General features: G+C 44.8%; 1 protein-coding gene across 4 annotated transcripts; it reads right to left on the bottom strand.

Annotated features, from left to right (window-relative positions):
• Positions 1-34,525: 34,525 nt before the first annotated feature.
• Positions 34,526-71,324, bottom strand: cdc42 (cell division cycle 42). 4 transcript variants are annotated; one of them, XM_085966879.1, is made up of 6 exons: positions 71,220-71,323; positions 49,587-49,747; positions 45,962-46,034; positions 44,100-44,209; positions 42,644-42,841; positions 34,526-37,069 (listed from the first exon to the last, which is right to left on the bottom strand). In XM_085966879.1, exons 2-6 carry the CDS (start codon positions 49,689-49,691, stop codon positions 36,977-36,979), a joined length of 579 nt encoding a protein of 192 aa, XP_085823005.1. In that variant the 5' UTR covers positions 49,692-49,747; positions 71,220-71,323; the 3' UTR covers positions 34,526-36,976. The 4 variants fall into 4 exon arrangements, with proteins under 4 accessions (XP_085823005.1, XP_085823008.1, XP_085823007.1 ...); XM_085966882.1 differs by lacking the exon at positions 71,220-71,323 and adding an exon at positions 66,939-66,963; XM_085966881.1 differs by lacking the exon at positions 71,220-71,323 and adding an exon at positions 64,798-64,932.
• Between the last annotated feature and the right edge of the window lie 765 nt (positions 71,325-72,089).

Below are 72,089 nucleotides of genomic sequence, written 5' to 3'. Positions count from 1 at the left end.
AAGGAATGATTTGTGCACGCAAACTAATCAAAAAGCTTCTACTACCCTGCAGATTTACAGTAGAAATCACAGTGAGAAGAGCAGGTTAACTGGAGAACAGGTCAGGCAGCACTGAGTACCTCAGTCCTTTGTTGACCTGTTGACAGTTGGCAGCTAGTTAAGGATCCTGCAGGATTTGCCTGCTTCTACTGAGACTGGAAACAGAGATGCCTGGAAAATAATGGAGGATTGCCCAACAAGGATAAGTCATTTTTGTCTGTAATTTTTCACGCACAGCATGCAGTCAGACACTCATACACTGCTCTCATAGAATACAGTATGCATGAAGCAGTTTTAAAAATTTGTTTATGGGATCAGGGCGTCGCTGGCAAGGCCAGCATTTATTGCCCATCCCTAATTGCCCTTGAGAAGGTGGTGGTGAGCCGCCTTCTTGAACCGCTGCAGTCCGTGTGATGAAGGTACTCCCACAGTGTTGTTAGGGAGGGAGTTCCAAGATTTTGACCCAGCGACAATGAAGGATCGACGATATACTTCTAAGTCAGGATGGTGTGTGACTTGGAGGGGAACTTGGAGGTGCTGGTGTTCCCATGCGTCTGCTGCCCTGGTCCTTCTAGGTGGAAGAGGTCACGGGTTTGGGAGGTGCTGCCAAAGAAGCCTTGGCGAGTTGCTGCTGTGCATCTTGTAGATGGTACACACTGCAGCCACGGTACGCCGGTGGTGGAGGGAGTGAATGTTCAAGGTGGTGGATGGGGTGCCAATCAAGCGGGCTGCTTTGTCCTGGATGGTGTCAAGATTCTTGAGTGTTGTTGGAGCTGCACTCATCCAGGCAAGTTGAGAGTATTCCATCACACTCCTGACTTGTGCCTTGTAGATGGTGGAAAGGCTTTGGGGAGTCAGGAGGTGAGACACTCGCCGCAGAATACCCAGCCTCTGACCTGCTCTTTTTGCCACAGTATTTATGTGGCTGGTCCAGTTAAGTTTCTGGTCAATGGTGACCCCCAGGATGTTGATGCACTTAACACGGAGTGATGGGGAGCGAACTTCATATCAACAACAACCTGTGTTTGTATAGTTCTTATGGCATAAAAGGAAAAGGCTTCGGGTGTTTAACAAGGTGGTAAGAGGTGGATACCAAGCAGGAGAGGAGAAAATTTGATGGGTGGGGGAGATCAAAGGAATGGTCAAAGAAAGAGAGACAGCTATTTATAGAGCAGCGTTCACATCTCTCAGTAACGCAGCACTTCGCTTACAATGTATTACTGCACTTTGAATCACAGTCAAAGTTGTCATGTGGGCAAATGCGGCTGCCATTTTACGCACAACACAATTCCATGAACAGCGATGAGAAGTCCTCTGAGGAGAATTTTGAGGGGCAGGAAGGAGGTACTGAAGCAAAGTGAATTTGGTAAAAAAAAAATTCCTATGGGTGGGACAGCAGTGACTGAAAGAATGGCGGGGAGGGAGTGGGGGGTGGGGGGTGGTGGGGAACCAGCAGTAATCTGGAGTCAGAGGAGCAGAGGGCGTGGGCAGAGGCAAGAGGGCTGAAGATTCATTAGGTAGGACAAAGTGATGCCAAGGAGGGATTTGAAGATGAGGACGGGATTTCAAAGTTGATTCACTGGGCTGTAGTGGTCTGTGGCTGGCCCTGATGCCCCATGCTGGTAGCATTAGTATCTTGGTGCCTGTTGGTTTGGTTTGGTTTGGTTTGGTTTGGTTTGGTGTCCCCTGGATGTCTTCCCACAACTTAGTGAGCTTAACCATCATGGTGTGTTTGCTCATGGTACCTGGCGAGTGTTACCGGTATGGAATGCAGTCCGCCGCAGGCCATAGGAACAGGAGTAGGCCATTCAGCTCCTCGAGCCTGTTCTGTAATTCAATTAGATCATGGCAGACCAAGTACAGAGTCTAGATTTCAGAGATTTTCCTCTGGCACAGCCTCGGGGGAAATATGATCATCTTTTGGCACCAGGTATTTTTTCTTAGTACAGGTACCGCTTTCTATTTCTGTCTTGCAAACCATAAAAAAGGATTATATCCTAATGCATGTCCTTATTGCCTCGATCCCTCCAATGCTCTCCTTGATGGTGTCTCCGCTTCCATCATCTCTTCTTCTTCTTAGGCAGTCCCTTGGAACCGAGGATGACTTGCTTCCACATTAAAAATGAGTTCTCAGGTGACTGATGAGTCCAATGCGGGACCTACAGTCTCTGTCACTGGTGGGGCAGACGGTGGTTGAAGGGGCGGGTGGGTGGGGTGCTTGGGTTGACGTGCGCTCCTTGCGCTGTTTGCGCTTGGCTTCCGCTTGCTCCCGGCGAAGAGACTCGAGGTGTTCGGCGCCTTCCCGGATGCTTCTCATCCACTTTGTGCAGTCTTGGGCCAGGGATTCCCAGGTGTCGGTGGGGATGTTACACTTTTTCCAAGGAGGCTTTGCGGGTGCCCTTGAAGCGTTTCCTCTGCCCACCTGGGGCTCTCTTGCCGTGTCGGTGCTCCGAGTAGAGCGCTTGTTTTGGGAGTCTCGTATCAGGCATGCGGACGATGTAACCCATCCATCGGAGCTGATTGAGCGTGGTCAAAGCTTCGATGCTGGGGATGTTGGCCTGAGCAAGAACACTGACGTTGCTGCGCCGATCCTGCCAATGGATTTGCAGGATCTTGCGGAGGCAGCGTTGGTGGTACCTCTCCAGTGCTTTGAGGTTCCTGCTGTACATGGTCCATGTCTCTGAGGAATACAGCAGGGCGGGTATCTCTGCTGTTCTGTGGTGGGTTTGAGGTCCTGGTCTTCAAACACTCTCTTCCTCAGGCGATCGAAGGCTGCACTGGCACACCTCTCATCCAGAATGTCGCAGCCTACGTCCTCATCCACAGAAAAGCCACACCCCGATCCTCGTCAATCTCCCCACGATCCACCCGTGCTTCATCAAAACGGTTTTAACATCCTCATCCATTCTTTCAATCACATCCATGGCCTCGCCCCAGCCTACAAAACAACAACTTGCATTTATATAGCTCCTTTAGCGTAGTAAAATGAGCCAAGGCGCTTCACAAAATTTGACACCGAGCCACATAAGGAGATATTAGGACAGGTGATCAAAAGCTTGGTCATGGTGGTTGGTTTAAGGAGCATCTTAAAGGAAGAGAGAGAGGTAGAAAGGCGGAGAGGTTTAGGGAGGGAATTCCAGAGCTTAGGGCCTAGGCAGATAAAGGCACGGCCGCCAATGGTGGAGCGAAAGAAATCAGGTATGCACAAGAGGCCAGAATTGGAGGAGAGCAAAGATCTCGGAGTGTTCATAGAATCCTAGAACGGTTACAGCACAGAAGAAGGCCATTCGGCCCGTCGAGCCTGTGCCGGCTCTCTGCCAGAGCACTTCAGCAAGTCCCACTCCCCCGCCCTTTCCCCGTAGCCTTGCAAATTTCTTTCCTTCAGATACTTATCCAACTCCTTTTTGAAAGCCATGATTGAATCTGCCTCCACCACCCTTTCAGGAAGTGCATTCCAGATCCTAACCACTCACTAAAAAAGTTTTTTCTTATGTCGCCTTTGGTTCTTTTGCCAATCACCTTAAATCTGTGTCCTCTGGTTCTTGACCCTTCTGCCAATGGGAATAGTTTCCCTGTATCTAATCTGTCCAGACCCCTCATGATTTTGAACACCTCTATCAAATCTCCTCTCAATCTTCTCTGCTCCAAGGAGAACAACCCAGCTTCTCCAGTCTATCAATGTAACTGAAGACCCTCGTTCCTGGAATCATTCTCGTAAATCTTTTCTGCAGCCTCTCTAAGGCCTTCACATCCTTCCTAAAGTACAGTGCCCAGAATTGGACACAATACTCCAGTTGAGGCCGAACCAATGTTTTATAAAGGTTCATCATAATTTCCACACTTTTGCACTCTATACCTCTATTTATGAAACCCAGGATTCCATTAGCATTTTTAACTGCTTTCTCAACCTGCCCTGCCACCTTCAACCATTTGTGAACATATACCCCAGGTCTCTCTGTTCGTGCACCCCCTTTAGGATTGTACCCTTTTGTTTATATTGCCTCTCCTCATTCTTTCTACCAAAATGTATCACTTCACACTTTACTGCGTTAAATTTCATCTGCCATGTATCTGCCCATTTCACCAGCCTGTCTTTGTCTTCCTGAAGTCTATCACTCTCCTCCTCACTGTTCACTATACTTCCAAGTTCTGTGTCATCTGCAAATTTTGAAATTGTGCCCTGTACACCCACGTCCAAGTCATTAATATATATATCAAGAAAAGCAGTGGTCCTAGAACCAATCCTGGGGAACACCACTGTATACCTTCCTCCAGTCTGAAAAACAACCATTCACCACTACTCTCTGTTTCCCATCGCTTAGCCAATTCCGTATCCATGCTGCCACTGTCCCTTTTATTCCATGGGCTTCAACTTTGCTGGCAAGCCTATTGTGTGGCACTTTGACGAACGTCTTTTGGAAGTCCATGTCCACCACGTCAACTGCATTGCCCTCATCAACCCTCTCTGTTACCTCATCAAAGAATGCAATCAAGTTAGTTAAACACGATTTGCCTTTAACAAATCCGTGCTGGCTTTCCTTAATTAATCCACACTTGTCCAAGTGACTGTTAATTTTGTCCCTGATTACTGTTTCTAAAAGCTTCCCCACTACCGAGGTTAAACTGACTGGCCTATAGTTGCTGGGTTTATCTTTACACTCTTTTTTGAACAATGGTTTAACATTTGCAATTCTCCAGTCCTCTGGCACTGTTGTGTATGTAATATGTGTGCTACTTTGAACCTATGGACAGGACTGCACTACTTGTAGGGCGTAGTGATACGCAGTACCACTCCTGGCCATAGGGGTATAAATAGTACTGTGGGTACTGATCTCCCCTCAGTTCCCGCCTGTGGGCATGAAGTAAAGACCTACGTGCAGTCCCTACCTCCAACCAGTAAAGACCTGTTTGAGTTATACGTTTAAGTCTTTGTGTTAATTGTTCAATACAATACACATACTTAACATTGGCGACGAGTCGGTTCGAACCCTGCGGCAGTTATTCCACGGCGGCTTCGTCCAAAGACAGGACGTTGAAGAGAGGTTTCAATCCTCAACACCCCACTGAAAACTGAAGGGCAGCAGAAATCCTGACAGCTTCCAGCGACTGGAAGCGACAGGCATTAGGACCCTGAAGCCTCCATAACCTCGTGGGTAAGCCGAGCAGAGTTGGCTGCAAAGACAGGGCCACCGATCGGGAGATAAGGGCGATCGCAATCCCTGATAAGAGCCGCGGTGAAACGCGCGAGCGGGTAAGCCAGAGCCCGGGAGGGAGCGAGCAAGAGCCGCGCGAGCGGGTGAGCCAGAGGCCGGGAGCCGCTTCAAGCGGGAGGCGCTTAGCGGGCCAGCGATCGCACCGGTGATAAGGGCTGAGAACCGCTTCGGGCGGGCGGCGCACCAGCGATCGCACAGGAGATAAGGGCCGCAGTTGGGCTGAAAGTCAGCGACGAGAAGCGCGGGAAAACCGCCATTGAAGTGGGCGGGGAGAGCGAGAAGCGCGGGAAAGCCGCCATTTTTCGCGGGAAAACCACTGGGGAAGAAGGCAGAAGCGGGAAACCGCCATCTTAGAAAATTAATAAGAATTTTCAGAAACAAGAAATAAGTGAAGCAATACTTGTGTTGTTCTCGAGAAGAGAAGAAGATGCCTAAACACGGGAATATTAGCACCTTTGATAGTGACCTCGAAGATTGGGCCATATATGTTGAAAGAGTAAAAAATTATTGTAAGGCCAATAAAATTCGTGACCAAGATAAAGCTCTAACATTATTAAATTTAATGGGTGCGAAGACATACGGGCAATTGAAACACCTGTTATCACCAGATGAACCGGCGGATAAGACGTTCGATGAGATTGTTACTGTCCTGAAAGATCATCTAAACCCCACGCCGCTGATGCTAGCGGAACGATTTAAATTTTACGACAGAAGGCAGCTACAGCATGAAAGCAATGCTGAATATTTGCTGGAATTGCGTAAATTAGCGAAATATTGCCAGTTTGGAACAGGACTGACAGATGCACTACGAGACAAATTTGTGTGTGGTTTATTTAAACAGGATACACAAAAGCGACTGCTCGAGGAGAATGAGCTGATGCTTGAGAAGGCGGTCACTATGGCAGCAGCACACGAAGCCGCAGCGAGAGGCATGGCAGTAATGCAGCTACGGTCACCGGAGCTCAGTGCAAACAAATTGGAGTGGAGTTCTGTCAAATGTTATCGTTGTGGAAAGACAACGCATGATCAGAACCAGTGTTGGTTTAAAAACCAAGAATGTAGAACTTGTGGTAGGCTTGGACATATAGCTAGAGTATGCAGGTCAGGGAAGAAGACCAGCAACAAGAAGTCACCGCAAGGAAAATACGCAAAGGTACACAAGGTGACCGAACAGGAGTCCGATTCAGACGCTAGCAGTAATGAACTGGCTAGCTTAAGCTGTAATGAACTGGCTAGCTTAAGAGTACTCAACGCTGGTAAGGGTGCAGACCTCCAGACAATTTGGGTCACTCTTCAGATAGAAGGAGTCCAAGTAAAACTGGAATTGGACACTGGATCGGCATTGACGGTCATAAATAAGAAAGATTACGGACAGTTATTCCAACATATTCCCCTACAGGATACGGGGATTATATTGAAAACATACACGGGGCAAAGAGTGTACCCCATCGGGAAAATAGAGGTTGCAGTGGTCCACAAGGGCGAAGACAGTCAAATAATGGACTTATATGTGATATCTGAAGGAGGTCCTCCACTACTAGGACGGGAGTGGATTAGGAAAATGAATATGGACTGGCATTTCCTACAAACAATAACGAGTGAGAACTCGGTGAACATAATCAACCCAGACTCTGGAACTGATGATGGTAAGACCAACCCGTGTGCAAAAGACAAAGTTTCAGCACAGAATTCCACTGAGATAGAGAATTCTGAGTCTGTCCAGTCTACTGACATGCACATTTCTGAGGGACACCGGGCTCGAACTCAACTCCATTTCAAACTGCAACAGCAATTAGAACAAATGATTCGCCGTTTTGAGCAAGAGATGAATGCGACGAAAGAGTTCTTTGATATAGAGTGGGAACATCTGGAAAGACAACAGAAGCAGCTGCTGGAGCAAATGGAGCAGGAGCACACAAAACATCTGATGTCAGAGGAGTTAACGGTCAGCCAACTCCTGCATATGCGGAAGGACAGGACTCTGAAATGGGAAAAACTTGAACACGAACTTCAATATTCAAACGAAAGGGGTTCGGAGCTCTCAAAGGTTATTGGAAGAGCTGAGGTGGCAACACAGACTGAGATGACTGCAACAGAGCAGCCCTTGGATGCCAAAAGTACGCTGACTCACGTCAACGTAGAACAACAGACCGCTGAAACAGCTGCTCCGGTAGAGGGATTGAATAGTCCGATCAATCAATCTCCAAAAGAAGTTGAAGTAGTAAAATCTCAAATGAGGTCATTAGTAAACGACTTGCTGAAAGCCCAGAAAAAGCTGGATGAAGAGGTACGCATGAAGAAGTCTCTTCAGGAAAGATGTCTGGACTTGGAACAAAAGCTGGCTAACGCCCAGCTGGGTATGGAGGAAATAGAAGACCCTCTCGCTGGCCTAGATCAGGACGACACCGAATATTACTATGTCCTGTCCTGCCCAACTTGTAACTTCGACTCCCACCATACAGAAATCATGGAGGAGCACCGAAAGTCTACGGAACATCGGGAGAAGGTGGCTCTACTACGGAAAAAGGAGGAAGAGAAGGAGGAACTGCGCATACAGCTGGCAGCTGACAGTGGAGCCCAGAGAGTCTCCAAGAAGCAGAAAAGGAAAAGTCGAAACAGAAGATGACCCATCTGAACCATTATTACCTCTACCAGATCACACACGTGGTCCCTCCGAACGGAGCCAATTCAGTTCGGAAGTTCAAACTGTTAAATCCATGGAAGGACTATTGAATGAGTCACTCCAGCAACGTGAACCGACTACACCACAGAGATTGAATCTGTGAACTGTTTTCCGCAGAGACTGAATCTGTGATCTGTTTTGACATGAAGTTATCTATGTATCTATGTTATTCTGTTATGTAAACCTGAAGTTATATATGTATATATGTTATTACGTTATGTTAAATGGGGAGATGACTGTAAAGCTAAGAAGGGAGGAATGTTGTGTATGTAATATGTGTGCTACTTTGAACCTATGGACAGGACTGCACTACTTGTAGGGGGTAGTGATACGCAGTACCACTCCTGGCCATAGGGGTATAAATAGTACTGTGGGTACTGATCTCCCCTCAGTTCCCGCCTGTGGGCATGAAGTAAAGACTTACGTGCAGTCCCTACCTCCAACCAGTAAAGACCTGTTTGAGTTATACATTTAAGTCTTTGTGTTAATTGTTCAATACAATACACATACTTAACAGGCACTACCCCTGTATCTAAGGAGGATTGGAATATTATGGCCAGTACCTCCGCGATTTCCTCCCTCAGTTCCCTCAGCATCCTAGGATGCATCCCATCCGCTCCTGGTGATTTTCTACATTAAGTGCAGCCAGCCGTTCTAATACCTCCTCTTTATCAATTTTTATCCTATCAAGTATCTCCACCTTTACTATATCTATGGTAGCATCCTCTTCCTTGGTGAAGACAGATGCAAAATACTCGTTTAGTCCCTCAGCCATACCCTCTGCCTCCATGCAGAGGTCTCCTTTTTGGTCCCTAATCGGCCCCACCCCTCCTCTTACTACCCTTTTACTATTTATATGCCTGTAGAAGACTTTTGGATTACCCTTTATATTGGCTGCCATTTTAGTCACATACCCTCTCTTTGACCCTCTTATTTTTTTTTTCACTTCTCCTCTGACCTTTCTATATATAGCCTGATTCTCAGATGTATTTGCAACCTGACATCTGTCATCCGCACTCTTTTTCTGCTTCATCATATTCTCTATCTCTTTTGTCATCCAGGGAGCCCTGACTTTAGTTGTCCTGCCTTTCCCCCTAGTGGAAATGTACCTCAACTGTACCTGAACTATTTTCTCTTTAAAGGCAGCCCATTGTTCCATTACAGTTTTGCCTGCCAATCTTTGATTCCAGTTTACCCAGGCCAGATCCGTTCTCATCCCACTGAAATTGGCCTTCCCCAGTTAAACATTTTTACTCTAGATTACTCCCTGTCCTTTTCCATAGCTAGTCTAAACCTTCTGATGCTATGATCACTGTTCCCTAAATGTTCACCTACTGGCACTTGCTCCACTTGACCTACCTCATTCCCCAGAACCAGATCCAGCAATGCCTCCTTCCTCGTCGGGCCAGAAACATACTGATCCAGAAAGTTCCCCTGAACACACTTCAGAAATGTTTCCCCTTCTCTACCCTTAACACTATTATGATCTGGCTCTATATTAGGTTAGTTGAAGTCCCCCATTATTATTACTCTATAGTTCCTGCATCTCTCTGTAATTTCTCTGCAAATGTGCTCCTCCATCTTTCCCACTATTTGGTGGTCTATAGAATACACCTAGTAGTGTAATGGCACCTCTATTGTTTCTTAGCTCTAGCCATATAGATTCTGTCCTTGAGCCCTCCAGGACATCCTCTCCCTCTAGCATTGTAACATTCTCCTTGACCAATACTGCCACACCACCTCCTATCTTTCCTTCCCTATCTTTCCTGAACACTTTATAACCAGGAATATTAAATACACAATCCTGCCCTTTTTTGAGCCAGGTCTCCGTTATTTCCACAACATCATATTCAAATGTGGCTATTTGTGCCTGCAGCTCACTTACCTTGTTTACTACGCTTTGTGCGTTCACATACATACACTGTAAACCCATCTTAGATCTGTGGTAAACCACTGTTTGTATTCCACTGTGTACATGCCTGGACATGCCTCGGCTGACTCCTCCCACAAGTCCTAGTATAAAGGTGACTGCTCCCCAGCCCTTTGTATTTCTGGACCGGTCAACCACTCGAGGCAGACCTTCATTCTTTTGTTAATAAAAGCCTTTAGTTACTCTCTTAACTCTCAGTCTTTTATGAGTAATTGATAGCGCATCAATTTTATTAACAAAATTTTTATAATGGAGAAGATCCTCACACCAGCATGCCTGGACTTAGATCATCGGGAGGCGGACTCATCCACCAAGTTTACTCACTGGCTTAAGTGTTTCAAAAAATTCCTGACCGCCTCCGCAGCAATCAAATCGGACGAGGACAAACTGGATGTCCTGACCTCCAAAGTGAACCACCGAGTGTACTCGGTCATCCAAGACGTGACCTCGTACGCAGACGCTATCAAGCTCCTCAAGGACCAGTACACGCGCCCAGTGAACGAAGTGTACGCCAGGCACCTTCTGGGGAGTCATAAACAACAACCTGGGGAATCGACCGTGGAATACCTTCAGGCACTGTCTGTGCTTGGCCGGGCCTGTGGTTGTAAGGATGTAAAGGCCGCCGTGTACACAGAGGAACTTATCCGGGACGCTTTTGTAGCGGGCCACAGATCCAATTACACCCGACAGCGACTGTTGGAGCAGAATGACCTCGACCTCAACAAGGCCTCTGAACTCGCACTATCATTGGATGCAGCCTACCGGGGCATGGATGCCTACTCCTCTGCACCATGGACGCCGCGGGGAATGACAGCCTGGGACACGGTAGGACTGCCTCATAGCGCCGTGCCACCCCAGCCACACCCCAGCAATGGCCCAACTACCGCAGCAGTGTCCCAAGGCCAGACAGCAGTGCCCCAAGGCCAGAAATGCTACTTCTGTGGCCAGGCAAAACACCCCAGAGCGCGCTGCCCGGCGAAAAACGCGATCTGCTCGGGCTGCGGGAAGAAGGGACACTACGCTAACGTCTGCAGGGCCAAAGCCACCCCGAACCCCAGCAGCGCCGCGTGTGGGCCATGCGGGCCGCCATCTTGGGCCTCCCCGGCCATGTGCGAACCACCGGTACAGCAGCCATTTTGGACGCCTCCAGCCACATGGGGATCATGGACGCCGCCATCTTGGACGACAGCCGGAACGCAGCAGGCCCCCAACACCGCCCCATCTGATACCCGCAGCGACACACCGACCCCTACGCTGGCATCAAGATCATCCTGCATTCTCTCTTAGTTTGACCCCACCTAATACCTTACTATATCTTACTTTAGTGCTCTCTGCCTCTCCCAATCCTTTGAGCACTTTATTTCCCCCTTCTAATGTTACATCCTGGTGCCCATCCCCCTGCCAAATTAGTTTCAACCCTCCCCAACAGCACTAGCAAACCTCCCTGCGAGGATATTAGTTCCGGCCTTGTTGAGGTGCAACCCCTCCAGCCTGTACAGTTCCACCTCCCCCAGAACCGGTCCCAATGTCCCAGGAATCTAAAGCCCTCCCTCCTGCACCATTTCTCCAGCCACGCAATCAACTGCTCTATCCTCCTATTTCTATACTCACTAGCTCATGGCACTGGGAGTAATCCAGAGATTACTACCTTTGAGGTCCTGCTTTTTAATCTCTTTCCTAGCTCCCTGAAATCTGCCTGCAGGACCTCATCCCTCTTGCTACCTATGTCGTTGGTATTGATGTGGGCAATGACCTCTGGCTGCTCACCCTCCCCCCTCAGAATGTTTTGCAGCCGCTCAGTGACATCCTTGACCCTAGAACCAGGGAGGCAACATAACATCCTGGAGTCACATCTGTGGCCACAGAAACGCCTGTCTGCTCCCCTAACTATCGAATCCCCTACCACTATTACTTTCCCACTCTTCTTCCTCCCCCCCCCCCCCGTACAGCTGAGTCACCCATGGTACCGCAGACTTGGCTCTGGCTTTACTCCCCAGAGCAACCAAATCCCTCACCAGTACTCAGTACCGAATACTGGTTGGAGAGTGAGATGCACTCAGGGGACTCTTGCACTACCTGCCTGGTCCTCCTCTTCTGTCTGGTGGTCACCTATTCCCTTTCTGCCTGCACACTCTTTTTCTGCGGGGTGACCACCTCCTAAAATGTGCTATCCTCAAAGCTCTCAGCCTCACGGATGCACTGCAGTGATGCCAGCTGCTGTTCAAGCTCCAAAACCCGGAGCTCGAGCTCCTCCAGCTGAGAGACCCTTCCTGCACATCTGGTTGTCCAGGACACGGGAAGCATCCTGGAGTCCCCACATGGCACAGGAGGTACAAGTATGTAAAAAGAAAAAAGTTAGTGAAGACAAATGTCGGTTCCTTACAGTCAGAAACGGGAGAATTTTTAATGGGGAACAAGGAAATGGCTGAGGAATTAAACAAATACTTTGGCTCTGTCTTCACAGAAGAGGACACAAATAACTTCCCAGAAATACTAGGGAACCAAGGGTCTGGTGAAAAGGAGGAACTAAAGGAAATTTGTATTAGTAAAAAAATAGTGCTGGAGAAATTAATGGGACTGAAAGTCAATAAATCCCCTGGGCCTGATAATCTGCATTACAGAGTACTAAAAGAGGTAGCCATGGAAATAGTGGATGCATTGGTTGTCATCTTCCAAAATTCTATAGATTATGGAACAGTTCCTGCAGATTGGAGGGTGGTAAATGTAACCCCACTATTTAAAAAAGGATGAAGAGAGAAAACAGGGAACTACAGGCTGGCTAGCCTAACATCAGTAGTAGGGAAAATGCTAGAGTTTATTATAAAGGATGTGATAACAGGACACTTAGAAAATATCAATGGGATTAGACAAAATCAACATGGAGTTATGAAAGGGAAATCGTGTTTGACAAACCTACTGGAGTTTTTTGAGGATGTAACTGATAGAATAGATAAGGGAGAACCAGTGGATGTGGTATATTTGGATTTTCAGAAGGCCTTTGATAAAGTCCCACATAAGAGGTTAGTGTGCAAAATTAAAGCACATGGGATTGGGGGTAATATACTGGCATGGATTGAAAATTGGTTAACAGACAGGAAACAGAGAGTAGGAATAAATGGGTCTTTTTCGGGGTGGTAGGCGGAGACTAGTGGGGTGCCGCAGGGATCAGTGCTTGGGCCCCAGCTATTCACAATATATATCAATGATTTGGATGAGGGAACCAAATGTAATGGCCCAGAACTTGGTGTCGGGGGCTTGCCGCACGTGCAAGCCCCCAATGTGCACTTACCCGGCGCGCCGACATCTGAAACCTGGCCCGCAGTGGATTTCCTGTCAGTGGCCCGGTTCTGATGTCGGCGCGCTGTGCTAACCTGACCCAGCAGCGTAGTTAGTGCGATGTGCCGGCTGGGATCAGGTGAGCACTGTTCAGCCAATCAGGGGAGGGGAAACTTCATTCATAAGTTTGAGAGTAAGAACTGTCAAACTCATGAGAAGTACTGCACCCCAAAACACTACTTAAACTTTAAATAAAAAATTTTAAAACATCCCAATCATTAAATTAAGTATAAATAAGTTTTTAAAAATAATTTAAACAATAATTTATTTTTTTTTGAAAAAAATAAATTTTTAATAAAAAGGGTCTAAAACTAAACTTACCTTATTGTAGATTCTTTAAAATAATAAACCTGTGGGAAAAAAAATTCTAAATTGCACTAAAACACCACTTACCTGTAAAAATAAATACTTACGTGTGCTTTTTACAAGCGTAAAGACCGGAGGCCTTTACACATGCGCAAATCCCCCAAAACAGAGGAAATCCAAGACGCACGCGCTGCCCCCTACAGCGCACGCGTTAGCCTCTTCAACTCTTGGGTTAGAAGAGAGGAAATGCCGGTTTTCAGCGCATGCGTTGTGCATGCTGAAAACCGGCATTTCCTCCGGCCAGACGCGTGAGTACCCCTTCCGTACTCATGTGTTTGGGGAGGAATTACTGCCCCAATATTTCCAAGTTTTCTGACGACACAAAACTAGGTGGGATTGAGAGTTGTGAGGAGGACGCAAAGAGGCTTCAAGGCGATTTAGACAAGTTGAGTGAGTGGGCAAATACATGGCAGATGCAGTATAACGTGGATAAATGTGAAGTTATCCACTTCAGTAGGAAAAACAGAAAGGTAGAGTATTATTTAAATGGTGATAGATTGGGAAATGTTGATGTACTGAGGGACTTGGGTATCCTTGTACACCAGTCACTGAAAGCAAACATGCAGGTGCAGCAAGCAGTTAGGAAGACAAATGGTATGTGACATAAGAAAACTACTAGGCACTTGGTCAGAGTATTAAACAAGGCTTTAATCGACTGTTTCACAACATGGAAGTCTAGTTATCCTTCACTAGTTCCTGTTTACAAAATGTCCCTGAGCAAGCTGGGCCTGTGCCCGAGTATTTATACTCTCCCTGGACAGCGCCACCAGCAGGCTGCCCAGTATATTTCATAAGTCATTTCTACATGAATGGCACGATTTATGTCAGTATGTTGGATTTGAGTACAGGAGCAAGGATGTCTTACTACAGTTATACAGGGCCTTGGTGAGACCACACCTGGAGTACTGTGTGCAGTTTTGGTCTCCTTACCTAAGAAAGGATATACTTGCCAGAGAGGGAGTGCAGTGAAAGTTCACCAGACTGATTCCTGGGGTGGCAGGACTGTCGTATGAGGAGAGATTGGGTCAACTAGGCCTGTATTCACTAGAGTTTAGAAGAATGAGAGGGGATCCCATTGAAATGTATAAAATTCTGACAGGGATAGACAGACTGGATGCAGGGAGGATGTTTCCCCTGGCTGGGGGGTTCTAGAACGAGGGGTCACAGTCTCAGGATACGGGGTAGGGCATTTAGGACTGAGATGAGGAGAAATTTCTTCACTCAGAGAGTGGTGAACCTGTGGAATTCCCTACCACAGAAGGCTGTGGAGGCCAAATCACTGAATATATTTAAGAAGGAGTTAGATAGATTTCTAGACACAAAAGACATCAAGTGATATGGGGAGAGATCAGGAATATGGTATTGAGATAAAGGATCAGCCATGATCATATTGAATGGCGGAGCAGGCTCGAAAGGCCGAATGGCCGACTCCTGCTCCTATGTTTCTATGTTTCTAGGACGTGCATTCCACGGGACTGAACTGCCCTGCCATACCTTTACTTAATAGACTATTAACTAGAAACACTTACCAGCTACTCACCAATCAGCTCCTTCCCTGGTTGTGATGTCACTTTAGCTGTTTTGCAGTTGTTGCTTTATTCAATGACTATTTATAGTTATATTAATTAGTTTAACTAGTTAAGTTATAAATGTAGTAAAGTACGTTATAGTTTCCCACTCCTAGTTTAAACCACTGTCCTAGCTTAGAGAGAAAATATCTTGTAGGGTTCCTCATCCATATCTCCGGCCTCGGGTGACTGTCTGTGTGGAGTTTGCACATTCTCCCCGTGTTTGCGTGGGTTTCCTCCGGGTGCTCCGGTTTCCTCCCACAGTCCAAAGATGTGCGGGTTAGGATGATTGGCTATGATAAATTGACCCTTAGTGTTAGGGGGATTAAATACGTGGGGTTACGGGGATAGGGTGGGATATGTGTTGGTGTAGGGGTTACGGGGATCGGGTGGGATATGTGTCGGTGCAGGCTCGATGGGCCGAAATGGCCTCTATCTGCACTGTGGGGTTTCTGTGATTCTGTGATTCTGTGAACACCTACACCTTGTGATGTCTCTCAATGCTTTCAGACCTCACCTAAAAACTGTTCTCCGTGACCGTGCTTTCACCTCCTCCAGCCTTTCTCTCCCTCGCTCCATCCTGCCTGCCGTCTGGTCGTTTTTTGTTAATGGCCCTGTAAAAAAAACACTCCAGGAGATCTTTATACATGTGAGGAGCGGTTTAGCAATGGAAGACACATGGCAGATGCAATTTAATGCAGAGAAGTGTGAAGTGATTCATTTTGGCAGGAAGAATGCGCAGAGGCAATATAAACTAAGTGGTACAATTTTAAAGGGGGTGCAGGAACAGAGAGACCTGGGGGGGTGTGTACACAAGTCTTTGAAGGTGGCAGGACAAGTTGAGAAGGCTGTTAAAAAAGCATATGGAATCCTTGGCTTTATTAATAGAGGCATAGCGTGCAAAAGCAAGGGAGTGATGCTAAAACCCTTTATAAAACACTGGTTAGGCCCCAGCTGGAGCCTTGTGCTCAATTCTGGGCACCACGCTCTAGGAAGGATGTCAAGGCCTTAGCGAGGGTGTAGAGGAGATTTACTAGAATGGTGCCAGGGATGCAGGGCTTCAGTTAAATGGAGAGACTAGAGAAACTGGGGTTGTCCTCCTTAGAGCAGAGAAGGTTAAGGGGAGATTTAATAGAGGTGTTCAAAATCATGAAGGGTTTTGATGGAGCAAATGAGGAGAAACTGTTTCCAGTGACAGAAGGGTCGGTAACCAGAGGACCCAGATTTAAGCTAGTTGGCAAAAGAACCAGAGGCGTGAGGAGGAGAATTTTGTTTTAACGCAGCGAGTTGTTATGATCTGGAATGCACTTCCTGAAAGGGTGGTGGAAGCAGACTCAATAATAACTTTCAAATGGGAAATGGATAAATAGTTGAAGGGGAAAAAATTGCAGAGAAATGGGGAAAGGGCAGGGAAATGGGACTAATTGGGATAGTTCTTTCAAAGAGCTGTCACAGACACGATGGGCCGAATGGCCTCCTTCTGTGCAGTACCATTCTATGATTCTAAGTCGTTGTTGATGTCATTTGAAAGCTAACGAGGTGTAGGAGACATAAACTGTGAAAAAAAACACTGTTGGTTGAAGTTAGTCAAAGAGGCAGAAAAGAGGGCCGTGTATGTAACAAGATTTCTGTATTCAGCACAGAAACAGTCACTGCGGAAAGCATTGCTTGCCTGACTGGTAGAGACTTGGCCTAATCGCTAGGCTTTGCTGACATGCCAGAAAAGATAGTCTGTTTCCTATCATCTTCTTCAAAGTCTGGGCCATCATGACAGGAAAAGTACTATTTTCACTTAATAAATTCCTCCATTTATTAGATTTTGGGGCCAAAATAAGCAATAACAAACTTTTTTAACAAACAAGTGAGACGTTTTTATGGAGTTTATTAGACATCAAGAAATCACTTAGTCCTTTCAAGTTTAGGCTGAAAGATAAAAGGTGGTTTCTCTTGACCAACGATTGCGCTGAAAATAGCACACGGAGCCTTAGAAGAATCTACATAAATATATATACCTGAAATATTTATTACTGAGAGAAAAATACCATTCTGTGCTCCTCGTCTGTAGTCACTCCAATTACCTCAATAACACGAAGCTGTTTATCACTTCTTAGTTTGGTCCAAAGTAAATAATTGTGCATGTTTACCAAAAAGACTTTATAGACACAGAGGTGATCCATGGCGCCATTGTTGATGAATCTTTGGCCTTTCGTTGCCCTCCCGTGCTAAGCCACTGACTCATATACAGTTCCACAGATGCTGACAGCCCCCTATTTCTTCACCCAAGTGGTCATTCTTCACTTACTACTGTAGTGAGCGTTGGCGGGGCATTTGAACATGGAGTGGAGTGGAGGGGGGTGGGTGGGGGCGATGGTGGGGTGGGGGTGGGATGGTGGGGGCGATGGTGTGGGCCGTCTCAACCAAGCTCAATCCAGTCTTCACCTGACATCTGCACTCATTTTTTTACCAGCCGGCTGCTCACTGGAGCAACAAACCAATAACAACTTGCATTTATATAGTGCCTTTAACGTAGTAAAACGTCCCAAGGTGCTTCACAGGAGCGTTACTGAACAAAATTTGACACCGAGCCACATAAGGAGATAATAGGACAGGTGATCAAAGAGGTAGGTTTTAAGGAGCGTCTTAAAGGAGGAGAGAGCGGCAGAGAGGCGGGGAGATTTAGGGAGGGAATTCCAGAGCTTAGGGCGTAGTTTTTTTTTGCTGATTGTTTTTTGCCCTGGCTCCCTGCTCCTGTCCCAGCTAAAATCAATCACCTAGCTCAGATCGAACCTGGAGCACCAGTGCTCGGTGTGACTCCATTCCACGCAAGTCAGTTCACTTACTCAATGAGAAAAAGAAAGACTTGCATTTCTATAGCACTTTTCGCGACCACCGGACGTCTCAAAGCACTTTACAGCCAATGAAGCACTTTTGAAGTGGAGTCACTGTTGTAATGTGGGAAACGCGGCAGCCAATTTGCGCACAGCAAGGTCCCACAAACAGCAATTTGATAATGACCAGATAATCTGTTTTTTGTTACGTTGGTTGAGGGAGAAATATTGGCCAGAGTTAACTCCCCTGCTCTTCTTCAAAATAGTGCCATGGGATCTTTTACATCCACCTGTGAGAGCAGACGGGGCCTCGATTTTAACGTCTCATCCGAAAGACGACACCTCCAACAATGCAGCACTCCCTCAGCACTGCACCGGAGTGTCAGCCTAGCTTTGTGTGCTCAAGTCCCTGGAGTGCTTCTTCCAAACTCGATGTTGATTTGCATTTTAGAAGGTTGATTAACTCACCATATTCCACGGTGGGTAAATGGGAGTCTGTGCGATTTTAGTGCGAGGAGATGGGTTTTGTTGATAGAACCTCAAGTTGGCTTCCCGACTGGCATGGCCAGGAGTCCATCACCTTCCACAAAAAAAAATCCCAAGTATCAGGAATTTCAGTTATGAGGGAATGGTAAGGAAGTTGGGTGTGTTTACTTTGGAAAGGAAGAGACTTTGACGCTGTCTAATTGATGTTTTTGTGGATATGAAGAGGTGTTGACAAAGTTGATCCGGGCAAATACCCTGAAATTGCATGGGGGCTCTTCCAGGCTCCTGCCGGAGTAACAACAGGACACCGGTAGAGCACCCAACAAATTTCATGGCCAATTGCTTCACTATGGGGAAGGGTTCAAACACCAAGGGACAGAAGTCCAAAAAATGAGGAAGTTAGGAGTAAGCAGGGAAATCAGATTACCTGTTCACCCAAAGAGTAACGAATACGAAGGGCAGCACGGTGGCATAGTGGTTAGCACTGTTGCCTCACAGCGCCAGAGACCCGGGTTCGAATCCGGCCTCGGGCGACTGTCTGTGTGGAGTTTGCACATTCTCCCCGTGTTTGCGTGGGTTTTCTCCGGGTGCTCCGGTTTCCTCCCACAGTCCAAAGATGTGCGGGTTAGGTTGATTGGCTATGATAAATTGACCCTTAGTGTTAGGGGGATTAAATACGTGGGGTTACAGGGATAGGGTGGGATATGTGTCAGTGCAGGCTCGATGGGCCGAAATGGCCTCTATCTGCACTGTGGGTTTTCTGTGATTCTGTGATTCTGTGAATACGTTAAGGGGAAAGAACACTGGAGCAGACAGTACTAATGGGTTCAAGAGGCAATGAGAAGGTAAAATCACTGATCCTGGGCTCCCAGCTGGAGGTGTACTCAAAGGGAGCACTAGGTCGGAATTTGGGTTACGACTGTAGTGCTGATCCACCAACCCATGATACCTCGGAGCAAGGTTCATCGTTGGAAGCGCAACATTTACCTTTAGATGTGTTTATGGACAGAGAAGGGATTGAGGGATAGGGTGGGAAGGTGGGGTAGGCATGGGCACTCTATCAGCAAGGGTTAAACTTTTTGAATCTAATGGATTTTTCCTATTCCTAAAAATTCTTATGTGCTTAAGAAGACTGTGTCCAGATGGGGTAAATCTCTGTTGATTTTCTTCATATTTTTGTTTAAAAAGTGTTTGATGATGAGATCATTGGAGGAGCTGGTTTGAACGAGTTGTTAAGCCTGTTAGTGTTTATTTCTGAGTTTCTTTTAACTTTTTGGAATATTTGTTTTAAGCAGTGAATGTTGATCATTGTTGGGGTGGGAGGTTGTGAGGGGGCCTCTGGCTTGTGGCCAAACACCATGAGGAAGCTGAACTAACATGAGCAGTTGAAGCTGAAATTCCTTGATGAATGATTGTATCTTTGCTGAGTTCAGTTCCACTTCCTCACCCCCACCGCCCCTCCCGCCCCAATGCCCAGTTGGTAAGTCCGCTATCCAGTGTGGAATCGGGTCATACAGACCAGGGGTGCCCTAGGCTGGGTGAGTTGATTTGTATCTTGCCGGAGGCCATGACAGGCTGTAATAAACGCCACAGGTTAGGAAACGGCGAGGGGGGAAATAAAAATCGACCAAGATTTCTGATCTTGATCGCTCTCTGGGGACTCCTGCTAGAAATTATACACGTGCGGACATTGGATGTGGACAGGATCGGGCTGGGCTGTGATTGTGACACCCCTCCATGGTTGGAAAGGCCGCCAACATTCAATGTCTTGGGATCATGTATGAAGAGCAGGCACTTGGACAAGGTACGGGAGGGCTGACAGTGCCCATGGGCCTTTATCCCAGCATGCAACACTGCCTTCAGGCGGAGGGAATTGGAGGGGGAGGATGGAATTCAGCTTCCTGATCCTCCTGGACTGAGTTACATCTCTCCCAGCCCCCTTCCCTTGAAGATGTCATCAGCATTCATGTTTTACGCAAATTTACTAGCCAATGTCTGGGTGTTTAAACCCATGCAAGACTGAACTAGAGAATGGAAAGAAAGGAAAGCGAAGGAAAGGGAAGAATGGAAAGGGAAGGAAGGAAGGAGGGAGGGAGGGAGGGAGGGAGGGAGGGAGGAAGGAGGGAGGGAGGAAGGGAGGAAGGAAGGAAGCAGGGAGGGAGGGAGGGAAGACTTTGCATATACAGGAAACTCTTTGGTATCCAGCACCGACGGGACCGGCGTGTTGCCAGTTGATTAAAAATTCCGGATGACGGAGAGGGTTATCTACCGAGGCTATTTTTAACAAACAAAAATTAAAAAATCAAGAAATGTGCAGTATACAGTAATTGGGTACTCACCTACACCGCAGGAGAGTCAGACTCCTGTTATTGAGGTGTTCGGACTTCCGACAGCGCCAAGAAGCCGAGTAGTGGCAGTTTGGAGAACTACCCCCACTGACTAACTCGGCCACCGCGGGAGACTCGGACTCGGCAACATTTCCGGTTATTGAGGGGTTGTTTTCGGAGTGAGAATTTTGTCAGTTAATAGAGAATTCCAGATATTTAGGTGCCGTTTAAAAGAGACTTGTGCACAAAAAGCTAGGCTGACACTCCAGTGCAGTGCTAAGGGAGTGCTGCACTGTCGGAGGTGCCGTCTTTCGGATGAGATGTTAAACTGAGGCCCTGTCTGCTCTTTCAGGTGGACGTAAAAGATCCCATGGCACTATTTCGAAGAAGAGCTGGGGAGTTATCCCCGGTGCCCTGGCCAATATTTATCCCTCAACCAACATAACAAAAACAGACTATCTGGTCATTATCATATTGCTGTTTGTGGGAGCTTGCTGTGCGCAAATTGGCTGCCGCGTTTCCCACATTACAACAGTGACCGCACTTCAAAAAGTACTTCATTTGCTGTAGAGCGCTTTGGGACGTCCGGTGGTCGTGAAAGGTGCTATAGAAATGCAAGTCTTTCTTCTATAGCAGGTCCTCAGCACTTTACTGCTTATTTTTCAGGCACAAAACGGACACCTTAAGCATCCAATATGGCGGGCCTGACTGGAAGAGCAGCGCCTGTCATATTGGATCAGGTGCCCAGGGCGCCCACGGGAAGGATGTTAAACGATGATAAATTATTTAAATATAAGGGTCGTACGCTGGTTGTAGGACCCCTTTGTGATAGTGGCCTGCCCCAGCACCTGACTCGGCACGTGATAAACTTGCTCAACAGGTTTAAAGGGCTCATCCACTACTTACAGGTTAGATGCTGGTTTATCCTTTTAGTCTGCTGGAGACACAGACAGGGGTGGAGGACATCCCAGAGAGGGGCAGAAGGAGATCCCAGAGACACCGAGGGAAACTTGGGATCCCATGTTTACCAATGTGCTGAGAAACCCAGACAGGTAGAACTTTGGTTTGCCAGATAGACCGTCCACACTGCCACAAGGGCATTGCCCACTTACCTCAGGCACTGGTTGGCAAGAGCCAAGGTCTAAGAACACTTCAAGTGTGCACTAGGGTACTGGACTAAAACTATGCAGTTTACCAGCACAGGGCAATATTAAGCTTCTCACTGCTTTTCCAGCTGAGTAATCTGGAGGCGAGTGGGAAGATTCCCAGCACCCAATGACCAATGTAACTCCTTCTAGGCCCCAGTAGTGCCCTGAAGCACAATTCAGTCACCCTTTTTATATTCGTTCATGGGATGTGGGCGTCGCTGGCAAGGCCAGCATTTATTGCCCATCCCTAATTGCCCTCGAGAAGGTGGTGGTGAGCCGCCTTCTTGAACCACTGCAGTCCATGCGGTGAAGGTACTCCCACAGTGCTGTTAGGGAGGGAGTTCCAGGATTTTGACCCAGCGACGATGAATGATTGGCGATTATACTTCCAAGTCAGGATGGTGTGTGACTGGGAGGGGAACTTGGAGGTGGTGGTGTTCCCATGCGCCTGCTGCCCTTGTCCTTCTAGGTGGAAGAGGTCGCGGGTTTACAATGTTGCTCCTGGTAGCAGCTTGACCTCAGCTGTTATGTCGTAAGGCAAATGAGGTGGTGTTGCTGCTTCCAGTGACACCGAGACAATGCTGAAGAGGAGGATTATCCTTCTGCCTCTTGAGTCTGCAGTGGAAGGGCAGTACGCAATATAAGCCCAGCCCCCAGCAGCACCTTGCTCATTGGCCCCAAGTTTGACGAGTGCTCGGGCAATTGTTTTCAGGAACAACGAGACTCTGACGCTGCTGACTAGTGGTTACTTCGAATAACGTGTGGTTCCGAGATCCGTGAGACATTACCTGCAAACACCGATCCCTGCTGAACACGTTGAGTCACAGCATCCCTCCGCATACATGAAGTTTATTCTCAAGTGTTCTCTTTTTTTAGTCTTTTGTGGGTATTGTACTGAGTATGTTTGCATGAGATGTAATGTGACCATAAACCATAGAATCAAAGAATTTTACAGCACAGAAAGAATCCATTCGGCCCATCGTGCCTGTGCCGGCTCTTTGTAAGAGCTAGCCAACTAATTCCACTCCCCTGCTCTTTCCCCATGGCCCTGCAAATCTTTTTCCTTTTTAAATATTTATTCAATTCCCTTTTGAAAGTTACTATTGAACCCACTTCCACCGCCCTTGCAGGCAGTGCGCGCCAAATCTCAACACCGCGTAAAAATTATTCTCATTATCTTTCCTCTGGTTCTTTCTGTAATGGAAATAAAGCTCATTGTGATCCCAATGGCTCAGAATGTGATTTCAGTCAGTCTTCCTTGGCTCCATCGGGAGCACTCTCACTTCTGGGTCAGAAGGTTGTGGGTTCATAGTCCCACTCCAGGGACTTGAGCACATAAAGCTAGGCTGACACTCCAGTGCGGTGCTGAGGGAGAGCCGCACTGTCGGAGGTGACGTCTTTCGGATGAGACGTTAAACCAAGGCCCCGTCTGCTCTCTCAGGTGGACGTAAAAGATCCCATGGCACTATTCAAAGAAGAGCAGGGGAGTTATCCCTGGTGTCCTGGCCAATATTTATCCCTCAACCAACGTCACTGAAACAGATTATCTGGTCATTATCACATTGCTGTTTGGGGAGCTTGCTGTGTGCAAATTGTCTGCTGTGTTTCCGAGATCAAAAGTACTTAATTGGTCGGAAAGTGCCTTGGGACATCCTGAAGTCATGAAAGGTGCTAAATAAACTAATTTTACTGGAGAGGGGTGATGGGGGGGGGGGGTTCACCTTCTGTTCACAGGCACTGATACAATCTCAATTCAAATTAATAAAACTACGTATGACTTTTTTGTACCACGACATGAGTTGATGTTTTGTAGCTCTGCATCAAGGGGGCAGGGGGTCCTGATACAGATGAGTCTCCATTCTAATACACAGGGAAGCCCCCCTCATGTGCAGTGCAGTTTAGACACCAAAAAAAGAGAATGGGCATTTTGCTTTAATTAGACAGAGAAAAGCACTTTGATCTTTTAGCTGGTCAGTTGTGAAGGGGGTAAAATTGCTGCATCTGCTGTGTAGACAAATTAATATAAGACAGGGGTGCCAGCCCTGTAAATAAATGGATGCTGGGTTGTAAGGATGTAACGAAAGGAATGAGAGGGAATAACTCACGGCCTGTATCAAGTCATATTATCAACTAATGAATTTTTAAGAGACAAGGCTGCACTTTGATATCGCCAGAGCGCTTCAGGAGACTAAAATTGAATTGGATCACAATACCATGAGCAAAGATTCCGAGCAGTAAATCACTGCAGCAGGAGAGTGTGCTCAGCGTTGGTATCTACTGACATCTGGTGGCGCTTTGTGCTTTTGCACCTTCGTCAAGCAAGGGACCTACTCCAACAGTTTTATTTGAAATCACAAGCTTTCGGAGCGCTGCTCCTCCGTCAGGTGAAGTGGAGAGATGCATAAAGACACAGCTTATATAGTCAGCGAATAATGCCAGATGATTACAGGTAATCTTTCTAACTGCCATTTATCACACCTCGGCAGAGAGATAATCACAGCAATCAAAGGTGTGAATGGTGTCCAAACAGGTTAGTCAGGAAAACATTACATCAAAGAACAATGAGGTGGGGTCACAAGAGGTAAAATGTTGCAGATGCTGGAGATGCATCTCTCCACTTCACCTGACGAAGGAGCAGCGCTCCGAAAGCTTGTGATTTCAAATAAAACTGTTGGACTATAACCTGGTGTTGTGTGACTTCTTACATTTGTCCACCCCAGTCCAACACCAGCAAGGGACCTGACCAAGGGGAGGATTTCTTCTGTGCTCTGTGTGAATTAATTTATGAAACCATTTATAAAGAAAGCCATTACAATTTTTGCTACAGCTAGCACACCTTAACTGTTGGCTGATCTCAGCCTGGGCAGTGGGTTGGGCTGCTACAGTTGGCCTCAGTTTCCTACATTACAACAGCGACTCTAATTCAAAAGCACTTAATTGGCTGTAAAGTGCTTTGGGACGTCCTACGGTCGTGAGAGGTCCTATATAAATGCAAGTTTTTTTCTGTCTTTCATGGACGAGGAAGTGGGAGGATCTTTCTGGTCTCTGTGGTCGCTGCGGGGAAGAGCGTGTACCTGGACGTCAGGGTGAGGAGAGTTATCGGGCTCAGCTGTGACGCCCTTCATAGTCAAATAGCATGGTGACAATAAAAAGGCGCGAATTTCCAATGGGATCAGAAGGCGCAGAGTGAGCAGAGCTGCAGATTGGGACGGGACCCTTTAGGTTTCCAACCCTGGTAACTTACCTGGGAAATTCCAGTGGGGGGGTGTGAATGAGTCATCCGCCCACTCCCGCACGTCAGAAGGCTGCTTTGGGAGCATTCCTAGAAACATAGCAGGAGTAGGCCATTCGGCCCCTCGAGCCTGCTCCGCCATTCAATGAGATCATGGCTGATCATCCAAACTCAGTACCCTGTCCCTGCCTTCTCCCCATATCCCTTGATCCCTTTAGCCTTAAGAAATATATCCAACTCCTTCTTGAATATATTTAATGAATTGGCCTCAACTGCCTTCTGTGGTAGAGAATTCCACAGGTTCACCACTCTCTGGGTGAAGAAATTCCTCCTCATCTCTGTCCTAAATGGCCTACCCCTTATCCTTAGACTGTGACCCCTGGTTCTGGACTCCCCCGACCATCAGGAACATCCTTCCTAGGCTACCCTGGGAATTCCACCCATTAAGCCTTCTCTAGGCCCAGTGGAAGCCCCACCTGATGAGAGCAAGCACTGGTTCCACAATGGGCCTTGCAAAGGCCTCAGAAGGTTTGCCAGAGTAAGTAATCTATCAATTAACTTAAAATCGATGGCCAAACTTCCCATCAGGGAATGTTTTTAAAAAGTGGTCCTCTTCAGGCTTATAGGGGCCTCTCATTCCACCAATGGAGTGGTATGGTGCTGCTCCAATTTTCTGCCCGCCAGTCAAGGTGGGCATCTCTGTAGTGCCCACACAGGTGTGGGTCACCGGCCCCAATAATGACAATGACCCCATCCCTGCAATCCGGCACCAGGTGAGCGAGAGTCCTGTTCCAACGCAATCCCACTGAAATTTCAGGCCTAAACTGTCTAGGCCCACATGTGCCGAATGGGCGCGTGGGTGGGCAGCCAGCATCTGTGGAACCGTACCTCAGCACGCGGGAGAACCCTGGCTCACTTTTCGCTTCGCTAGCCTGGGGGTACTGAGGCCAATTGTAGTACACTAACCAATCCCCTAGCTGGAATCAGCTGGCTCAGCATTGCTGGGAATGGGACAGAACCTGGAACATTCCTGATCTCTGTGACTGGGAGAGAGAAAGAAAGAGGGAGAAGGAGAGAAAGAAAGTCATATAGCGCCCTTCACAACCTCAGGACGTCCCAAAGCGCTTTACAGTCACTGAGGTGCCTTTGAAGTGTCACTGTGGCAACACAGCCAATTTGTCCACAGCAAGATCCCACAACCAGCAATAAGATAAATGACCAGGTCATCTGTTTTAGTGATGTTGGTTGAGGGATAAATGTTGACCAGGCCACTGGGAGAACTCCCTTGCTTTTCTTTGAATAGTGCTGTGGGATCTTTGATGTCCACCTCAGAGGGCAGACAGAGCCTTGGGTTAACATCGCATCTGAAAGACGGGCATACTCCACCAAGTGGTTGAAAAATCACAAGGAAGGTTAAGTGCGTGCTTAAATTTACTAAGTTTGGCTCCTCCAAAGGTTCCGTATCCAATGATCACGGTCCCAGGCTCAATCCTCAATCTGGGCTCGATGGCTAATCTCACTCTCCACCGACCCTGGCTGGAGAGTGCTCGCGCCTGGGTGGGTATCTGTTGAGGACAGGACCTGAATTATCTGTGGTGCTCTCTGTGACTAAATACCCTGCTGGCACAATGAAGACATGAAGACTCACACAGGAATAATGAAAAATACCCCAGCAAGAGTCAGCACCTGTGAAACCTACCTGGATATCATTTGCTTTAGTGATGTTGGTAAAGGGATAAAGGTTAGCCCTAACCCTAATCCAGCACTTCTTCAACTCGTGCTGTGGGGGTCTTTAATATCTATCTGTAAGGGCAGATGGGACCTCAGTTTAATGTCTCATTCAGAAGATAGCATGACCAACATGCAGCTCTCGCTCTCGGCACTACATTGAAGTGTCAGCCTCGATTATGTGCTCAAGTCTTAACATTTGGTGTATGAATTTGAATTGATGCAGACAGATTGTCGGAGGGGTCAGATTTGTTGTTTCACTGCGATGGATAGGGATCTCCAGCTCATTTATGTGGCGTTCGCCCTGTGTGTTTACATCACCAGTTCAGATTACCCTACCGTAGTTACAAAGTTCTCAGGTTATAACCTGTGGGGTCCTTTGGTGCTTGGGTGCAGATATGCATCTGCTGTCTTGTCTGGAGCTGCTTGCAGTTCGGCCAGGAGTGGTTGCGTAGTGCAGGGGCGCATGTTGCATATGTAACAATTAAAGGCTGTGAGACTCACCCCTGCAGCCATACCCATGGACACCTACATTGGTAATAAAGGGCCCAATCTTTGTGGTGTTGGGGTCATACATCCTGCCACCTTCTGGGTAGTTTGGGGAGCAGTTCCCATTGGCTAGGGGGAAGCTAGGCATTTGAAAGAACACCACCTAAATGGGTTTAGAGAGAGGGTGCTATCAGAGACCCTGGAATCGTATGGGGCTGAGCTGGGGGAGGGGGGGATACAAGTCGTTCCTGATAATAGGGTCAGCAGCTTCTCTAACTTTTCCACTCAGTCGCACTTGAGGAGAGGGAGGGGAAAAGGAGAGAGAGTGCCTGGAGGAGTCAAGAGGTTACAACTCCGCACGTGTAGTTCCACAGTAACCACCACTTGCTCTCCTTTACCAGGCCCCGGTGCCTTCCCTGGGCAACAGATCAGCTATTCTCTCCAGCAGAGAGTCCCCCTGAAACCAGGCTTTTATACATCAAGCACTTCTTGCGTGAAGCACGCAGTCGGGATATAGAGCAAGAGCTAGTAGCGAGCATTCCCATCGGGTTTTGGCAGGCTGAGTTAGAGAACCATGCAGAGCGGCTAGAGGTCAGCAAGCCGGCTGCAGATAGACACAAGGGAGGCACTCGTCCCCACCCCCCTTTCCTAGTGGAGCGAGATGGGAGGCTGGGATTTGAGTTCCACACTGCAGTCAGATACTGACCTGCCCTAAATCTAGTCGGGCGGGGGGGGGGGGGGGAAGCGAGGTGTTGCAAAGCTTCTGCATCCTTTAACTTTCCGAAATGAGGGCACCATTTCCTTTGCACAAGGAGTTTAAACTGTGCCTTATTTTTGTTTCACTTTGCTGGCAGCTAGTGGAGGCTGAAGTTACTGTTCCAGTTCCTGAAGACTGAAAACTAGATACAGTTCCTCAGAAACATTGATACATATTTGGCTGAAGAGCAGCACGGTGTAAAAAGCAAACAAACTTCCAATGCTCACTTCCCTTAGACGCATTCAGCCTTAAACTAGCGTGCAACCAATTCAGCACTTCTAACCCAAATCTACAGGGCAATGTATGTTTATTGTTCTCGATTTACTAAACATTGTATGTCAATGGTCCAATCCATTTATTTTCCTTAAACTATGTTCTTAAGCCATTGAGAAAGTTAGGTGATGAGCCAAGGCACCAACATTGAAAGAAAGGCTTGCATTTATATAGCACCTTTCACGACCACCGGACGTCTCAAAACGCTTTACAGGCAATGAAGTACTTTCGAAGTGTAGTCACTGTTGTAATGTTGATTGAGGGATAAATATTGGCCAGGACACCAGGGATAACTCCCCTACTCTTCTTCACAATAGTGCCATGGGATCTTTTACATCCACCTGAGAGAGCAGACATGGCCTCAGTTTAACGTCTCCTCTAAAAGACGGCACCTCCGACAGTGCAGCACTCCCTCAGCCCTGGACTGGAGTGTCAGCCTAGATTTATGTGCTCAAGTCCTTGGTCTTGAACCCACAGCATTCTGACGGAGAGGCGAGTGTGCTACCAGCCGACATTGAGGGAGGTAAGGAGTTAGTTAAGTCCTGGAAAAGAATAAGTAGGACAGCGTGGTGAGATGTGATTTCAAGTGAGGGTGATGATCACAACAGGCCGCATTTTGCGGTTAACAAACGGCGCCAGCCATTCATCACACTTACCCACAGACCTTCTATGGGCTATTGCACTGGAACTTGCTGCATATAGAAAGCCATTTAGCCGCAGAGCCCTCTACAGGGGAACTGGGACCTGTGTGAACAGGGCAAGCAACTGTGCATCTCCTTAACCAATCAGATTGAAGAACTATCAATGAGCAGTCTGAATCAGGAAGTGTCGGTTCCAATATTGAATTCCATGCCAAATCACGTACAGAAAGTGAGATAAGAGAGGGAAAGGTGGGATTTTATTTTTTTTATTTTTTTAAATAAATCGCCAACACTTAAAAGCTGAAGGACTGAGACCCCACACTTGTAAAAGTTAATTTTCAGTACCAGAGAGGCTGTTTGGAAGTAATTAAGACTTATGCCAGTAAAAATTTGTTTACACTGGTATAGACAAACCCTACCTTCTTCTGGCGTGTTTAGTGGGTATCTATCATGTAAGTACAGCACCTTCATGCCATTCCATGTATTTTAATGCCGAGTCTCTCAGTACTGTTATAGTCATCTTTCCCGCAATTCCATGTTTGAATCCCTCCAATCAGGTTTCCACCCTTGCCACAGTACCAAAACAACTCTCATCAGTCACCACAAATGACATCCTTTGTGACTGTGACAAAGGTAAACTATCCCTCCTCATCCTTCTTGACTTGTCTGCAGCCTTTGACATGGTTGACCACTCCATCCTTCAACGCCTCTCCACTGTCGTCCAGCTGGGTGGGACTGCACTCGCCTGGTTCCATTCTTATCTATCCAGTCGTAACCAGAGAATCACCTGCAATGGCTTCTCTTCCCGCTCCCAGATTGTTACCTCTGGTGTCCCCAAAGGATCTAACCTTGGCCCCCTCCTATTTCTCATCTACATGTTACCCTTTGGTGACATCATCCAAAAACAGAGCATCAGTTTCCACATGTACGCTGACGACACCCAGCTCTACCTCACTACCTCTTCTCTCGACCCTTCCACAGTCGCTACATTGTCAGACTGCTTGTCCAGCACACAGTTCTGGATGAGTAAAAATGTTCTCTAATTAAATATTAGGAAGACCGAAGCCATTGTTTTCGGTCCCCACCACAAACCCCGTTCCCTAGCCACTGACTACATCCCTCTTCCTAACATCTGAGGCTGAACCACACTATTCGCAACTTGTGTCATGTTTGACCCTGAAATGAGCTTCAGACCACATATCCGCAGCCTACTTCCACCTCCGTAACATCGCCCGTCTCCGTCCTGGCCTCAGCTCATTTGCTGCTGAAACCCTCATCCAGGCTGTTGTTACCTCTAGACTTGACTTATTCCAATGCACTCCTGGCTGGCCTCCCACATTCCACCCTACGTAAACTTGGTCATCCAAAACTCAGCTGCCCGTGTCCTAACTCGCACCAAGTCCCATTCGCCCATCACCCCTGTGCTCGCTGACCTACATTGGCTCCCGGTTAAGCAGCGCCTCAATTTCAAAATCCTCATCCTTGTTTTCAAATCCGTCCATGGCCTCGCCCCTCCCCATCTCTATAATCTCCTTCAGCCCCACAACCTGCGCTCCTCTAATTCTGCCCTCGAGCATCCCTGATTATAGTCACTCAACCTTTGGTGGCTATGCCTTCTGTTGCCTAGGTCCTAAGCTCAAGAATTCCCTGCCTAAGCCTGTCTGCCTTGCTACCTATCTTTCCTCCTTTAAGACACTCCTTAAAACCTACCTGTGACCCACCTGCCCTAATTTATCCTTAGGTGGATCGGTGTCAAATTTTGCGTCTTAAAATAGTCCTGTGCAGCACCTTGGGACGTTTTACTACATTAAAGGCACTATGTAAATACAAGTTGGTGCAGCTTCGGGAGAAGATAATTGCTGGATTTCCATATTTAACTGTGCGTGTGCGGTCGCTGGAAGTTGCTGTCCGATTTACACTAACAGTGAGCGCTGATAGCCTCACATTTTTAACCACAAAATCTAGCCCATAATGTAAGCTTAAGCTGTAGTAGATCAAAGAAGTTCCAAGGAGCAATAGTCTATGTAACTGATGTGTGTGTTTGACCTATGAGAGGAAACCAAGCTTATTGGAGATCACTTTAGCAATGGAGCGAGTGGGTTCCATGCGAGACCAGACACCTGCTTTACCATAATTTACAAACGAGTGGAGATCTATGGCTGCATTCATTATAATGTCTTTAAAGTATCTTGGAATGTTTGCTCTTCCCTCGCTAATGGAGAAAAGAGAAGCAGATGCCAAGCAAGGAGGGAAACAGATGAATAACTGAAAGCTTGGTCAAATGATGGGTTTTGAGAAGATTGTCAAACGAGGAGAATGGTGGAGATTTGGAAAAGGGGGGGGGGGGGGGGGGGAGGAAAAGGAGAAGATGTGAAGAGCAGTCTAGGTGGATGAAGGGTTTGCCAGGAGTAAAGGATCAGGCTGGGGGTTTTTGGGGGGGGGGGGGGGGGGGAAAGAGAGAGGCGGGAGCATGGAGGTGGTTTCAAAGCAGAGGTGAAGTAATACTGTGGAGGGATTTCAAAATAAGGATTTTAAATTCAGTGACTCAGCTTTGGGCAGGAAGTAGCAGCATGGGCCACGGTGCAGAACAGGATGTGGGCAGCTGAGTTTATGGAAGGTGGAAGAGAAGACCAGCAAGGACATGGAGAAATTAAATCTCGAGGTGATAAAGTATGGATGAGGATTTAAGAGGGGCTGAAACAGACAACCATGTGGAGGTTTCAAAACAGACAGCTTTAGGAGCAGAATGGAGAAGGGGTTTGAAGTTCAGCTCCAGGTTGTGTAGATGCAGCAATGCTGGTCTGGTTTCTTACCGTAAGCAGGTTTAAGATGAATAAGCAGGATGTGCTAGATGAATCTAAAATACGTTGGTAGTCTTCCTGATGAGATTTTGATGGTTGAATTATTACCAATAATCACGATTGATAAACAAGTGAGAAGGAGCAGAGGTATCTAACCCCTAGACTGGAGTAAAACAATGCAATGAGATGAGATGAACAGCATATTCTATTATACATGGCTATACTTTGAAAAGTAGCCACTACGTGAAGTGATTTGGTCCAGTAACAGTTGCGATAAATCCCAAGAGTTTCATATTTTGCCATCAGCGGCTTACCTACAGCAGTAAGCTTAGTTCACTATTTTGACCAGAGAATTATACGAGTGGGTCTGTTGCATGTTAACTGAGTTTGTGTGAACCCAAGTAAGTGAATGCCTGTGTGCGAAACACAGCTTCAAGAAAAGTAGTCACCAATGCTATATGTAAAAATGTTAATCCCCTTTGCAGAAATCTAAATCTTGTGGGGGTTTAAGTGTCAAGTGGCACTTTCACCCCCTGCCCCCACTATTCACCATTTAAAAAAAAAAGCACTGTACAGTATATACCCAGGCATTGCACCCACAGCATGGATTATAATGCTCCTGTGGAAACTTGCCCAGCCACCCCAAAAAACAGTACAAAAACTTAATGTGACATCTCAAATGCAATTTGTATAAGAACAAGTTACCATTGTAAAATTTAAAACTTTATTCAAGCAATGATTTTACTTAACAGATGCAATGGGACCTACACGAAAAGGCACTATAGAAATGTAACTTAGTGTCGATCAATCCTTCTGAAAGACAGCCTGCAAAAATTTAACAGGACTGTAGAATTGTATATTCGCCACTGGAGGATCACTAGAAAACTGGTTTAAATAAGCTCACCCATCATCGAGATTGGATTCACCATCCAGATGGCCGTTGCCTTAAACACCCTGCTCGCATCCTCTACAAAACCCACCAGGTAGAACAAGTAAACGGGTAACTTCATACTAGCTTTTAAGCAAAGTTTACATTTTTATTCCATTCAAGAATATTGACATTTTATTCTTGTGCTCTTTGCTCCCCTCCCCAGCTCAGTATATTCATGCAATAATAAGCTAAATTCTGCAAAGCAAAATAAATAAATCCAGGTGGGTCCCACATCCACCCAGAGATAGCAACCAGGGCAGGAATAGGGAGCAACACAAGTGGCCTCTGCCCAGAGTTTGAAGTGGGGGTTGAAGAGATGAGGCCGAGGGGGGGGGGGGGGGGGAAAGAGAGAGATAGGGGACAGAGTCAGGGTTCCTGCATCTAGCCCTTGATCAGCAATTATGAAAGTGTGCATACAGGAACAGGATTAAATATGCACCATCAACCAATGGTTAAGACTCAGTTAGAATATAGGATCTTTTATTACTTTCAGTATTATGTCCACTCCCATTATAGTTAGACCATTGCTGCACCCTCTAATGCATAATCCTTTAAGCAGTTAGCAAAATCACAGTACTCTGATCCAATCAGTACATTGTGATACACTAAAGTTAGACAAGCTCATAGTTAAGACAGCTCTTCAGGTTGTGGAGATGCAACTTGTGTAGTTTATACCCAGAGTATGAATAATAGGCTATATCAACACTACATTGGCGAGGGCAACGTTGTACCCACAAGTTGTGATGTACCATTTAAGAGTCAAGTAATATGGATAAGTGGTTAAGATTAGCATTTTTATTTTTGCCATTTATTTCTCTACTTCCTCACCGTCTAGACCATGGTTCTATAGCCACTCACCCAAGTAGCCACTAATGATTCAAGCAAAACCCAGTTTAGTTGCACTATTGCTGTATGGGACTGACCTTTCATCTACCATTTTCTTTGGTCTGGAATTACCTGGGGTTTTGAACAATGCTAATTCAACACTAACTGGATTGATTCTGACCATAACCATATCGGCTGCTACTTCACAGGTTATCAAACTGAAGCAGCATCTCAAGAGGTTAGAAAGCCATTCAATATATTTCTAGACTTCCAGAGGTGCCAGATGAAAAGCTGCTATACAAGCTTAAGGCAGTGGCTTTCAGAGAGAGAAAGTGTGGAGCTGGATGAAATGACATCAGCCAGAGCTGTCCATCAGTTCTGTCCCTCCTCCCTATTTGATCTTTTCTGATCAGCATCAATCTTGGTGGAACAGATCTCACTAAGCTTTTGCAAGTTCAAATAAAGCCCATTATGCTGGATCTCTACACTTCTACAATCCGTCAAGTTGCGGTCAAGACGGCTTCCAATAAAACACTAGCTTCTCGGGACCATGGAAACGTAAGAGGACAAGCAAGCCAGCAGTGTCCCAGCTTGTGTGGGGGAGAACTGGGGTGAGTGGGGAAGAGGAGAGATTGCACAGATGTGGATACTGGAAGTCCTCAACAGCACTGCAGATGTAGATATTTCATATTATTTGGACAAGATAGGCAAGAGCTATTAGCAGTGGACATACTTGCATTATAATTATCAACTTTAGTTGCAAATGGAGATACACCAGTCAAAATATTGAAAAGTTGAATAGCTTAAGCCAATAACTTCCCCACAACCCCACCCAAAACAAATCTGGCAATTACTTGGTTAAAAGTTTGAGTAGATTTAAGATACCAAAAAACACTAATCACAAGTAATGAAGACAGGAGAAAATTAAAATGTACCATTTTAATGTTGAGTAGGAAAAATACATTACTTACATGCTACATTTAAGACTAGAATTACTGCTATGTTTCAAGACATTTTTTCCACAGATACCTTACAGCTAGAATCTCCAGACTATTTCACTAAAGAGCTACACAAGATCAGAGTTCCATAAACTCTACTGCTGTTGGTTAGTTTAGGAGTGAAATATTATGAGGGTCATTCAATATTTTCTAATTCTGCAAGTGTTACAAGTCCTGATGACCCGTTTGGTGGCCATGGCATTTGCTGCAGTCACTCATGTGCAAACAACTATAATTTGAACAATATGCATACAAGAGACATTAGAATTCTAATGAGTCAATGCATTTTTGAGATCTATCCATTTTGGTAAGTATGCATGGAATGTCATTCTTCAGTGAACTGTGGGTCATTATACACACAATGTAAGGGACAGAAATCTGTGTGCAACTCCAGCATTTCAATTTAAAGACAAGGTGCTCCTTGCACCAGAGCTGCTCACTAATAAAATGGACAATTTAAAAATCCCAAAATGCATCACAAGGAAACTCAGAAGCGTTAAAGGCCATTTCAGCTTTTCAAATGCAATTCCCAGCAGCAGTGGGCATCCTTGCAGTTTGCTGTACATTTTCCTTTAGGATACCTGTCTGCAACCCAAGTGCATACGACCAGAAATGTTCTTTGCGGGCTCTCAACCAAGCCTCTTCCCAGGAAGTCACCATTGGCAGTAAATAATATTGCATGGCACATGATTTTACAGGTTGGTTTTATTTTGAAGGTTGCATGATTATTGCTGCACCTGATGTGCCAATGTACACTCACAGTTTGAAATTTGCACCCGAAACGTTTCAATGTGCAGTCACGACTACTCACGTGGACCTTACTCAGGAGCAGTTTGGTAGTATAGCTATGGGTCAAAGAGGTTTGCAAAAAGCTTCATTGTTGACAATCTCATTCAGCATATTCCTTTTTAAAAATAGTGTGCATGTCTGGGTCACATTATGTAGCATTAGTGAACTGAGCAGATAAGAGTTCTGACCTACCTGAAGCCTCAATTTGGAGCAAATGGACTCTGAATTTAGACATGCTTTATCTTCAGATTTATTAGTGATTATCTGCTTTTAGATTAAGACTTATTTTTAAAATCTTGCATGTTAAACTGAGGGACTGGGTGGTTTAGTCAGAACTGCCAGCAGTGATATTAGGCATTAAGTGGTCAGGCATTGATTTGATAAATCTAAAATGCCAACCGAGACCAAATTTGAACTGGCAATCTCAGCTGCACATGACCAGTGTGTACAATGGATGCAGGATAAAGCCAATGCCATTTAAGTTACTCAAGTCTTGATACAGTATAGTAAACAACTGAATAATGAACAACTGAATAATGAAAGTGGAAAAATGAGCCAAATATGGCAATCAATCTCAATACAAGTCATCAATAAGGATAAAGGCCATTAAGGTACAAGTTTAATATTTTGAAAATGCATATACAAAGAACTCAACATGAAATAAAGCTTTGTTTTAAACCAAAAAGTTACAAGGACAATGAAACATGACACTCTTCAAAATGGGGGGAAAAAACCCAAAAATTTGGTAAAATTTAACTGAATTCTACAAAGGATCCTTAGCATTTTTAACATTATTCCCACAGGAATCCAGTCTGCACTTACGCACAAGTATCTCCCACGCCACTCCCAAGCACAACAGCCCCATCACTAGCCTTTTAATGGCTCAAGCATCAAGCAGATTGCCTGCCAACACTGACTTCAGATCAACTATCTAGCTTGGTCTAAACTGATCCTGTGCGGTCACTGGGACTGCAGTAATGCGCAAATCAAACTGGGTAAAAGTTTGCATACACGCCCTTGAACTGTGACATAGTAGTGAGATTTTGTCCCTTCCAAATGCAGGTTGCCTCTGGGGGAAAAACATTTTACAAAAGCAGTGGGACGTACTGGTGGGAGCAATGTGAAGTGATTAATCAATCAAAAATATCTCCACTAATCGCACACCAAGGCGCATGGGCCCCAAATTGTGATTTTTCTTCTAGCCGAGTGATATAAGACTAATTCAGCTTGGTGACAACAGTGGTGCTAGGTTGCTGGATGTGGCACTTGGGAGTGAGGCAACGTCTTACAAAAAGCCATTAGTTGATCATTAAACAGAAGCAATTACTGTGCAAGTCTCATGCCTGTGGTAAGGAATTTTAGAACAGCAGATTAAAACCTAGTTATGGATAAGTATCCAGTGGAAAATAATCAGGAACAAAAAAAAATTCATTTTGTCTACTTAAATGTTACTTAGAAGGGGGAAATTTACCATTGGCTATTCTATTCCTCCCATCATCGCACTTGGGGTTGTGTGCAGGGTGTTATTGCAGGATGATTTAATTTTTTTTTTAAACAATGCTTCAATATGTCAGCCTGCAGACACTGCTCATAACAGTGAACAAGGGCGCCTTTTCTTCTTGGGTTCTGGTGGCTCCAGGGCTGCCAATATCGCTTCGTCAAATACATTCTTTAGTCCTTTCTGGAAAGTGGGAGAGAAAGGTGGGGTCTCATGGTTACAGATACAAAATAAAAACAAAGAAGAACCAAACTAAAAAAAACATTTGGGCAACACATGATAAATATTAAGACGCACAGTTGCAACAGAAAATATCAAAAAAGATATACCTTGGAGAGCTAATGCCAACTGTTAATAAGTTTAGAACATCTCTATAGGATTAAAACTACAATGGATTCAAATGGTGTGCCTTTGTCAAGGTCACCATCTTGGAGTGAAAGAATTGCTTCCTCTCATCTGACTGACCTTATTCCCCATCCCCCACAGCACACGAGGTTATCCTGAAGCTCCTCTGTCCCTACACTTCCCAATAAGATTGGTAGAAATTAAGTACTAATGGAAGACCTGCAGGGAATGTCTCATCACCTTTATCCACAGCAGCTGCATGAACAAAATGAGCAGTCTTGAAGTTTATGGTCTCAATCACAAGATTTTACTAAATCTTATACTTTGGCCAAGGAAATCATTTGGTTAAAACTCAAGCTCCACCAGGACAGTCCTCCTCATCGCCACTTTTATTTGAGCCCATTACTTCCCCCCCACCCGCCTCCCCCCCCCCCCACCCCAAACAGCAGCACTAGAATGAATCACCTAAAAAGACGTGCATTTCCCCCCCTTGTACATATAGGATTTACCAAATACATCAATTTTAAAGCTTGCATCTGGGATGTTGGCACTAGAACATGCTGATATTTATTGTACACATTACAAACTTACTACGCATGACAGCTACTACTAACGTCCTTGGCTCTCCAGCCGACAGGATCTATAGCTAAACTCTGCCTTGCATCAAATGAAGACAACTTCCATGAATATAGACTTAAAAATTGGTATTGACAAAGTTGTTGGGACTCCCGGTAGTATCTAGAACATTGAACATTTCTTAAATCTTGTAGACATTAAGATGAAGGAGTAAGTAGATATTAAAGCACCCAACTAACATTTATACAAAAGGCTGGCACTATGCACTATGTCCAAAGTTTATCCCATTTACACAAACTGTGCTCACTTAGCATAAAATTAGTTGCAGCTAAATTAGAGTATTCAGCACAACACTGCAGCTTCTGTTGCAATATTGCTCAAAGATCTGTCTCCACGTGAGGATCTCCATTTGCTTTGCCAGCTACACAAATTGAGCAAGTTAAAATCTTCAGCACTAAACTCACACTGCACTCTACAAATCAGAAGAGGTTTGTTTTTGCAATAGATTACTTACAATAAGTCAAGAGTGGAGGTACTTGTGAACAAAGCTAAAGATTTTAGCCACAACAGTCCAAACAGAGGAGAGGGAAAGAAGAAAGCAGAGAATTTACTGAAAGGTTTAGGTCTATGCTACAACTATTGCTATGGGACTAAGAAGGAAGTACCTAAAGATCTGCTGTTACAGCTCAGGCACAGAAGTCACAGTAGAGGCAGGGGCAATACTGCAATATAACCATCATGTGGCACTACTCAATTGAAATAAATTTAGCCAACTTGAGGTCAACAGCTACAAAGATGAAGGACGCCCCTTTGGTGCTTTGCCACATATGCAAAGGATAGAAAAAGCAAGAGAAGACATCAAGAATCCATATAGAATGCCATCAGCTCCATTTACACAGGTCTCCAATATGGCGAGCCAGAGAGCTCATTTGAATCAACTTTATTTCAACCAAATTAACAGCAAGACACCCACAGAAAGGTGCAACTGTACAATACCTAGAAGAGTACATCACAATTACAGGAGTAGAAACTTTTGGAAAAGGTCCAAAATGGCACCCAGCAACTTTAACATATCCGTATGAAGGAGAGAAAATGGAACAGTTTAAAAGGACTCATTTGAACAGCATTTCTATAGGATTGGATACAGAGAAAAGATGGAGGGACACTTAGAATATACAGCATTTCCGCTTCCTTTGAGTTTCCGGTGGCTCGAGGGCAGCTAGGATAGCCTCATCAAAAACATTCTTCAGACCTCTCTACAAGACAAGGTGGGGGGGAGGGGGAAGGTAAGAGAAGAGGGGGGCAGGAGTGGAAAAACAGCATGAAGTTAGAGGAGAGGCTCAGGTTAGAAGCAAGACAGCAGTTTTAACAGCATCCATTTAAACAGGGATTAAAAATATCCAACATGCACAACGGAACAAAACACGTCAGCATTGATGCTACAAAGGGCAGGCTGTTTCAGGCAGGACCACTGGGGTTCTGATGAAGGATCGCACCAAAAACCAACTTGCCACTGTATTCCAAGCTTTGGTGTATTCCGTCCTCAACGTTAACTTTATTTTGTAGCCCACTTATTGTACCTGGGGCCTTGTCCATATGCACCGCCTCAACAGTGGGGTGGGGGGGGGGGGGGGGGTGGAGAATGCTTTGCTTACTGAAGATGTACCTGAATGTGCGCAGAAAGGAGATGCCAACCTACCCATCATTCCCAGATGGAACTGGCACACCAACCTGTTGGTGGTCACCATATTCTACCAGCTACTGCTCTTCACAGTAGAGAAAAACACACAAGTGCTGGTAATGAAGGCCCTCCGCATCGGAAAGGGAAAAAGCATCTTCCCCGTAGCATTTCAGGTGGATACCCTGCATCATAGGGACCGCAGGGCTACCATCTGAAAGGTTAACCAGGCTTTCAGTTGCTGGTGGGCTGGACGGATAGGTCTTTTACTTTTCAGCGAAAAGCAGGCGGAATCATGGCAACAAGCTTCCATACTGGTTTAAAAAAGTCTAAAATTCCCACACTAGCCACCATTTCACTTTGAAACTGCTGGGACTTGGGTTCTGGAGCTCGGATCCCAACCGGGCATTCAATTTTGTCCAAAATGGGTTTGTTCTAAACCTGCATAAAAATTGGCTTAAATTAGAAAGTAATTTGTTGCTTTTGCATCACTGAACTTGCTATACAAGTTCAAGAGGTTCTTTAACCAGGCAAAGTAAAGCCTTTACTATACAGCAGTTCTCTGCATCAGGACCAAATTTTCCTATTCAAATTCAGGGGTGGTCAGCGGGTGGAGGAAGGATAAACAAAATGGAATGGATAGCAGAGGATTGCACCACTTGCTGTGAACAGCCATACAAAGCAAAGTCTCAGGCTTCAATTTTAATTATGTGCTACATCCACTCATTTAATTTGACAGGAGGGGGGGGGGCAAACTACAATTGGCTGTAAAAAAAAAAAAAAAAAAAAAAAGTTTCCAATCATCTCTTGGAATATGCATGTTAGACTGGACTGGACTGATGCAGCCCCCCACATTTCCAACAGCGGAATAAACCGCCAACACTAGTCTCATGAGCAGCTACATGAGCAAGAGGCAAAAGCTACAGAACCAGGGGAGTTATGCCCCCATAACTCCATTTTTTTTTTGGGGGGGGGGGGGGGGGGGAGAAAGAAAGGGGTCAGAGGTGGTGCACAGGGAAAGTGAAGACAAGGCAGGGTGATTGCTAGAAACAGAATAAAGTAGGACCAGACAAGTTTAATACCTGTGGGTGTGCAATTTTTTAAAAAGTTGCACGGGTAGCAGCCGGAGCTATCAGCAGCGGAGTTCATTGTCAACCCCCTCTAAACGGCAGTAGAATTTGGGGGGGGGGGGGGGGGGGGGGAGAAACGGAGGTCTGACTCAACTCTCCTTCCTCCTCTCCAAACTTCAGGTCAACATTGCCTCCAATAACCATTAGGTTTTTCTTCACAAGAAAACTTCCACTTATTCAGATGAAACCCCATCTGCTGCAAAAACAACTTGTATAATTTATTTATTTACCCAAACAGATCATCTAGTGGAAACTTCAAGAATCTTTTTTTCCCCTCCCCTCTAACACAGGAACATGTCCCAATTACTGGCCCTAGCTGCAGGCAAATGTAGAGACCAGGAATTGAAACCAGAGTCATCTTAGTCTGTACAGGTTAAATGCAAACCCCAAGTGTTTATCCACTAAAACAAGAGCTGATGTGTCATTTTAATAGTGAAAGCAGGCCACAGCTTGCACAATAGACCAACTTCCAAGTTAAAAATTGCCATTTAAACTAGATATCCTAATGAGCCATCCTGAAACAGGTCAATATTCGGAGGACAAGGTAAAATATTAAGGATTTAGATGGCAAGGCTGGTATTATGGATGGACGAGATCAAATGGCTTTCATCTAAGCTGATCTTATAATCTGCAAGATGGTGTAGCCAGCAACCACATTTATTATAAATTTAACTGGCAGACCAGAAACTAAAATTAATGGACACTGGCCTGGTTTCCCAGTTTGCTCAAGAAACTCAAAAAAAGGAACAGAATATAGAGCTCTATTTTCATGGATTCATTTTTTGCAATTAAGTCACTGTCCCACATTTCTCAAAATACTAGTAAAGACTTGCGTGGATGACTAATAGTTCAAACTGCCACTCTGGTCCGAAACTCAGCAATAAATGCTACAGGAAACTTTGATTTACCGGCACCTAAATAACCGGACATCTCAGTTAACCGGCAAAATTCAGGAGTAGGTTCAGGTAACTTTTATTACTTGCCTTCCTCCATTTGTTGCTGTGCAAGGGTGTGGCTGCAGCTGTTGCTAAGCTAGAGACACTTGCAACCTGTGGCCATTGTTCTGAAGCTGTAAGCAACAGGGTTTGTTGCTTTATACCGCGCCCTCAGCTCCGTATCTTTTACTATAGCTTTCGGTTATCCAGAATTTTTGATGAACCGGCACCACGTCGGTCCCATCCGTGCCGGATAAAAAAAAAGTTTCCTGTATTAGTAGCTCATTTAACAATTTGTTCAGATACTTCACTGGAGGTCTCAGACCAGGTAATTGACTCATTTTTCACCCCACTTTATGGGAACATTCTTGGATATCCTGCTAATGCTAAGTGACATTGGCAATTCAGTTGTTCACAAGCTTTATTTATGCATAAATCAAACATTAACAAAAATAAATGTGCAAAACAAACAATCCAACCAACTTCAGGTCAGGCAATAGCAGAGTTCTGACAAGATTCACATCTGAAAAGCAACTCATCTGGCCTACTGCGTTTCCAGCATCTGCAGTATTTTGCTTTTTAATTCAGATTTTAAAGCAATTGCACATGCATGCATTTACACATGCACTGTCATATTTGGGCTACATACAGCTTAACCAGTACCTTAACCGCTGGGAGATGGAGTCATGCAAGAGAGCGGTTGAACACTCTGCTGGATTGCACAAGTAGGCTGAGGTTAGCTCACCGCCAGTACAATGGTAGAGCAATGCAAGTGCGAATGCTGAGACACCAGGAAATCCCCTTGCAAGGAGATTCTGGTGCTCGTGACAGCAGACTACAATAACCTTGCATGGCAAAGGGGGTAAATTTGAGTCTGAACTGCCAAAACTAGTCTGCTTATAGGCTCTCTCAAAAGAGGTTTACTTTCCAGCCTCAAATCTAGATTAAGACTAATTTTTTAGGTATGCACCCATCGAAGAATACTCAAACCTAGACGATAATGTGCATTAAAACCAAGCCTCTTTCAGAACAGGTTACCCGATTGGTTAACCAGTGTTTTACTGCAGAGCAGAAGGATAGTTTGAGCACTCACTTGTGTCAGAGCAGAACACTCCACATATTTGACAGCTTTCAGGTCCTTGGCCAGTTTTTCAGCATTATCCAGGATGATGGGCTTCTGTTTGTTCTTGGCAAGTTTCTCGATGGTTGAGGAGTCATCTCTTAGATCAATTTGAGTCCCAACCAGCAGGAATGGAGTCTTTGGACAGTGGTGAGTTATCTCAGGTACCCACTATAAAAAGAGAGAGGATCAGGGAAAAGAATTGGAACATTTCTCAACTTCATTTAGATGGTGCAGCGGTTCGTTCACTACAATTTGACCAAAACCTAGAGCAACAGTGCTTTAGGAGCAGTTTGTTATAAAGGCCACAATCCCAATGTCTTGCATACAAGCCCCTTTGTAGATTGTTGTAACAGTAAATGGGGCACAGGTCTGTCCTGCAGCTGTAATTCCTCATACAAGCTCCCGATTTCCAATCGCACCACCATGACCTATTGCTCAGTAAGGCCAGGTAATTTTCCACAGGAAAACACAAGACCAGTTATGGTTTTGTAAGGGCCTTTTGGCTGGATGGATGCTGGGACAATCCTGCCCCAGCTTTCTCTCGTCAGACTGCAACAAAAAGGAGGGACAACCATAGAATCTTAATCAATGTGCCACAGCTGGGCTGGCTATGGCTAAAGTCCCAGAGCACATGGAATAACAGGTCTGCCAAGTTAAAGCTAGAGTACCACTGTTCTAGTGGTTATGTTACTGGACTAGAAAGCCAAAGAATATAAATTTCAATCCCACTACAGCAGTTTAAGAATTTTAATTCAGTTTAACAACCTGGAAATAAAAAGCTATCAGTAAAAGTGGCCAGACTGTCATAAAGACCCAATTGACCATGTCCTTTAGAGAAGGAAACCCAGCGTCCTTTCCTACATTACAACCATGACTACACTTCAAAAAGTACTTCATTGGTTGTAAAGCACTTTGGGACATCTGGTGGTTGTGAAAGGCAGTATATAAATGCAAGTTGTTGTTTTTTTTTTTTTTTTTATAAACCCAGTCCAGCCCATTTGACTCTAGTCCCACACCAACATAACTGACTCTTAACTGCCCTCTGAAGGGGACTAGCAAACCACTACAAGAGAATACTGCAGCAGTTCAAAGTAGTGGCCAAACCATCTTCTCTGGGGAACTTGGCCTTGCCGGCAACAACCAAGCACTCACACCTGGAAGTATTAGGTGAGGGAGTCACTGCTTGAGGGAAGTGCAGCAGAAAAGATCGTTCAGTCACTCTAGCCCACTCATGTCTCCTGGTGGAGAAGCAGAGGACCAGTAACAGAGGCCTGTCTTCTGTACTAGAAAAAGGGTGGATCATCAGGCAACTAATGTAGAATGAACTAGGGTTTTCAGATTGAAATAATTAAAAAATGCAGCTAATGTGTTTTAACTGAGGAACAGTGCCAAGTAGAAATTTCAGTCAGGACTGAAGGGTACAAACCTTTTCTTTAACATTTTCAAATGAAGATGGCGACACAACAGAAAAGCACACAAGGAAAACATCAGTCTGTGGATAGCTCAGTGGTCGTAATCGGTCATAATCTTCCTGACCTGGAGATAAATTTAGGTTCCAAGTCAAAAACTGCCAAACTGCTTAGCAAAACAGAAACGAGGGAGAGGAGAAAACACTGGATTTTCAACCGGAAGTTGCAGACCCCAGCACCTGTGCAAGGACTTGTAGATCTCCATAAACTGCACTAGCCAACATTATCGAGCAGCTACAAGAGATCACATCAAATGGCTGAGCTTTCACCAACTTTCACCCTTTGAACAAATTAGTAATTTGGGAAGTTGAAGACCTCAAGCACCAAGTTAGAGATATTGGTGTACACTATTAACTGCATTAGCATCAACATGTGCACTATATATTGTTAAAGAAACTAGCCACCCAGTCTGCCAAATATACCAAAAAAGGTTGTTCTCCTACAGAGTATTAAATACCAAAGGCTAGCCCCAATTTTGACTTGAAGTTTTAATACTAGTAGTTCCTTGTTTTACATACCAATATGCCGAGTGCTTGAAAAAGCCCTTTGATGCATAGTGTGCTGTAACTGAACTTCAACCCCACAGGCTGAAACAAACTTCCAAGACAATAGGGAATGGGATGGTGATTTACCAAAGGTAAATAATAGTCTGAACTGCTGAAAGGTCATCGGCCTGAAAGGTCAACTGTTTCTCTCGCCACAGATGCTGCCTGACCAGCTGAGTATTTCCTGCATTTTCGGTTTTTGATTTCTAGCATCCGCAGTATTTTGCTTTTGTACTAGGACCAAGTCAATCGCTCGGTTAAGGGTACAATGCACTGTCAATAAGCTCGAAGTCATATTTCTAATAACCATTTGAAAACAAAGTCTCATTCGCAGTATGCCCGCCTCTTTCCAAGTTGAGAAATGCAGTTCCCAGGAGTTTACACGTAGTTGATGCACAAATCTGTTGACAGGGACTGAACACAACTCCTGGGGTCACTCCAAATAAAATAGTGTTAAGTTTGAGAAATTACTTGGCTTCCTCCACCTTTCAAATGGGAAACAAAAGGGCCAATTTGAAACCAAGAACGAGGTTGCACATCAACTATATTTTTCAGCCCCAGCTAATTTAGTTAGTAATTCACAAGATATGCAAAAAATCTCAAAGCTTTACTGGTGCTTCCCAAAACCAGGACCAAAGGGGAGCTAATTCTGCTAAAAGATCTTTCCTCACTCCTAAAATGCAAGATAAGCCAGAAATTTGGCTGCATTATAATAAAAAATTACCAAGTGCCATTAATAACATCCAAAAGTTTAGACTTGTAGGATTACCACATTTAGTAAAAGACAATCACAAAAGAAATCACACCCAATCACTAGTATATCTACCCAACTAGCTGTGCAAACCCAGCAAAGTAGTTGGAGGTGCATTTTTATAGCAAGTTATTTTTCTGCTCCTGCTAAAAGCCTCCAGTGGAAAAGCCATGCAATAGCATTAAGCCTTGAGGCTACAAGCCCAACCTATTTACAATGAATTAGTCAAGATTTCCAGTAATATTTTCTTGTATACATTAGGACAAAGTGCTTTTGATTAGTCACCAGTACGCAAGACTAAATATTAAGCCATACAACATACAAGCTAGTATTATTGCATTCACCTGCCCTCCTCCCACTTAATAGCCAGACCCTAAACCCATAGTATAAATAGTCTGCCACTTCAATCTTAGTGACCAAGGTTATTTCCCTGCTCAGACATCTGGAACTCGAGGCAATGCACAAACAAGTTACAGTAAACTTGAGCCTATCCCTCAAGTTCATTTTAGGCAACCCCTCTTACCTGCAGTGTCAAACAGTCCTAAGGTATATGGTTCACCTCCAATCATAACTGTTACAGCATAGTTATCAAATACCTGCAAAAACAGAGTATAAAGATCAGCAAGTTATTGGCAACATTGAGACTTGTGCAACTGAAAACCCCGCCACACCGCAGTCTACATAGTCAGAAGAGCAGCCGTGAGCCATTTAGCTCGTCACTAATTGGCAACTGAGTAAAGGCTGCAAGAACCAGATTTAGAATATCAGTCACCTCCTTGCCCCAGGGCTCCTGAAAGTAGAAATCACAATGCCCTACAGTGAGATTCCTTCATTTGCACGTAGCACTTTCCAAATGATGCAACAATGCATTGAAAGCAAATCAGTACCTCGAACAAAATTCAGAAGACTTTACTATGGATGAAACTATTCTGATTGAGTAAATGTAGAGGGGGTGAGTAAATGTAGAGGGGGTGGAATTTAAGAGTTAGTCACCTATTTGATGTTTAAAATATTCCAATAACTCAGGTAACTAGTCACACCGGAGTGCCAAGAGTTTAAGCAACAGGAAAAAAGTAGTTAAGCCAGAGCACATTGATGTTAGAAATAAGTGGGTTGCAACATTCTACTGCTTGTTTTGCTTATAGGTGGAGTGTGATATGTAATCTAGTCTTATTGCAATTACCTGAAACAATCAGCATATCCTGCCTGGCTATTCAAACATGTCAATTGCACACCCTAACCACTGGATGGTACTGCACCAGTGCACTCTGCAGGCAAACTCAATTGCTAAATGAAAGCAGAGTTTTTTTTTAATTAAATGCATGCAAGCCTAATAATCCTATTTTGTACTCAAACATACCCATAATAATGTTCACTAAACTGCTGAGACTCCTGAACTCTCCATGCTTCCCAATTATCACAGCCACAAAGCTTCCCAATAATACTGAAGCAAGCTTCAATCCCTGGCCTATGCAAAAGATTAGACTCTGCAAACCACCCATAATTTAGTGAATTGCAACCCAGTCCCCCGCACTAGCCCCTCTCCCACTAACATTTTTACCTCTTTCCCCGCACCACACATTTTCCACTCCATACTCGAGTTGCCAGTTTCAACCAGCACAAAAATTGTACAGAATGGAGTTTTGTTGGGGGAAAGAAGTGGTGAGAAAACAATTAAAAACCTCAGTGTAAAACCCACTGAGCAAACTCAACCAAGTTTGAAATTAAATTTAGATACCCCCCACCCCACCCAGGGCAAGTACTTTCCTCCTCTTTGCTGCCATTCCCTCGCCCAGCTCCAATTACTGCCCCATCCACTAAACCCATTTAGCTGAATACTGCACGGTGTTGACCATGGGTAATGCCACAGGAGATCAACTAATCCAATCATAACCTCACCTACTCATTCACTCCAGAAGCACATCTAGTCTCACAAATCTACTTATACATAGACTTTACAGCACAGAAACAGGCCATGTGGATTTTGCTCCACACGAGCATCCTCCCGCCCTACTTCACCTAACCCTAGCAGCACAACCTTCGATTCCTTTCTCCCTCATGTAATTACCTCGCTTCCCCCTTATACTGTCCAACAGTTTATGTTGGCAATGTACACCCAGCTTTAAATTTTACTAGTGCCCCAGGCAATTACCAACACAAACAATGGACAACTTCCATCAATCTTTCATCTTGAAGATATTAAATCACCTCAAATTTACACAGGTCAACAGTGGGATGAAAACTATTTAAAAACCAGAATTTTTAAACCCAAAGGCCAGGATTCCCATTAACCACAGTGGGAGACTTAGTAAAAAGCAAGCTGGTTAAAACATAACTACGCAAGATCTGGGTACAGTGGACACTGTTGCGAGAAAGACATGATTGTACGTATTGTGAAAGATGCGATAAAGGAAGTTTACATTAGGGACGCGTGTGAATATATAACATACTGTTGACGAGACGCAGCTTTATTTACAAATGTGAACAAATTCAAATGACAGTCGGTTCTTTAAGAATTCCATGAATCAAAACATTAAGGTTTCCATTTTATTCTCAAGATCCACTCGTTTGAAATGCCAAACTAGTGATAACTACATCAGTGTTCAACCAAAAACTGCTTGCCCAGGCATGGGAACGGGATTCAAACTGGTTCCACAAATAAAGTTTCTACTGGAGGTTTTGGTGTCTGAAATGTAAAGAAAATTGAAAACACAAGGCAAATCTCTTCCAAGGCTTAGTAGTGTTGGGAGTGAACCAATATCTGCTCAGATCAGGACATCCGGATTTAAGCGAACAGGGCTAGGCAAGAATCACCTTGGGACTTTGGATGGGCCTTGGCCAACAAAGAAGTGATATTCCCACATTACTCAGCACAAGAATTAACACGAAGGCAGAAAGGTGATGCTTGCTCATCTTCTAAAGAAGCTACACGTTCTGCCGTGACAAACAATTGATGGTGATGGTGTGGCCATCTTTGAATATCACCAAACAAAAAATCTGGAAAAACTCAGGCCAGGCAACATCTGTGGATGTTGCCTGGCCTGCTGAGTTTTGCCAGCATTTTCTGTTATTTCGGATTTCCAGCATCTGCAGTATTTTGCTATCGTTTGAATATCACCAGCTGTGCTGCTGAATGCCACAATATATATCGCATCAACATGGAACACTGAAGTCATGTGTGAAGACCCAATAGAGGATGAAAATATGCAGCATGAATTGGACTGAGGGGGGGGGGGGGGGCAGGGAAGTTATATAAAAATCTAGCAAATCTTAATCGTGAACTAGCGGTATGGGAGACCCACATTTATACTTAACTATATGGATATAAGTGCATTTGACCAATAAGCCTCATCCTCAAATCCAAGCTTACTTTTTCCACTATACATTCAGCTCACTTCAAAACATTAGAACCATAATGTACAGAAGCAGAAATGTGTTGTTGATCCATTAGAACTTAATGTACAGTTGTACTAGTTCACCATTTAATAGTCTGCTGTGGCAAACAATTGATGGCGCAGTCATCCTTGAATATCATGTGATGAAACAATTCTAAATGACGTAGCAGAGTACAAGGACAAGACCATCTAAAATGATCAAGTAGCCAAAACATCCTCTAGTATCACACACGATCCCCAGCGCATCTTTGACAACACTAGACCTTCGCACCGCCCATGGAAGATTTATGGGAATGCAAGTCTAGTTGAAGGCAGACATTTTTCCCTCACTACCATAAAGGGGACCAAGTTCTCAGAGTTGATTGAGAAAACACAGATCTATGAATGGGCAGATTAGAGAACCAGTTTAAGAAAATGTGGGGAATGGATCCTGGCATTTGCACTCTGGATCCCTGCATTACACAGCAGCATTAGAGACCAGCTTCTACCATCAGCCCAGAGGTCAATTTCCTGAAACAAATGCATTGGAAATGCCACACTGGAGGTTGGTACCATATGGAGGATTACAGCTACAAAATCCACATGCCTGCCACTGACAACTGGATTTCAGAAGCTTGTTTAGCCTTCATTGCTACCAACTGTTGTATGTTGCAGGTTAATTGAGAACAAAATCAATACCAATTTAATTCCCTTGATGTTATAAAGCAGATTGTACATACCATAGCCACCTAGGAACACAGACTTTTCACTTACCGTGGGAACGTACTCTGATGGAAATTTGTTTGTTGTGTAGGAGATTAAGAGACAGGTTTTACCAACAGCACCATCACCAACTACAACACATTTAATAGTCTGCATAGTTGTACGTCACTTTGAGTTTCCACCTTCACACTGTAGCTAATGTATTACAGTATCTGAAAAAGATAGATCATATTAGAACTGGCAGAGGCCCAGTTTGGCACAAGTCATCTTATTGTTTGCATGCTAAACAGCTTTTATTTTATTTGTTCTTGGGACATGAACAACACTGGCAAGCCAGCATTTATTGCAGAGGGCGTTGAGTGTCAGCCAATATGGGACTGCAAGTGACAAGGTGATCAGATCAGGTAGGGGTGGCAGGTTCCCTTCCACAAAGTACATTAGGGAACCAGTAGTACAAAAGAGTACAGGAAACTTTGGTTTATCCGGAGGTCAACTGTCCGGAATGCTCGAGCCACCGGCAAAAATCAGGAGCCGTTTCGTTAGGTTTTTTCCCCACCAGTCAGGCTCCGCAAGGTCTTGCTGAAGCTGTTGCTAAGCTAGAGACGCTTGCAAGGTACGGCCGACTGTTTAGAAGCTGTCAACAGGGTTTGTTGCCAGATATGGAGATTTTGAGCTCCGTATGTTGAAACATTAGCGCTGGTTTGTCCGGCAGTTTTGATGGGACGGCAACAGCTCGGTCCAGTCAGTGCCGGATAGCACAAGTTCCCTGTATGTGGGGGGGGGGGGGGGGGGAGAAAAAGAGAGCATTGCAGGAGCTGAGAATTGACTACAAACCAAATACAGCAGACAGGCTCTGCCCAGGGTGCAAATAATTCATTGCATATTTTAACATTTGAGTGCAAGGTTAAAAGTTGAAAATTTGCACTAGTCTGCTCCACTTTTCTAATCCCTGAAACCATTCTTCTTTGAAGAGGCAACCTGCTTACACCTTTGCTGGTGTGGTTCTGCTACAATCCCTGTTGCCTTAAGAGTCTCCTTAAAAAAAAAAGGAATTCTGCAATTGCCAACCCACATTCTTGTTTCAGGGGAGGTCACACTACAAGAATCTAACATGATATCTAGGTACTTAAAAATGCCCATCAAGTAGAACTGGAACTATGCATCAAACTGGCTTTATATAAATGTAAAGCTCAGGATGGAGGAAATAATCTCACGTCCAGAAACAATATGTACAAACCACTTAATCTGAAGGGAACGAACAGAGTGCCCACAACCATTTGGATCTTTATACAATTGTTTTACAAAGTGTTGGGCAGGGCATTAAGTGGCTTCAGACGATAACTAGCATACAGCAGGTTGCGTTATGTGCAAGTCAACTCACTGCCCTGCCCCCCCCCCGGGGGGGGGGGGGAAGATGGTGGGGAGATCCTCAAACAATACATGCGGTTGATCAGGTCACCATCTACAAACTTCTGAACCTTAGCATAAAAGTTAGTTTAGAAACAGTCACCAGCTGCTCTACCACAAAAGCACATTAAATCATTGTACGGCAAGTTCCACATTTACATTATCTAGAGTCACCAAGTGTCTCATTTTCTTTGCACAATAGAGGAAGCAAATTACACCAGTTAAGTTAGGATTTCTAATTTGTCTTGTGGATTTTTTTTTTTTTTTTTTTTTTTTAAAGCCAGTGCGGCAAGATATCTGATCAAGTTTATAAACATGGATTTCTGTTTAAACAACAATTTATATAGCGCATTCAACGTAGTAAAACGTCCCAATGCACTTCACAGGAGTATTGAAAGACAAAAATTTGACACCGAGCCAGTATCAGATACCAGCAAGATTATTTTATTGCACTGCGACCATTAATTAGATAAGACATTTCCAACTTCCAGTAGCCTAGAGCATGAAAAAAAAACTTAGTTTCCATAAGACTGTGCTGGAGTTAGGCTTTGGAAATTCAGGAAACAAAGCTGCAAGAGCCAGCACGCCAGACTCAGCATGCAGGAGCATTGCTCAAAATAATGTTTAATCAAGCACGATGGCCTGCTGAGACAGGGATGTTTGTATTACACAAGTTGTACGATTGAAGCAAGCAAGCAAGCATGTCCAATCATAACTGTTGGTGAATGCCCACTGACTAATTCACATCTGGCCTCATCGCCAAGTGTTTTCTTGGTCTACCTTTGAAGAGGTTAGAGGCACAACTGCAACACATTTCAGTCTTTACAGAAGAAGTGACCAGCACCAGTTTAAAAAAAACCTCCCACACAAGACCCTAAAAACTTGTAACCATCATGTTAAGCTACACGAATATTTTAGGAAGGGCGGAGGTATATTAATATACAGGTTCAGTACCTTCTACCCACACCACCCCCAAACAAAAGCCCATTACAAACACCTCATGCAAGCATAGAGGCCAAGTATCAAGGGTCTGGGAGCTAAAACAATACAAGGGAAGGTACAGACTTAGCGAACATAGCCTAGCGATCGAAAAAGGCAGACACAGGCAGACCAGTCTGCCAAGAGAGGACAGGATATGCTCGCACTGCAGTCAGGGAGTGGTGGAGACAGAGATGCACTTCCTCACAGCTTGTGGAAAATATCAGGGCATCAGGGAGAATTTCTACCAAAAATTCTCACAAATATGCCCTGATTTCAGAAATCTGAATGACAACCAAAAACTCCCATTCCTACTGGGAGAGGAGAGAAGCTGTATAACACTGGCGGCACACTATGTTACAGCTTGCCATGAACAGAGAGCCAACCAGTAAACTAAGAAAAGAATATATATATAAACAATGCGAATGTATATTTATACACTCAGGGATATACCTGTTTATACACTGTATGAATAGAACTGCGTTTGTGTGGTAAACCATAAATGTATTTTGATGCTTTGGCAACATAAGATGTAACTTATCATGCCAATAAAGCGATTTGAATTGTGAATTGTGAATGAGCACACCAAACACCTCTTCAGCCAACAGTATTATGGGTATCTTTCTTACATTGCAAGACGTGGGAACTTCAAAGTTGCCTCTCTATCTAATCTCCAATTTCAAAAGCAAAAAGAAAAAAGTTAAAATTCAGATTCACATTTAGTTTTCACAAGAGCCTGGTTAATAAAATGAAATACCCTCAAGAAAGTCAGGGATGCATGGGTACACCATCACCCCCAAGTCACAATCATCCTAACTTAGACACAAGCCATTCCTTCATAGTTGCTGGGTCAAAATCCAGGAACTTCCGATCCAAACGCACGGTTATAGTATCTTTATTGCGCAGACCGCAGCGGTTCAAGGCTCACCAGCACCTTCGAGGTCAACTCGGGATGGGCAATAACTGCTGGACATGTTAGCGACATGGCCAATGAAAAAAAAAAAACCTTGGTCTCAAACCAAGCTTAGATTACAACCAAAACTAGTCACAAACTTTACTATATCAAGGTACCACTTAGAGGTTCTGAACTACTGTTGACCACAACCCAACCTATTATTTTTGAACTCACCCGACTGGCTCTTTACATTCTTTGAAAGCAAGCCCATTCTTTTGGGAGGGTTTCAATTTAACTAAGTTCGTCATTCTGCCTTTGCCAACTACAAGCATTGTACGGTACATTTAATTTAAAGTGAACCAACTTTGCAATGGCCTAGTAGGTAAAGGAATTGTCTCTGGTAGCACCAAGGCATGTGGGCTAGAAGGTTGCCAGGTGAGACTCACTAATGGCTCAGCAAATCTACCCCATGAGCAGCAGAACTAAATAGACAAAGGTCCCAGACTGAATTCGCAGCTCGAGCTCACAGCCAGGGGGCGGTCAAGAGGGTAGAAAGCCAAACTTCCTGCTCCAGAGTGCTATCCAGCAACTCATCCTGGAAAGATGTATGAAGCATTGGTGAACACTGGCTTAAGTACAAGGCTGGTGCTGTCCCTCCTAGAAACAGCCAAGCAACATTCAAAGAGCAAGCTTAAACCAGAATGTTAGCAGCACTTGCAAACCTATCTCTCAGCTAGGAATAAGTTATAGAATTTACAGCACAGAAACAAGTCATACAGCCCAATGCTGCACACGAGCCTCCTCCTCCCACCAGCATACCCTATTCCTTTTTCCCCTCATGTACAGGAAACTCCTAACCGGCACCTAAATATCCAGAAATCTCAACCGGCAAAATTCAGGAGTAGGTTCAGGTAAGTTTTACTATGTATTAGTGGCCGTGTAACTGGGGTTCCTGCACCTGTGGCCGTGTAACTGGGGTTCCTGCACCTGTGGCCGTGTAACCGGGGTTCCTGCACCTGTGGCCGTGTAACCAGGGTTCCTGCACCTGTGGCCGTGTAACCGGGGTTCCTGCACCTGTGGCCGTGTAACCAGGGTTCCTGCACCTGTGGCCGTGTAACCAGGGTTCCTGCACCTGTGGCCGTGTAACCAGGGTTCCTGCACCTGTGGCCGTGTAACCGGGGTTCCTGCACCTGTGGCCGTGTAACTGGGGTTCCTGCACCTGTGGCCGTGTAACTGGGGTTCCTGCACCTGTGGCCGTGTAACTGGGGTTCCTGCACCTGTGGCCGTGCAACCGGAGCTCTCTGTAATCCGGACTTTGATCAACCTGCACCACACCGGCCCCGGATAAAAAAAAAACAAGTTTCTTGTACTTATCTAGCTTCCCCTTAAATGCATTTATGCTATCCGCCCGCAACTAATCCATGTGGTAGCAAGTTCCACATTCTAACCACTCTCTGGATAAAGAAGTTTCTGCTGAATTTATATTTATGATCCCCTCAAGTGGCAAGTCTATCCTACCAAAACCTAAAGACATTTATCAGGTCACCCTTCTCTTTTCTAGAGAAAAGATTGCCAGCCGGGTCAGTGTTTGATAATTATAACCTCAGCTCTGGCACCATCCTTGTAAATCTTTTTTGCACCTTCCCCAGTGCCTCAATTCTTTTTTCAAATCTGGAGACCAGAACTGTATACCGTTCTCTTAAGTGTGGTCTAACCAAAGTTCGATACAAGTTTATAACCTCTCTTCTATTCCTCTAGAATTGAACCAGTACTTGGTTTTAATTTGTTAATCTGTGTTGCTACTTTTAAATGATTTGTGAATCTGTACCCCTAGATCCGGTTGCTCCTCTACCCCATTGAGACGGATTTTCCAAGGAGTATATGGCCTCATTATTCCTTCTACCAAAATGCACCACCTCACACTTAACTATGAAATTAATTTGCCAATTACACCCATTCGGCAACTTTATTAATGTGCTATATTTTGTCACAATATTGAGGAAGACTAACTATACTGCAAAATTTGGTGACATCTGCACATTTTAAAATTGTACTTCTGATTCCAGAGTCCAAATATGGTGAAGTGGTCCCAGCACCGATCCCTGTGGAATACCGCTTCCTACCTTCTGCCAGTCCAAGTAACTACCTCTAACCCCATACTCTTTGTAGCTAGCTTGCAATCCATTCGGCTACTTGCCCCCCGACTCCACATTCTCCGGCCCAAGTCATGAATCTATGCTGCATCTTATCGAAGGCCTTTTGAAAACCCCAAGTAAAATTACTGCATTACCCTTGTCTACTTAATTACTTAAAAGAATTCAATAAAGGTTGGTCAGGCATGATTTTCCATTTTGAAATCCATGCTGACTATTGTATTTTCAGTTATAAGCACAAGAGAAAAATTAGCACGGTTTGGGGCGGGGGGGGGGAAGCCAGAGATTTGATTATTTGTCTGCAATTTGCAAATGTCAACCAGGGTAGCGATAAGATTGCTGCAATAGGTTCCAGTCTCCGTACCCCTAGCGGAGTATATAAAAGACAAAAAAAAATGGGTTCCAAGTCACATTAGCTAGTGGCCAATGCTGGAAAGTGCTTGGAGACAGTTCAGCAAGATCATCCTCCAGAGTTCAATGGCCTGCCAGAATCAAAGCCTCTTTGATGATCTACTAGATGCCAAGGAGGGCAGCTTTGAAAGACCGAGATCAACAGATTTTAATATTTAAAAGGCAAGGGCATCAAGGATTATAGAGCAACAGCAGTTAAATGGAGTGGAGGTCCAGAATGAATGAGAGAACAGGATCAAGGGGCTGAATGGCCTACTCCTGTTCCTAATACAGTAGCACAATATCCCTTTTGGCAAATAAAATGTTGCTCAGGTCTCCCAGCAGGATTTTGTTGTTGAAGTTATCCCAAACATTAATAAAGGTATAAATCTGCTCTCAAGTGTAGAATTGTAAACAGCTGACCACTACAGTTACACTGAAACACTGCAGGAGAACACAAAGCACATGGGTGGACAAGGAAATGAACATTTGCAAGTTATAGTCATCAGTAACCAGCCACAACATTAGGCCTCCATGTATTCATTAGAATTTTACAAAATCATTCAAGCCCAAGATCTAGATTGGGCTGGCATACAACTGCATGATTGATGTAACAGTGTATAACTGCACTGCATCAGTCAGTGCCAGAGTCGGGTACCACCCCTAAAGGTAGTTTCATTCTTCAGCTTCAGGGGCAGAACACTACAGTGAAACAGAAGGCTGCCACTTGGTTCTGGCCGCAGGCAGGCAGGCTCCGCTCTACAAATGGCGAGCCACTTACTTGCGGCTGCACAGTTGCCGCAAGTTTTCCTACAAGTAAACTTACTTTAAGCCACAATAACAGAAAATGCTGGAAAAACTCAGCAGGCCAGGCAACATCCGTGGAGAGAAATTAGAGTCGACGTTTCGGGTGAACCCCTTTTCAAAACTTTGAAAAAAGGGTTCACCCGAAACGTCGACTCTATTTCTCTCTCCACGGATGTTGCCTGGCCTGCTGAGTTTTTCCAGCATTTTCTGTTATTTTGGATTTCCAGCATCTGCAGTATTTTGCCATCTTACTTTAAGCCACACCCAATTTCCATGAGGATGTGTGACAAAGTGTTTGAAAATGTGTAGAACTCATGACAAATTGAATATTAATTGCATGCCAGTTACATGATGCACAAAAATGTTTTAAGTGATACAGGAAAAAAATATCACAGGGTGTGCCTAAAGACAGCAAGTCATGATGCTGCCATCACATTTCTCCACCACCAGCAACAGAGCGGGGGGGGTCCCCACAGGGACTGCCAATCTAACATGTAACAGTTTTACCTCAATCCAGCCACGGGAGAAAAGTCAAATGTACAAACTTTAAAATTATATCTACTAGGTTAAAACAAACCTTTCAAAACTAAGCTTAGTCACTGGACTTCATTTGCATTCTGCTGGCACCCAACTGGTTCCAATTCTACTCCGATCAGAGACATGCACTTTCCTGCAGCTTAATATAGCATACAAGTGTGTACTTTATCTGTGCTTTCAGTATATGAACAAGAGCTTGAAACACCAGCTTTCAGTACAAATGTAATCGGCAGCCATTTTGCCAAATTCACTAGCTGCACTGCCCTCACTACCAGTACCTTCATTAGCAACTAGGCAGGCTGGTCCAAAAATAAAAGCATGTTTGACAGAGATGTGCCCCGAATTCTGATGACTAAAAAGTAGCACAAATCACAGTGCCAATCCAGACATCTACAAATGCAACAGCAACGAGTCAGCACCTGAGTCAGTATCTAACACTCCCTTTCCTGCATCACTTGACAAAACCTGCCACACCAAAACTTCCTAGTTTAAAACAAATCAGTGGGAATTGGAGAGAGTCAGACTCCTGTTACAGGGGGATGGAGGTGTTCCGACTCCTGACAGCGCCAAGAAGCCGAGTAGTGGCAGTTTGGAGAATTACCCCCACTGACCAACTTGGCCACCGTGGGAGACTCAGACTCGGCAACATTTCTGGTTATTAAGGTGTTGTTTTCGGAGTATGAATTTTGCCGGTTAACAGAGAATACCAGATATTTAGGTGCCGTTTAAATGAGAGTTTCTTGTATATAGCATCTTTAAACGCAGTAAAACAGCCCAGGATGCTTCAAAAAGGTAGGTTTTAGGCAAGAGGGGTTTAGGAAGGGAATTCCAGAGCCTGGGGCCCAGGCAGCTGAAGGCACAGCCACCAATGGTGGAGCAATTTTTTTTTTTTTTAAATCAGGGATGTGCACAAGGCCAGAATTGGAGTAACGAAGATCAAGGGTTGTAGGGCTGGAGGTGGTTACGGAGATAGCGAGGGGTGAGGCTATGCAAGGATTTGAAAACAAGGATGAGAATTTTAAAATCAAGGTAGTACCAGACTTGGAGCCAATGTTGACCAGCAAGCACAGGGTGATGGGTGAACAGGACTTGGATGAGAGTTAGGATATGGTCAAAGTACTTCAGTCAGTCAGTGCACCTGCAACCCACTACAGGTGTGGTTAGATACAGCACTGCCAAACCCAATCTGCTTTTATCTTCATGCGTTTAATTGTGGATGCACTACTCAGCCCCAAGTTCTCAGTTGGACTGTTGCAAGATTATAGTACACCCATTACTCAATTAGATTAAGGGCGTATTTAGTATAGATAGCCAGCCAATAGGAAGGTAAAAGCCAACAGTGCAAGTGGCCCTCATGATCAATGAACACAAAATGTCTTACACCTCAAAAGAAGGTCATGATATACTGCTGCAGTTCTAAGTTACCACCCCCCCCCCCCGCCATTTGACCTTGTAAAAGCTATACTCAACCCTAGCTCTACCACAAGCCTAGCTGCTATTGCAGTTAGCACAGCGCATCATACCACAAGAACTTTCATTTATACGGCACCTTTCAGAACCTCACGGTATCCCAAAATGCTCTTGTAATCACTGTTAAAGATCAGATATGTATACATTGCAACTCAGCTCACGAACACAGCAAACCATTACTCTTCCAGTTTCCTTTAAATACATTACATTGGCACCATCAGTTTGATACAGGACCAGGCTGGTTAACTGCAGTGTCAGCCACTCTCACCTCTAGGTTCAAGTCACACTCCAGGGACTCGAGCACAAAAATCTAGGCGGACTCTCCAGGGCAGTGCTGAGGGAGTGCTGCATTGTCAGAGGTGCTGTCTTTTGGATGAGACGTTAAACAGAGGCCCCGTCTGCTCTCAAGTGGACGTAAAAGATCCCATGGCACTATTTCCAAAGAGAGTTATTCCCCAGTGTCCTGGGCAATATTTATCCCTCAATCAACATAACAAAAACAGATTATCTGGTCATTATCACATTGCTGTTTGTGGGCGATTGCTGTGCACAAATTGGCTGCTGCGTTTCCCACATTACAACAGTGACTACACGTCAAAAGTTCTTCATTGGCTGTAAAGTGCTTTGAGATGTCTGGTGGTCGTGAAAGGTGCTATATAAATGCAAGTATTTCTTTTAACTTCTGTAAATCCTGGTTATCAGCTGTTCAATGGAGGGCCCTGGGCTCCCAGTTGTTTGCGGATAGCATTCCTGTCAAGTGCCTTGGGACATTTTACTACATTAGAGGCAAGTTGTTGTTGTGAATCACAGCCATTTGTTGACTTACTAGCATGTATTTTGCTTCTGTAAATACAATTGTTTAAAAAAAAAAAAGTTGCTAGTTGCAGTCCTTGGTTACAACAAAAAGGTGTCAATATTTTAACTGAAGCCCTCAAAATTTGAAAACCATTGCCCTATACCAGGTCAGTCAGCCTCTTCTCTTAGGCAGTCCCTCGGAACCGAGGATGACTTGCTTCCACATTAAAAAATATGAGTTTTCAGGTGACTGATGAGTCCAATGCAGGACCTACAGTCTGTCACAGGTGGGGCAGACAGTGGTTGAAGGGGCGGGGTGCTTGGGTTGGCGTGTGCTCTTTCTGCTGCTGCCGCTTGCTCCCGAAGAGACTCGAGGTGTTCGGCACCTTCCCGGGTGCTTCTCCACTTTGTGCGGTCTTGGGCCAGGGATGTTACACTTCAAGGAGGCTTTGAGGGCGTCCTTGAGTTTCCTCTGCCCACCTGGGGCTCTCGCAGTGCCGGAGCTCCGAGTAGAGCGCTTCTTTTGGGAGCCTCGTATCGGGCATGCAGACAATGTGACCCGTCCATCAGAGCTGATCGAGCGTGGTCAAAGCGTCGTTGCTGGTCTGAGCAAGAACAGACATTGGTGCACCTAAACATAGAAGATAGGAGTAGGCCATTCGGCCCTTCGAGCCTGCTCTGCCATTCAATGAGATCATGGCTGATCATCCAAATTCAGTACCCAGTCCCTGCCTTCTCCCGTTATCCCTTTAGCCTCAAGAAATATATCCAACTCTTTCTTGAATATATTTCATGAACTGGCCTCCACTGCCCTCTGTGGCAGAGAATTCCACAGGTTCACCACTCTGGGTGAAGAAATTCCTCCTCATTTCAGTCCTAAATGGCTTACCCCCTTATCCTTAGACTATGACCCCTGGTTCTGGACTCCCCAGCCATCAGAAACATCCTTCCTGCATCTAGTCTGTCCAGACCTGACAGAATTTAATAGGTTTCAATGAGATCCCCTCTCAATCTTCTAAACTCCAGTGAGTATAAGCCCAATCGACACAATCTCTCCTCATAAGTCATTCCTGCCATCCCAGGTATCAGCCTGGTGAATCTTCGCTGAACTCCTTCCATGGCAAGAATGTCCTTCCTCAGGTAAGGCGAACAAAAGTGTACACAATACTCAAGGTGCGGTCTCACCAAGGCCCTGTACAACTGTAGCAAGACATCCTTGTTCTTGTACTTGAACCCTCTTGCTACGAAGGCCAACATACCATTTGCCTTCTTAACCGCCTGCTGCACCTGCATGCTTACCTTCAGCGACTGGTGCACAAGAACACCCAGGTCTCTTTGCATGTCCCCTTCTCCCAATCTATTGCCATTCAAATAATAATCTGCCTTCCTGTTTTTGCCACCAAAGTGGATAACCTCACATTTATCCACATTATAGCACATTTGCCATGTTTCTGCCCAATCACCCAGCATGTCCAAATCGTCCTGGAGTTTCACGACATCCTCCTCACAGCTTACCCTCCCACCCAGCTTGGTGTCATCTGCAAATTTGGAGATATTACATCCAATTCCCTCGTCCAGATCATTAATATATATATTTTGTGGACAGCTGAGGTCCTAGGACCGATCCTTGCGGTACCCCACTAGTCACTGCCTGCCACTCAGAAAACGACCCGTTTATTCCAACTCTTTGCTTTCTGTCAGCCAACCAGTTCTCTACCCAAGTCAATACCTTGCCCCCAATCCCATGTGCCTTAACTTTGCACGCTAATCTCTTATGCGGGACCTTATCGAAAGCCTTCTGAAAGTCCAAATACACCACATCCACTGGTTCTCCCTTATCTATTTTAAGAGTTATATCCTCAAAAAATTCCAGTAGATTTGTAAATCCATGTTGACTTTGTCCGATCCTGTCACTGCTTTCCACGTGCTCTGCTATTACATCTTTTATAATAGACTAGCATTTTCCCCAACAATGTCAGGCTTACCGGTCTATAATTCCCCACTTTTACTCTACCACCTTTTTTGAAGAGTGGGGTATAGTGGACTTGCAGGATCTTGCGGAGGCAGCGTTGGTGGTACCTCTCCAGTGCATTGAGGTGCCTGCTGTATATGATCCATGTCTGAGGCATTCAGCAGGGCGGGTATCACTACTGCTCTGTAGGCCATGAGCTTAGTGCCGGGTTTGAGGTCCTAGTCTTCAAACACACTTCCTCAGGTGACCGAAGGCTGCACTGACACACTGAAGGCGGTGTTGGACTTCGTCGTTGACGTCTGCCCTTGTTGACAGTAGGTTCCCGAGGTATGGAAAGCAGTCCCCGTTGTCCAAAGACTTTTATGGATTTTGATAATCAGGGGACAGTACAGTGTGGCAGGGGCAGGTTGGTAGAGGACCTTTGTCTTACGGATGTTTAGTGCAAGGCCTATGCTCTCATACGCGTCGGTGAAGGTGTTGACGATGGTTTGGAGTTTGATCTCCGAGTGAGCGCAGACGCAAGCGTCGTCTGCATACTGCAATTCGACGATAGAGGATGGGACTACCTTGGATCTGGACTGGAGGCGACGGAGGTTGAACAGTTTCCTGTTTGTTCTGTAAATTAGCTCCACTCCAGTGGGGAGCTTACTGAGGGCGAGATGGAGCATTGCAGCAAGGAAGATCGAGAAGAGCGTTGGTGCGATGACACGGCCTTGTTTGACCCCGGTTCGTACGTGAATTGGGTCTGTGGTGGAACCGTTGGTCAGGATCACGGCTTGCATGTCGTGAAGCAGGCAGAGGATGGTGACAAACTTGAGGGCAGCCAAATTTGAGGAGGACACTCCATAATCCCTCACGGTTGGCAGTGTCGAAGGCCTTTGAGATCAAAGGAGGCCAGGTTCCCTGCATTTCTCTTGTAATTGACATGCGGTGAAGATCATGTCCATTGTGCCTCAGTGAGCAGAATCCACATTGCAACTCTGGGAGGAGTCAGTCAGTCACTCAAGTGTTAAAGCTGTTAGTGGCATATACCCATTACTCCTCAATAGATTTTAGTGCTGTAGAATCAGCTCATTTATACCTTATGGGCCAGATTTGAGCATCAGAACAGTAGTACTTGTGCACAAAGTATGGTTCACAAATGGTTTTATTCAGGCCAGTAAGTGAAAGCCTTGCTGACTTCTGTAGGAAGTCACAACTACCTAGCTCAGTGGTGACCAGAAAGGATAGCTGCCCCTCGTTTCTGATGGCTAGGTTTATACTGCCAACAGCTGCATTACTACCTCCAAAAAGCACTCGTAAAAAACACTGGGGAGCTCTCAAGAGCCAGAAACAAGTTACGGAGCCCATCAGCAGACCAATGAGAGATATTCATCACAGCCATAGACTACATTTAAGAATTTTTGATCACTTTAGAAATTGACAATGGAAGCAAACAATGCTAACTCCCATGAAAAACCTGCAAGTCAGTGCAAAAAAGTGACCCTGTACTTTTAATGCAATTATCTTCACTGGTATAATCCACAAGTCAACACCATGACAATTTAACACCATGTTTAAAAATACATGGAAGATGTAAAGCAACAAACAAATTTCTGTTCAGAAAACCAAATATTTAAAAATTCCTCTCAGGGCACTTAGTAACCTTGGGAGTTTATCATAAACCTATTCAAATAGTGTTCAGCTCATAGGAGATACAGGAAAGCTTGAGGGGAGTAGTTTTGCCAACAGAGTGTTTTAGATGCTGATCTACCAAACATGCCAGATTTTGAAGCTAGATGGATCAGAGAGTCAGAGGCACAGAAAGAGGCCATTCAGCCCATCGAGTCGGTGCCGGCTCTCTAGAGCAATCCAGTCAGTCCCATTCCCCCGCTCTATCCCCGTAGCCCTGAAAGTTTATTTCCCTCAAGTGCCTATCCAGTCTCGCCCTGAAAACATTGAGTGTCTCCGCTTCCACCACTTCCGTCGGCAGTGTTCCAGGTCCTCACCAATCGCTGCATAAAAAAAGCTCTCACATCCCCCCTGTATCTTTTGCCCAAAACCTCAAATCTGTGTCCCCTAGTCCTTGTACCATCAGCTAGTGGGAACAGCCTTTCCCCGTCTAGCCTATCTAAACCGGTCATAATCTTGTACACCTCTATCAAATCACCCCTCAACCTCCTTTGCTCTAATGAAAACAAATCCAGCTTCTCCAACCTGCCCTTGTAGCTAAGATCCCCCATCCCCGGAACCATTCTGGTAAATCTCCTCTGCACCCTCTCAAGGGCCTTCACATCCTTCCTAAATTGTGGTGACCAGAACTGGACGCAATACTCCAGTTGTGGCCTAACCAGCGCTTTATAAAGGTTCAACATAACTGCTCTACTTTTGTACTCAATACCTCTATTTATGAAACCCAAGATCCCATACACTGTTAACCACTCAACATGCCCCACCACCTTCAGGGACCTATGCACATTAACTCCCAGGTCCCTCCACACTTTAAAAACTGTGCCATTAAGTGTATATTGCCTCTCCCTGTTCCTTCTGCCAAAATGCATCACCTCACACTTCTCTATTAAATTCCATCTGCCACTTATCTGCCCATTCTGCCAGCCTTTCTATGTCCTGTTGCAGTCAATTGGTATCATCCTCCCTGTTTGCCTCACCAGTTTGGTGTCATCAGCAAATTTAGAAATTCTACTTGGTATTCCAATATCCAGGTCATTTATATGTAAATCAAAAAAAGCAGTGGCCCCAGCACTGACCCTTGTGGAACACCACTGCCTACCATCCTCCAGCCTGAAAAACAGACATTTACCACAATTCACTTTTCTGTCCTTAAGCCAATTCCTTATCCAAGCTGCCACTGACCCACCTATTCCATGAGCCTCAATTTTGTTAACCAGCCTTCTATGTGGTACTTTGTCAAATGCCTTCCGAAAATCCATGTGGACAACATCCATTGCATTCCCTTCATCGAAAAATTAGATTAGAGTTTAGATCAGGGAAGAGTTTGATTTTTGTTTAACTACAGCACTGTAATGGACAATATATAAATCTGCATTCCACCAAACTATTCGATTGATAATGTTACCAAATATTGCAACAATACATTCAATAGCAAAATTGATTGTCCCAAGCAGGTCACATACTCAAGTCTCATTTTGTTCTGTTCTACACAAGACGACTCATGGAGCCAACACCACTATTAGATACTAAAGCAAATTAACAGAAAATTCATACTTAAATCAAGCTTTAATATTGATTAATCCATCGAAGTTGAGCCAACTTCATCTGTAACTACTAGCACTTGCAAGTGTTGAAGTGCCAAATGCTCCCTCAAAACAACCGAAGTTTAGATGGCCAAGAGCCTTTAATGCTACACTAGTGAAACATGAATGTTCTTGCATTTAACTATTTCAGGCAAGAGTGGACATACACAAAAGCCAGTCGTGCATTTTACAGCACAACATCTTGCAACGAAATCTACACAATGACCAGTGTATAAACTGAACATGGGTCATGTTAATTCCTGAAACTGAAAGTCAATTATTTTGATTAGCCCATGCCATGGAGTGTATCATTGGTATTTACAGGTATTAGGAGAGCTCAACATTAAGCCTACTCCTGGGGCAATTACAGTACTTGGAAATTACACGGACCAAGTAACAGATAAGCCAATTAAAAGCAGGGGTCAAGTCAGCCAAATTGAGGTCACCCGACACCACTTCATCGGTCGCCACATTTAAAAAAGTTCCCCAGGTAGCAGGAACAAGGAACTTGAACTTCCATTTTGCTTGCTCACAGCACTATGGTTTAACTAGCATATACGGTATGTCACCATAATGAACGCCATACCCTCACACGACAAATTACCTGAATTTTGCATTGGTCACAAACTAGCATAGCCAAAATTTGTCCCAGGTATTAGCAGATCGCTATGGCTTGTACCTTTCAAGCCAACGCTTTGCTCCGCTGCAGCCATAGCGTGCACATACCAGGTGCAGGTCGACAATGTGCATGGCCAGGAGCTGAAACAATACAGGACGAGTGGGTTAACAAATTACGATGGGGATTTCTGGCAAGATTTTTGCTGGCCTTTCAAGTAACGCATTTACTACTTACAGGAAGCAGCAGGCAACCATACCGCTCCTGGTAATGAATTCCAGCTTCTTGACAAGGGGTAACCATTGGATAGCTGCCCTTCCCATGTTAGAACAACCACCAAATCTGCACACCAAAAATTTATGCTGCTTGCCAATTTGAACCAAGTGACAAGAATCAAGATGCTTTGCCAATTATAACAGTTGCCAGTACAAAACAGGTCAAATGGACTTCCTGCACCAAAATCTCACTCCCTAAGAAACCAAAGTGGTCTTGCAATAACTGAAGCAGTTCAGGTCAGTTGCATGCCACAAGATGGCTACCTTAATTTCTACTCGACAAAAATCTTAAAACAGACGGGGATCAGCAGCGCTTTTTTTTTAAATATATAAATGTTTGCGGGTTTGCAAATTAGAGTTTCCCGCCTAGTAACAAATCCAACATTCACACTGCAATAAGCGAGGGGTTGGTATTGTTGTATTATGCAAATACCAGTTTTCCCCAACAAGTAGAAATTTGTGGCAAGTTATTTTGTTCTGACGTACAAGAGCAATTTGTTCCGTCCAACAAACTCAAACGCAGTTACAATGGAAATTTGATGACTTCATTATAATTTCTTTAAAAAAGGTCTTCCGCTAAGTGTCTCAACAGTACTACTTCCTCAATAATTATTAACCATTGAGTCGATGAACCATTCTAGCGGATACCCAGGTCTAGCCACCAATTGTAACTGGGGAGGTAGTATGCATCATTAAACTGGTTTCAATTCCCCATGAGAAAGGGGAAAACAGAGGCAACATCCCCACCCCTAACCACTACCTGATACATACTGCAAGTGCATTATATGTTTATGTAGCCCAATGATTTCACCTGGACAGGTTAGGGAGGACCAGGGATCAAACTTACAAGTTATGCAAGAACAGAACTAGGTTGGATATTAGGTGGTTCTTTGCCCAGAGCACAGTGGGCCTGTGGAACAAGTTGCCAGCTCAGTGAACTCTGATTCGCTGTATTCACACAAGCAAGAGCTGAATGGGAGAGAGATCACAACAGGCATGTATCCTGTAACATAAATAGAGCCAATGGACTAGTTTTGACCACCAAAGGGAGTCAGGTGAATTTTCCAGTGTTTCCCCCTAAGTGGCCTAGAGCTTGATCTGGGTTTTCACCTCTACCAAAAGATCTAATGGCTCCAGGTGGATGGGGAGTGTATGCATTGTGCATCACAACTGTGGGGATTGACTAGGTCTTTTTGTGCTTGTTATTTTCCTATGGATGGCAGGTGAGGAGTGAAGTAGTTGGAGAAAGCAGTGAAAAAAAGCTGAAATGGGGCAGCGAAGGAAGCAGTGTAGGAGACCAGCTGCTTCTGCTTCTTGGCCCTAGTCACATTCTATGGATGCTCATTTAATATTAGGCCCTCCCAGAAAAAAACAAGCATATATGCAGCAATTTGCACCTACATTCAATAAATGAGAAATCTGTACAAGTCTCAAGAGAGGCATTTACAAGGCCTGTTGCAGAATTGACAGAAGTGGAAAATAACTATTAGTAGGTGTGATAGCCCACAATTTGCCATTTGGAACTCCTGGAGCACCCAGCCACTGCAATCCGCTATAGTGCCTGCTAATCAGATTTGACAAGGATTTTTTTTCCCCTTGCACATCCTGGTCCTGAAGACCCAAAGAGCCCATGCGTGAGGAGAATTTGCATCAAACCATTACGCCAACATAATTTCCCCAAGGCAAAGCAGACAGAGATCATATCCAACGGCATCGAGCATGTGCAAGACATCTCTGGGGATCACAGGTCTTTGCGACCATCCTCACAGAAGCCAAATCAAAATATTTTAGTGAGGCAACAGAACAAAAGACTTTATGAAACTCTTCTGCTTTACCTGGTGGGTCTCAACTTACCAAAGACATTTGCTGCCATACATCACAGGCACCTGTAAATAGAGACAAGGGAAATACAAAAAGGGAGTATTTGCACAAAGTTACAAAAGTTTCAGCAGCATATGCCAATTTAAAGAGTTGGAGTTTGTAGATTCTACAATTAAATTTGTTTAACAATGGTAAAGAACATTTTTTAATGTTTAGTTCAGTCATGCTACTAAAGTTTTTCTTGGTGCTAATTAAACACCATTTCAAATAGTGCACACAAGAACCCCAAATCACATGAAGCTTGCAGTTAGGGGACTGTGAAGTCCACTTTCTGGCACCAAGGAATTTATAGGCAAAACACTCACGGTAACCCTTATAAAAAAGGATCAAGAAACTGCCAATGCTGAAAATGCACAGGTGGAGACTACACATGAAACAGGATATCCACCCAAGAAAATCTAGGTCAGTAGACAGCGCAAGTGTAACGGGAAGACAGACACAGCAACTCTAAAGCTTTTTGGTATGTATACCGGTTACCTGCAATCACAATCGATCAAGCTGCAGTATTAATAGCACAAAAGGTCACATTAAATTGGACCTTTTCAATACAAATCAAAGTGCCGAGACACTGGCCACTTTCGGTCACAACAAAATTGCTACAGAATTGGAACAGAAGAGGCAACTGGAGACCAACCCCCCTACAGTCAGCAAAAGCATTGTGGGGCCAGTTCAGCTTTGATGCCAGCTGTGGTGCAGAGAATCAGAGGCTTGTTATTACTGCCTCGCTCATTTCACCGAGTGGCAGATTTAAAAGCCGCTTAAACGCTGGTACCTTGTTTTCATTTACTGCCAGGGAAATAGTCTTGTGGCCTTCAGTCACGTACAAAGTCCCACTCCCTGATTCCATCCATAGCAGTGCTGCGTCCCCATTCTACTCCTCAACACGATCCCTCCAAATCAGGAGCAGGCAGGGATTTGTGAAATGTTCAATTGTAATCCTAGTCCATCAACATCCAAAGTCACTGTGCTGCATCAAATCTCAAAATCAGCCTTGCATATAGCCAGCTGTTGAACTGGTGCGCTTATATTTCTGCAATTACTGGAGCCTTAGCCATAAACATTCCTTTGGAAAGTACCAAGTACAGAATTCTCAAGCTCCTATTTTGGGAGTTTCAAGCAGTGGAATGGTTTATTACCCCTGATGTTGCCCAGTTATTTTGGGATCAGTTCCTTGTACAGCATTATAGCTATAGCTCAGTCTTAAATGCTGTATTACTACTTTCTAAATAACTGGGAAGACAGGCTAATGTGAAATTAAGTCAATAGAAGATTACAACAAAACTTGATAGTTACAGAAGTTGTCTTATTGGCTGCAAGACAGGACCAAACTTCAAGCCATCAGTGATCCAAGAAATACTGATGCAACTTGAGAATCAGATAGACCGAAGAGGAGTAACCACAGCACACAAACCAAAGTTTCCTCACAGGAAGCCAGACTCGAAAGATGACAGGCAATAAATTACATTTTTTGCTTTTGCACTGAAGTATCAGACCAAAGAGGCAGTATCACACTGCACCATCCTCCCAGGTTGTGCAATTACCATCTCCTCCATTTTAAAATAGTGGATTAATTCTCAACTTCAATCTAGAAGAAACTTGGTGCATAAAACTTGCACCAGGGGCCAAGATTTTTCTTTTAAGAACCGTAGTGTATCTGTGCAACGAGGACACATTTTGGGCAAGACCACTTCAGTCTACTCCTACACCTCAAATTTTTAAATCTTAACTTTCAAGAGGGAATTGGATAAATTCTTCAAGGGGGGAAATTTGCAAGGCTATGGGGAAAGAGCAGTGGAGTGGGACTATTGGATAGCTCATTGAGAGCTGGCACAGGCTCAATGGGTCGAATGGCCTCCTTCGGTGCTGCATCATTCAAGATTTCATGGTTCTACCTTCGAAAAATCATCAATAGGCAGCTTTCCCCAAAGATTATGCTCATGGATCTTGGTTTGATTTCTAAACTGCTTTTCACATTTAGTTCCATGGAGATGGTCTTGGTCATGTCACTCTCAAACTCCTATCTAACTTGAATGGAACAGTTTAGAGAGAATGTACATAACCAGCAAGAATATTCTAACAGGACTGGACAGACTAGATGCAGGAAGGATGTTCCTGATGGTCAGGGAGTCCAGAACCAGGAGTCACAGTCTAAGGGGTAAGCCATTTAGGACACAGATGAGGAGGAATTTCTTCACCCAGAGTGGTGAACCTGTGGAATTCTCTCCCACAGAAGGCAGTTGAGGCCAATTCATTAAATATAGTCAAGAGAAGGAGTTCAATATATTTCCTAAGGCTAAAGGGATCAAGGGATATGGGGAGAAAGCAGGGACAGGGTACTGAATTTGGATGATCAGCCATGATCTCATTGAATGGCAGAGCAGACTCGAGGGGCCGAATGGCCTACCCCTGCTCCTATCTTGTGTTTCTATGTTAATATAAATATGTAGGATTAAGTTAAGAATAAATTCCTCCCTCCAATTGAAGATTCCCAGGAAATTCAAATAAACTTGAAATAAAGTAACCTTGATTAAGCTACTCTGACTCCAATTACATCAGTTCTATAGAGTACATAATCAACTTTTTACTAGAAATAAAATCCCAACTTTTTATATAGTTTGAAGAGTTTTGGGGAGTCAGTAGAGATTACACCCAATTAGCTATTGAAGCAGTTTTAGACTTCCTGTTACTGCAACACTAGCCACACACACCATCCCATGAACACACTTGTAACCAACAAATTATCTCCAAACTAAAGTCAGGCCTATAAATATAGTTTTAAAACCAAAAATTCTAGGCCCTGGAAATGATTCAGATCTGTTCTACACAGTAATCAGACAAAGACACAAATGATTCAATAGATCTCTCACCAATCCTGCTGTGTGATTTGGTACAGTAAGCAATGACAGATTAATGCCTTGCCTCAGCACATCATTTTCACAACCCCTGTAGGGTGATTCACTTCTGAATCAGTAAAAAGGAGGAAATCTGCAATTTCCATATTAGAAAGCTTTTCCCAGTAACATTGGGGACTTCAGCTAATGAAAAAATACATTACAACCCATCAAATGTTAGAAAGAGTGTATCCACTTTGAAACACACCAAGTATCAATAGTTTACATTTGGCCAAGGAGGCTTTTTACAGACAGCAATAATCAGGATCACTGTTTACTGATTTCTGGATTTAATGGGAGATTCTATACAAAACTAGTCAGATTGCCCAGATTTCCCTATTGTCAGTCACAGTGATGCAGTTTCCCTGCAGTCTCCCACTGCAGTGAAATCCTCAAACAGCTGACAGAACATTTTCCACCCAATCTTCAAACCAAAACTCATTTCAAAAACACAAGCCTTCAAATTCAAACTAGAATCAAGCAATAGCTGCAGTCAGTTATTAAAATGACATCCACCCCGTAAGAAAATCGACTAAATTTATTCTTGGGTGTCCCCAATTTTGATTTCACTCCAAAAACAGCATAAGTACAAAAAACCTTAATTCAAAAGAGAAAATAGCAGCCTTTACACATCACAACCTGCAACTTCCTCTTCAATTCCTTGTAATACCGAGAAGCCTTCAACAGGAAACCTATTTTTGAAGATAGCAAATTTTTAAGAAAGTAATTACTTTAAAAAAAATGCTGGGTCAGATCATAGCTAGGATTCAGAGAAGGAAACCGCCTACAAACTGCGGCATTTGGTGGGATCCAAATAAATAAATGCAGCAAATCCCCCCCCTCAATATATCCCCTCCCTCTTTGCACCGAATAGAAAGCAATTTGCTGAAGCTTCACTGCTGGATGTTGTGCATCGAGCGGCCGCGGGATTGTACCGCCACACCCCACCCAGGCTACAAGCGGCTGGTGAGGGGGATCAGGGTGAGACCCCCGGGCTGGGGGAAGCGAGAAGCGGATCCCGCCGCGCCACCGGCTCCGACACTCGGCCTCCCCACCCCACCCAACCCCTGGGCGGGCGGGGAGGGAGAAGGAAAGGCCTCAAGCGCCGGATTAAAGCCGCGGTACACGCCCAATGCCCTCTCCTCTGCCGCCCGGTGTAAATCGAATCCACAGCCCGCAGCAGGAAGTTCGGGCCCGGGCCGCGCTAAAACAAAAAAAGCCGGCCTCTCTCCCTCACACACAACCCGTTATATCCGCCCCGACGTTACCGGCACCGGGAGCGGCGCTCGCTTTCCCCCTCCACCATCACTCTAGCCCGGCTGTCGCCCCCTTTTCTTCCCCCTCCCCGGGCCCCGCTACTCACCCCCGACAAGCAACCGTCTACACCGGGCGTTGGCAACTGCACGGGGTCTCCCGCACTGCTTTAAACCACAGCAGGGGCACGCCGCGATGGCGTCATCACGCCGGCTTCGCACGTCGCCTTACGTCATCACGCCGGCTTGAGTAGCAGCCGGACCGGCAAGGGCACGTCGCCTTACGTCATCACGCCGGCTTCAACTGCAAGCTCAAAACACACACACAATTCACAATTCAAATCGCTTTATTGGCATGATAAGTTACATCTTATGTTGCCAAAGCATCAAAATACATTTATGGTTGAGCACATAAACGCAGTTCTATTCATACAGTGTATAAACAGGTATATCCCTGAGTGTATAAATATACATTCACATTGTTTATATATATTCTTTTCTTAGTTTACTGGTTGTCCCTCTGTTCATGGCAAGCTGTAACACAGTGTGCCGCCAGTGTTACACAGCTTCTCTCCTCTCCCAGTAGGAATGGGAGTTTTTGGTTGTCATTCAGATTTCTGAATTCAGGGCATATTTGTGAGAATTTTTGGTAGAAATTCTCCCTGATGTCCTGATATTTTCCACAGGCTGTGAGGACGTGCATCTCTGTCTCCACTACTCCTTGACTGCAGTGAGAGCATATCCTGTCTTCTCTTGGCAGCCTGGTCTGCCTGTGTCTGCCTTTTTCGATCGCTAGGCTATGTTCGCTAAGTCTGTACCTTGTCAAGGTTCTTCTCAGTTTGTTATCCTTTACCATGGTCAGGTAATCAGCTATGTTGTATTGTCTGTTTAGGGCCAAGTAGCAATTGAGTTTGCTTTGGGTTTTTGTTGTTTCTGCCCAATATGTCAGATATTTTTCCTTTTGCTTAGCGACGATTGTG

This window comes from Somniosus microcephalus, chromosome 25, assembly GCF_052327205.1.
Source record: "Somniosus microcephalus isolate GS21.2 chromosome 25, FLI_Smic_1.0, whole genome shotgun sequence".
NCBI classification, from domain to species: Eukaryota; Metazoa; Chordata; class Chondrichthyes; order Squaliformes; family Somniosidae; genus Somniosus; species Somniosus microcephalus.
Note: the sequence above shows the minus strand (reverse complement) of the source record. Positions and strands in the feature narration are given on the sequence as shown.

Coding starts and splice junctions, on each gene's coding strand:
- cdc42 (XM_085966879.1), bottom strand. CDS start 49,691: ATGCAGACTATTAAATGTGTTGTAGTTGGTGATGGTGCTGTTGGTAAA. Junction 46,035..49,586: donor CATCAGAGTACGTTCCCACG/GTAAGTGAAAAG, acceptor CTGTTTTTGCAG/GTATTTGATAACTATGCTGT. Junction 42,842..44,099: donor TTGAAAATGTTAAAGAAAAG/GTTTGTACCCTT, acceptor CTCTTTTTATAG/TGGGTACCTGAGATAACTCA.